Source organism: Corvus hawaiiensis, chromosome 17, assembly GCF_020740725.1.
Source record: "Corvus hawaiiensis isolate bCorHaw1 chromosome 17, bCorHaw1.pri.cur, whole genome shotgun sequence".
Lineage (NCBI taxonomy): Eukaryota > Metazoa > Chordata > Aves > Passeriformes > Corvidae > Corvus > Corvus hawaiiensis.
The window spans coordinates 2,400,170-2,467,970 of NC_063229.1; the positions used below are offsets into that span (position 1 = coordinate 2,400,170).

The window sequence follows — 67,801 nt, forward strand, 5'->3', positions numbered from 1 at the left end:
CTCCCGTCCCACCCACGTCCAGCAGGTGCAGAGAGAGGGATGGGATCTGCGGGGATGAGGAGCTGGGAGCAGTGGGAGCAGGCTGGGTGCCTGTGCTGGTTTCTACACCCCTCTGCTGGGCAGCCAGCACAATCGCTAAGCAATGTGGCAGGAACTGCAGGAAGCAGGCTGGCAGGAAAGGGAATAAAGCCTCAGCGTGTTTTTAAAATTAAAATGCCAGGGAAAAAAACCAACTTGTCTAAAATTCCCGGTGTGGAAGACCCCCACCAGCACTGTGGCCAGACGAACTGAAGTCCGTGTGAACATTCCTTGGCCCAGCTCTTCCTGACAGGACAGGACTGAGCCGAGATTTTCACCTGGAGAATCCCTGAAAGAAAAATTAGCTGGGAATCCTTGCCTTGCTGTTCCAGATATTGGATATCTAGAAGAGCTGCATAGGATTCATATAAAAAATTATCACTCATCTTTTATATTCTTGTAAGGCAGCAGAGGCTGGGGATTTGGGCTTGGACAAATCAGTTTTAGTCTAAGCTCAGGCAGAGGTTTCCCATGTGTTCAGTTACATTTCTGTCGTGGTTTAGTCCCAGCTGGCAGCTCAGCCCTGCACAGCCACTCACTCACCCCGGTGGGACAGGGGAGAGAATCAAAAGGGAGAAAAAACCCTCGTGGGTTGAGATAAGGACAGTTTAATAGGGAAAGTAAAAGCCACACACACAAGTAAAACAAACCAAGGAATTCATTTCCACTTCCCCAGGGCAGGCTCAGCCATCCCCAGGACACCCGGGCTCCCTCATGGTAACATCGCTGGTGGGGTGAGGAGCAGAACAGCTCCTGGCTGTGCCAGCCCTGCTCAACAACAGCTAACACATCCCTGTGTTATCAGGACTGTTTTCAGCACAAATCCAAAGCACAGCCCCATACCAGCTACTGGGAAGAAAATTCACTCCATCCCCGTCAAAACAAGCACATTCCACCCTTTATTCCATACCATTTATGTCATGCTCAGGTCCCACAGTATCCACACAACCTCATTAACCACCAGCCCCCTTCCCATCTTTTGATATAATACACAGATATCATTCCCCTAGTCTTTAGACCACTGTGGAAAATGTCTATAAAATGTCCACAAAGTGACCATTCAGTTCATTTAGTCCATTGTAGATACAAAAATGCTGCTAGTGAGGATTTTCTTGCTATTTTCTAAGTCCTTGAGAGACTTTTCTCTCTCATAGAAGAGGTAGCAGGGTATGTAAACAACCAAACACCTGCACCCTTGAAAAGTCTTGTTTATGGTATAGTAGAAAATATTTTGACAATGGATGTTTTAGGATTTTAGCCAATCACCCCAAGGGGGGGCTGATCCTTTGTCCAATTAGACTATGAAGAAAAAAGTCTATAAAAGAGTTTGTAAAATAATTAAATAAATCAATCTTGCTGCACAATTCCTGCCTGCTGGATCTTCTCTCCTCCTCCTCCCTACGGCTGTGGGACACGGTGATGTACCCTAGGGCCTACGCCAGTGGTTATAGTCCATGCCTTTGGGCTCCATGGCATGGTGGTCACTCAGGGCTGGAGAAGTGGTGTCTGTGGGCAGTTCCTGGGCACCAAAGGCAGCCCAGGTCAGGTCACTGCTGCCCTGCAACTGCTTCTTGTGTAGCTCCTCCTCTGGTTCAAGTGGTTCATGCTGTAGTAATTCCCATAACCCCCAACTCAAATCCTGGGTTACAACAATTTAAAGATATTTCCATGACAATCTCCACCCCTTTGGACCTGATTATTTGGTTTAACATTGCAGTGAACTCTTCCCTTCCTCCCTGTCCCTGCTCCAGCTTGGATTCAATCACAAACTGCAGTCCCTGAGGGGTGTCCTTGCTCCAAGTGGAGCCTTATCCATGAGCCACAGTCTCCACTGGGATATACCTGCTGTGGCACAGATTTATCCAGAGCCACAGAGCTCTGAGTTGCTCCAGCGTGGCCTCATCCAGGGGCCACAACACCTTCAGAGACACACCTGCTCCAGCATGGGATTATCCACAGCCACATTCCCTTTGGGAGTGGCCCTGCTCCAACATGGCCCTACCCCTGCCTTCATCCCTCTGTGTGTGCTAATCCACGGCCACACAGTTTCAGGTGCTCCAGCATAGCCTCATGCACAGCCATGGATGTTCAGGGTGTCCATGCACTGGCTGCAGCACAGACTTATCCCACAGCACCAGATGCCCTGAGATGTCCCTTCTCCAGCGTGGATTTATCCTTGGGCCACAATCCCTTTGGAGGTACAGCTTTTGCAGGATGGACATGACCACAGCCAGACACTTCCAGAAGCACCTGCCCTGGTGTGGAGTTATCAGATGCTTCGGGGTGTCCTGTTCCCACATGGACTCATCCCCAGGTCCCAGTCCCTTCAGGAGAGGACCTGCTCCTGCACAGGCTCATCCCAGGTCCCAGTCCCTTTGACTGGAGCTCACCTGGAGTCCCAGCCTGCCCAGACAGCACAGCCCAGACACAGCAGCGGTGCCACACGTCCCTGGCTGTTATCCAGGTGCTCCCAGGCACAGCACAGTGAGAAGATCGGCACCACAGCCAGCAGGGAACGCTGAAAGCTGCCACTAACGAGCACAAGACTGCAACCTGACAGTGAGCCGAGCCCCCAGCACGCACAGGAGCTGTCAATTAACACCTCACAGCACTCACACCTATAGATTCCACCCAGCACATTCCAATCAAACCTGTCACTCTCTTGAACTCTTGGAGCCCCACAGCAGGCACCAAAATAGACTCTTGTGGGCTGCTGCACACACAAGCAAAGCAAACCAAGGGATTAATTCCCCATTTCCCATGGGCAGGGAGGTGCTCAGCCATGCCCAGGACAGCCAGGCTCCGTCATGGTAACAGGGACTTGGGCAGACAATTGTCATCACCCTGAACATCCCCCAGTTCCTCCTTCTTCCCTGGCTTTACATTATGGTCTGGAATGTCCCTTGGGTCAGCTGTGCTCAGCTGTCCCCACTGTGTCCCCCCCAGCTCCTTGTGAACTCCTCTTGCTGGTGGAGCGAGGAGCAGAACAGCCCTGGCTGTGCCAGCCCTGCTCAGTAACTAAAACACCCCTGAGTTATCAGGACTGTTCCCAGCACAAATCCCAAGCACAGCCTACACCAGCTACTGGGAGGAGAGTTAACCCCACCCCAGCCCAAAGCAGCACAATGTTATTAACCCAGCAGTGTGCCAGCTGGATCTAGACACTCCATGTGGAGAGATCAGCTGATTTTCTATAAGTACACACAGGAGAAGCCGAGACAACAGCCCTTTCGTACAGTCCCAAACAGAATAAAATGAGAAATTTGGGTTCAGAGTGCAATTAGTGCTTTTTGTGGGCACAGAATTGGGGGCATTCCTCCTGTGGCTTTCTCAGGGGCAAGCAGGACCTCCTGCCTCCTCTGCCTGAAGCAGAGAGAGAATTTTGACTGGAGTCTGTGACCGTGTTGGAGACGCAGTAAGTCCACATAACATCAGCTGGTGCCACCGGGCAGAAGAACAAACACGTTCAGAGCCCAAGGATACCCATTTCTCTCAGCATACGTGAGCTCTAGCTGTACCAACACCCACTCTGAGCCATGCTGGGAGCCCCTGCTCACATGGAGGGACCATGAGGGAATGAATCCATTGGCAGAAGAAAGAGCAGGAGTCTGAGAGCCAGTACAGCCCATGTGCATCTGTGCTTGCCTGCTGTCCTGCACTGGGCACTTCAAAGACCAAGCCCAGAGGGGACCCACAAGGCATATGAGGACATTCCCTCATATTTTTCTAAAGAAAGAGTGGGAAGAAGACCCATCCCAGCACATTCTGATGCACAGAAACAGCCACAGTGAGTTCAGCAGTTCTCTACATATGTGTCAGGGGGTCCCATTTTGATCCAAACCCAAGAGTCAGTGGCTGGGATGGCTCCGAAGGAGGTGCTAAGGCACAGCAGATGGATGAGCTGCTTGATCAGCTCCTGGGAGCTGCTAACATCACCCATGCCCCACCTGACCGAGAGGCACTTTTAGTTTGTGCCATGACTGGATGCCAATAGCTTTTGGAGCTTTCATGTTTTAACAGGGCAGAGGACTTAAAATCCTTAGGAGCTGTAGCTGGAGGGCTAAAAATCCATAGGAAATGGCCCATTTGAAGCTCACTGATTTGCTCACTGAGACATCACTTCTTCATCCCTCTGCTTTCTTCCCCCCACCCTGTGGAGGAGAACATTAACTCCTGCAGTGCTCCCTGATCCTGAATTTTGGAGAGAAGAAGCCATGTGCAAGAAGAAGGGACCCTTGTAGGCAGGGCCACACTTTCAGGTGCCACAGGGACACCTCCTGCCTTCTGCTCTCCCTCCATTCCCCACAAACACAAGGAGGATGAAGGTGAGACACCCAGGGAGGCTGGGAATGACCCCAACAGTGAAGCACCCAGCTCCCAGGAACACCTGAACTGAGTGGGGCCATTTGGCACGCAAATCCCTCTGGTGTCAGTGCCTATGGGATTCCCACAGAGGAGCTATGGGAAAATGGGAGAAAACCTGCCCATTTTGCCTCTGGAGCAGCCCCCAGGTTCAGAACTGGGCTCCCAGTCAGAGAAGTGTGATGAGAACGGGGTGATGGGAGAGGGAACTGCAACAGAAACAGCCGGACACTTGACAGCAGCATCCTGAGACACCAGCCTTGCAACACCCAGATGGTGGATAATAAATTCATCATATGCATATTTTAGACTGTTTTCAGGAGCCACTCATATATGGCCATACCTGCTGCTGGCATGGCTGGAGAAAGAACATGAATTTCTCACCAAGGGCTCCTCCGACAACAGATTACAGGAAATAATCACAAGCCAAATATTAGCCCTGAACAAGACAGACAAATTAGACTGCTATTTGTATTGGACTAACAATAAAAGGCCTGTAGAAGGTTACCAGAGCTCTGCTTCGTATGTCATAGATTATGATTAATTACAAATTCAAACCTTTGTACCGAGAGATCAGAGCCTTTTGCCCCTAGGAGGGAAAAAGATGAATGTAATTTCTTCTTCTGACACTCCTCCCTCCTTCCACTGTGGCACAGAAACACCATGATACTTGTCTGTCTTCATTTCTCTTAAGTGCCCAGGGAAAAGGAACAAAGGTTTGAACTACAGAGTTGCAAGTTCCAGTTGTGCAGCTCCAGCTTATTTGGTGGATCAAAGCATAAAACTCACAGGTTTGGGGGTTCATCCTTGGTCCCAGGAGCACACATCCCTCTGGGTGTGAGAAAAGCTTTGGATTCAGGGCTGAGCCTGCTGTGTGCTTGTGTGTGTCAGGAACAGGACTGCCAAGCCAAGGGTGTAAAAATGACAGGGCACAACACACAGAGGTCAGGCACTGATCCGGAAGGAAGGAGAAGATAATTGGATCTTATCTGCATCTCTTTGAGCAACCTCTACCAGCCTGCCTGGACTGTGGGGGAGGTGAGGTTCACCTCTGGTCACTGTCACTGTTTTACAGCCAGTTCTTGTCTTCCAGGATTTCCAACAGACCATAAGAGAAGGAATAAGACAGCATAAGGCTGAGGCCATCCTAATTACAGCCAAGGCTGGTCACAGAGGTCCCTAAATGGCCTTGGAATAGGGGGAGGTTTTGCCATTCCCCTTCTGGGCCCCAGGCTGGTCCTAATCCAGACCAAGGTGGGAGAAGGCTAGAGGAAGAACAAGCAATGTGAAAAACACATCACTGATTATGGGGGGCAAACAGTGAAAAAAGGGCAGGGGATGTGAGAAGGAAAGATTTCCAAATGTCTTGAGCGGGCACTGGGAGGGAATATGGCACCAAGTGAGGAGGCACCTTGAAGACTCTTGATTCTGTCTCAAGGACAGAAATGGAAAAACAAAACAAAAGGGCGAGATCCTAACGTGAATCCTCCCTCCCCTTCCTTGTGGCCTCAGCAAATCTCACTCTTCTGCCACCTGCCAAGGGCCTTAAGGTGTTCCACCAGAGACAGCCCTTGCATTATCAGGACCCTCGAAGCCTGCAAGACACAACAGGCAGTGCTGGCTTATCAGCATCCCGTGGGACACGGGACTCCTCATCCCATGTGGTCACATCCTCTGTGTATTCCAAAGAGCACATGGGGGCCAGGAACTGATGCTTTGGAGAGAGGGGCTCTGGCTGTGGAGGCCCTGGCCGGCTGTGGAGCTGCTCCAGGGGCTGTGCTGGCCCAGCCCCAGGGAGGTGCCTGTGCTGAGATCGGCTCACACACGAGCAGGGACCAGGGAACTGTGACTCCTTTCCCCATCTAGACACTCCCTGACACAGCAAATGCATTCTTAGTGCTGTTTGTCCCTTTCCTGATCTGTCTCACTCCAGTCTTACTTTGTTGCCAACTGGTTTGGGGATTTTTCCAACCTGACTTTGCTTTTGGAAGTGGGTTTGTCACGTTGTCTCATTGCAGGAGAACAAATTCCCTCGCGTGCTTTTGTTTGGTACCACCTGTTGTCCCAGGGTGGGCAGGGCTGAAGCTCGACCCTCTGCGTGCACAAAAACCAGCCAGGAAGCACAGGGCCTGTGATCATTCCCACTCTGAGCTGAACAGGCTGGATTTCATCCACTTCCAGGGCACGGCACAGGGATGTTCTCCCCAGAAAAGGTGCTGATGTGAACACCAGCTGAGGGCTCAGAGCTCAGAGGTTGCGTGGATAGCACTTTGCCATCAAGAAGTTCTTTTCCCCTGTTGGAACAGGGAAGGAAATTCCTTATACTGAGAGGCAGAGATGTTGAAATGAGCATCATCACCCATGAGCAAGCAGCTTTTATGGGCTGTGAAAAAAGCACTGAAGGGCAGATACTTGGAGACAGGCAGTTCCTCAGGGCTCTGGTCCTGAAGAGCATCCACCTGCAGGGAAGCCCTTAAAAACAGGCTGAGTTTTCCACCTTATGCTTGAACTTTAGTCCAGGCTTTCACACTGCCTTCACTGGGCACAGGATGGTTTAGCTGCAGCTGTCTAATGCGGTTGTTTCCAGTGGGTCTTACAGGCAGCTCCATAGGTGCCAGCACAGACAATTCCAGGTGAATGCCCCTATCAAGGGTTTTTAAATTTGTGCCAGGGAGTGGTTTCCTGGGGAGAACAGGAGTGGAAAATAACAGAATCCAGCTCTAATGGGGAGAGGAGCTTTGGGACTAGGCACTACAACCTGCAGTTATCCCAAAGGAGACACAAATGACTGAAATAATGGATTTTTTGACATTTGAAGTCTTTGGTAGAATTAATCCTTTATTTCTGTGCATGCCCCACTCAGTGCAATGGTGTTGCTGCCCAGAGGAGAGGCTCAGAGACATTGGGACACTTTAGTAAGGAACAGTTTTCCCACTTACCAGTTTCTGAGAAAGCTCTGGTGCTTCAGAGCTTGTTCTCCAACAGAACAGCTAAACGTGGAAAATCCTGAGTGTGAGCTACATCCCAACACTTCCAGGAGAGCTTTTATTTCAGTAGGCTCAGGGCAAGGTACAACATCTCTCGTATGTTCCTCTCTGTGTTGGGCTATTCAGGACTTAAAAAAAGCCTTTTGAATTCTCTACACGGAGATGTGTAATGGCTAAATTTACCTGCAAGTCAAAATATCTGTATATCGTAGGAAAAAATAATACAACAACTTGTAAATTAGTGACTGAATTGTGTGAGTCTTTTTAAAGCACACAGAAAACACTCCATGAATTTGTGAAATCATCCAAGCCCTGTCCACTGTAACAGGTCACTCCCTGCCTGTTGCACTACATGAATCAAGCTTTTATGAAATGAGAAAAAAACGAGACTTGAGAGATTCTCCCAGTTCTGTAACTCAAACTCAGCAGTTGCCTCGTTACAGATTCACTCAGGGCAACATCCTGGAAAGGGATGGCAGTGGTGGTGCCCTGGGCTGTCACAGTCAGGGATTTTCCAGCATGGAAGCATCAGGTGAACACAAGCTTCTTTTAAAGCAGCTGGGAAAAATCCTGGAGTACGACTAAATGTGGTCTTTTTACTATTTTGATTATGTAGTATGCAACATAAAAATGTTATCTGCATTAGAATAGAAATGCTTATATAAAATATAAATATTTAATGTAATACAATCTAATAATTAGATATATAGAAGTTTGTCTCAAATATATAAATCAGAGCGTACACTATGAATATTTTGAATGTAAAGCCCAGCACACTGTAACAGTGCATTTATCAACATATTGAGAGGATTTTTATCAACAGATTGGGAGAATTTTCCTAATTCAGAACATTAACGGGAGGTCAGGACACACTCTTGGTGACTCCGGGCTGCTGTTTGGAGTTCTCCTGCGCAGCCGTGCCTGGAAAGGACTCCACAGACAGAGCCCTTGGGGCAGCCCAGGCTGTCAGGAGGCCGTGACAGGGCTCTGGGACTGACCCCGGGGGCTCTGCGGGACTCACCCCGAGGGCTCTGCGGGACTGACCCCGGGGGCTCTGCGGGACTCACCCCGAGGGCTCTGCGGGACTGACCCCGGGGGCTCTGGGACTGACCCCGGGGGCTCTGTGGGACTCACCCCGGGGGCTCTGGGACTGACCCCGGGGGCTCTGGGACTGACCCCGGGGGCTCTGTGGGACTGACCCCGGGGGCTCTGCGGGACTCACCCCGAGGGCTCTGCGGGACTCACCCCGGGGGCTCTGTGGGACTGACCCCGGGGGCTCTGCGGGACTGACCCTGAGGGCTCTGCGGGACTGACCCCGAGGGCTCTGCGGGACTGACCCTGAGGGATCTGCGGGACTGACCCCGGGGGCTCTGCGGGACTGACCCCGAGGGCTCTGCGGGACTGACCCTGAGGGCTCTGCGGGACTGACCCCGGGGGCTCTGTGGGACTGACCCCGAGGGCTCTGCGGGACTGACCCTGAGGGCTCTGCGGGACTGACCCCGGGGGCTCTGCGGGACTGACCCCGAGGGCTCTGCGGGACTGATCCCGAGGGCTCTGCGGGACTGACCCCGAGGGCTCTGCGGGACTGACCCCGGGGGCTCTGCGGGACTGACTCCGAGGGCTCTGCGGGACTGACCCCGGGGGCTCTGTGGGACTGACCCTGAGGGCTCTGCGGGACTGACCCCGGGAGCTCTGTGGGACTGACCCTGAGGGTTCTGCGGGACTCATCCCGGAGCTCTGCGGGACTGACCCCGAGGGCTCTGCGGGACTGACCCAGGGGCTCTGTGGGACTGACCCCGGGAGCTCTGCGGGATTGATCCCGAGGGCTCTGCGGGACTGACCCAGGGGCTCTGTGGGACTGACCCCGGGAGGTCTGTGGGACTGACCCCGGGAGCTCTGCGGGACTGATCCCGAGGGCTCTGCGGGACTGACCCAGGGGCTCTGTGGGACTGACCCCGGGAGGTCTGTGGGACTGACCCCGGGAGCTCTGCGGGACTGATCCCGAGGGCTCTGCAGGACTGACCCCGGGCACTCTGGGACTGGACCCATGAGAGGCCGCGCAGAGGCGGCGCATGCGCAGAACCGCGCGCAGCCCCCTCGCGCCCGCCGGGCCCCGCCCGCGCCCCCGCGTGCGCACGCGCGTAGCGCTCAACCACCGGCTCTCCGAGCGCGCGGCGGCGCGGTGACGTTGGCGTGGGCCCCGCCTCCCGGTATAAAAGCGGCGGCGGGCGGCGGGCGCCATTGTGGTGCGCCAGGCCCGGCCGTGCGGAGCGGGCCCGCAGCGCCTCCGCCCCTCGCGCCGCCAGCGCTCTCGCTCCTTCTCTCTCTCTTTCTTTTCCTTCCCCTTCCTCTTCCTCCTCCTCTCCTTTCCTCTCCCTCCCCTCCTCCCCCCCCCCCGCTGCGGACATGCCGCGCGTCTATATCGGCCGCCTGAGCTACCACGTCCGGGAGAAGGACATCCAGCGCTTCTTCAGCGGCTACGGCCGCCTGCTCGAGGTCGATCTCAAAAACGGGTGAGCGCTGTTCGTCCGTCCGCCCCTCCTCAGGGCCCCGGGCCGGGCCCGTCCATGTCGCGGCCGCTGCCGCGTGGCGCCGGCGCAAGATGGCGGCCGGGGGGGGAGCGGAGCGGGGGGGCCGCGGCAGCGTCCCGGGGCCGCGACATTGTGCCCCCACCGCCGCCTGACCGGGCCTTTCTCCTCTGCCCAGCTACGGCTTCGTGGAGTTCGAGGACTCCCGCGACGCCGACGATGCCGTGTACGAGTTGAACGGGAAGGACCTGTGCGGGGAGCGGGTTATCGTGGAGCACGCCCGCGGCCCCCGCCGCGACAGGGACGGCTACAGCTACAGCAGCCGCAGTGAGTCCGGGCCCGTCCCTCCCCGCGGGGCTCGGGGCGGCGGCGGGCAGGGCCGGGGGCGGGCAGGGCTCGGCTGGCACCGAGCCCCGGGGCTGGGGGGTGTCGCTAGCGGGGGGTACCCGGTGCACCGCTGGGGCTGCAGCGTTTTCCCCGGTACCAGCGACGCTCTCGGGTATCCCGGAGCGGTTCTGGCTGCCAAGTCTTGGCCTTCTAGAAAGGGTTTGTTCTGCTAATTAACGGCTCCAGTATTCCTGGGAGCGTTTAGATGTGACAGCGATGTTGCATCAGTAACGTTAGTGTTTAAATATCGTTGTGTAACTGGGGGAGAATCGCTCAGCTGTGAACTTTGATGTGATTGATTCAGTTGGATATATGGGAGGGGCGGGGGGAGGTTTTGGAGCAGGAATCTGTTGTGCTAAAGGGGGGGATGTTGTAAATATTTCCGTGCTCAGCTCGCTCGTGTAGCTTCTTGAGCTGAGCTGTGTAGAGCTTGAATGGCCTAGTACTGTAATTAAAAGTACTAAGGTTGATTTTTCGGTTGTGTCTGGAAGCGTGGTGTTGGGAGGGGTGGGTTTCTGTCTTTTTAAAAAAAATCAAATGTATGTTGTTTTAAAATTGTTGCATGTTCAATTCAAACTTTTTAACAAGTCCTTGATGTTTCAATTTAAAAGTGACCAGTGGGGCTGAGGCTGTGTCCACTGAGGCTAAGATGACTGCCTTTCCTGGCCATGGCTTTTCCATACATTGTGTGACCCTTGCCCTATGACCCTTTGGCTGACCTTACCGGAAGCCATGACGACAGCAGCCTTTTGCCATTAGACGCAGGGTGATGGTGAGGATTCCAAGGGTTAGACAAAACTGGTTAAACTGAACTAGGTGACTGTTACCTTGCGTGTTTTGTGGCCAAACCACCACCAAAAACCTCATACTGTGATGTAAGTACTTAGTGTAACTAGTAAACGTTTTTGTAAAATGTAGAAATGCATGTAATCAGTTAAGTTTTATATTTTACAATGTTCTGTAAAATAAAACTTAGCAAGGTGAATCTAATAAGGAGCAGTCACTCTCTAACAGATCTTAGGAGCACAGACTTGTAGGATGTTAGTCTGTTTGATTTGCCATTAATATAGATCATGGCAAAATTGCAAAGTTTATTGGAGGCTTAGCAAAATAAAAGTCCTACTCCAGTAAATATGACTGTTAAACTAACTTTTTCAGAACATTGAGCTTCCTTCATGCTAGGAGACGACCTAACTTTGTTTCTTTGTACAATCAAGGTGGGGGTGGTGGCGGATATAGCAGTCGGAGACAATCGGGACGAGATAAATACGGACCGCCCGTTCGTACGGAGTTCAGGCTGATTGTTGAGAACCTTTCCAGTCGCTGTAGTTGGCAGGATTTGAAAGTAGGTATTGACGTTCTGTGTGAAGTCTGTTGTGAATATCAGGAAGCAATAGCTTCCTTTAATAGCAGTGTTGATTTTGATGCAGTAGAATAATTAAAAAGTGTTTGTGCGCGTTGAGTGCTGCTTGCAGAGCCCCGTGTTCTGTGACTGCCCTGTGCTCCCCGCAGGATTTCATGAGGCAGGCTGGGGAGGTGACCTATGCCGATGCCCACAAAGAACGTACAAATGAAGGAGTGATCGAGTTCCGGTCGTACTCGGACATGAAGCGTGCCCTGGACAAGCTGGATGGCACAGAGATAAATGGCAGGAAGATCAGGCTGGTGGAGGACAAGCCACGCTCCAGCCACAGGCGATCCTACTCTGGCAGCAGGTCCAGGTAACTCGAGGGACACGCTGGTCACTGCAGCAAAAATGGTTACACTCAGCATGGGGATGGGTACCCTACCTGCAGCAGTTAGCTTCAGCTGATGGTTTAGGAATAGGAGGAGGCCTCAGAGTGTAGAAGGGAATATTTTGCATTACACAGCAAAGCCAGGTTTGAGCAGTTTTTCACATTTAAAACCTCAGATGTGATTCACTGACAGTATGTTGAACCTACCCTGGTGGGACCACCCTTGCTTGCTCTTGAGAAGTTCTATAGCAGCTGTTCTCTGTTAGATTATGCTACTGGATAGCACAATGTATTAGATGCATTCAGGAAGATTCTTGTCTGTGAGGATGGATTTCCCAGAGCAGCTGTGGCTGCCCCATCCCTGGAAGTGTCCAGGGCCAGGTTGGACAGGGCAACCTGGGCTAGTGGAAGGTGCCCAGCCCATGGCAGGGCATGGAACAAGGTGATCTTTGAGATCCCTTCCATCCTATACTTGATGACGAAGGGGCCACCAGGCAAAGAGAAAGGGAATGACATTTTAAATGTCTTGCAGGTCACGATCCAGGAGACGGTCTAGAAGCAGAAGTCGGAGAAGTCGGAGCAGCCGCAGCAGATCCCGTAGTGTCTCCAAAAGCCGTTCCCGGTAAGTGCCGCAGAGTTAACGCTGCCAGTGCAGGAGCTCCATCACTGACATGTTTACAGCTGCTGGAAGTGCAGTGCAGGCCATGCAGAATAAACTCTCTCTCTTTGCAAGATCTAAATCCAGGTCACGAAGCAAAGACCGCTCCCGTTCCAGATCCAAAAGCAGGAAGTCCAGATCAAAGAGCAAATCGAAACCCAAGTCTGACAGGGGTTCACGCTCACACAGCAGATCCAAGGAGAAGTCGGAGAAGTCCCGGTCCAGATCCAGGTCCAGGTCTCGATCTCCCAAAGAAAATGGTAAAGGGGATGCTAAGTCTAAGTCCAGGTCCAGGAGCAGGTCTCGCTCCAACTCTCCGCAGCAGCAGCCATCTGCCAAGGCTCGCTCTGAGTCACCACCCAAAAGAGCCGCGTCCAGGTCCCGCTCCAGGTCTCGCTCAAAGTCCCGCTCGCGATCAAGATCCAGTTCGAGAGATTAGGACTAGAACTCTCCTCTCACCTTGCACACTCACGGAACATTTTCCTACCTGTCAGGCCATTAGTGTTATGTTAGTACTTCAGAAGTTGGTTTTTTCTCTTGCAGGAGTGAATGGCCTAAGAACTAAGTCATATGGCATAAAGGTTTAATTTGTATCCCAAATTTGACAATACCAGGTGGAATGGTGGTACAAAGCAGGAAAAGTCCCCCTTTTGTAGAAATTCAGCTGAAAGTTTGATTTTATAGCATTTCTGCAGGAGTAACTTAACTACTCTTAAATGCAAAGTGGTTTTTATATTAAAAATAAACTGAATATAAACAGGCTTAAATATGGGCTTTTTGAAAGTATCCTTTTTTCTTATTTTTTTCATGGCATTAGAACTATGGGTGTCATTAGCTTCATAGGTTTCAGCTTGCTGCCAAAGGCAGGATTGCCTTGCTGAGCAGGTCACACAGTTTATGTTAATTTTGGAAGCAGACTGCAAACTGTATAAACCAGTAACAGTACTAGGAAGGTTTTAGACCAGCAATAAACTCAAGTTGGAGGACTTAACCTTGTACCTTAACTTGCCAAAAGAACATTCCCCCCATATTGAGACTGTATTAAAGGTAACAAAGGTACTCTGGAACCTGTATCCTACAGTATTGCTGAAAACCCCTTCGTTCCAGACTTGAAAGAATAAAAGCTTTCTGACGTTTTTTGCTTGAATCTCAAGTGTCACTGTTGTCAGACATGAAGGTGTCTCTTGGCCATGGTCCAAGTCACTAGTCTGTTTGGTTTGTCAGCCTCTGAATCCCCATTGGATATTAAACCCAGGTAAAGAACTCTGTCTTCCCTCCCCTTTGACTCACTTATGTTAATGTTTTGCTTCAGACTAGGAGAACTATAATCCTCTTGTGTGTAGGTCCGAACTTTATTGGAAATGTAATCTCTTGGAGCTAGAGTTCTAGTTTTAACAAAGGCTTTGCTAAACCACAGTTGCCAATTCACTTTAAATTGTGGAATAGGACTCATCCCAAAAATTCCCCTTTATAGTTAAATTGATTTTTGTAACATGCAGTAGCAAACATTAGAACTGCCTTGTACTCTTTATACAACGTGTAGTTTGACTTGTATAAAATTAAATTGGTGACTCAAACTCTTGTGTTCATTGCAATGAAATGGGATTCTTGCTCTGCCTTGTGCTGGGGAAATCAAAACTTACCTTGATTTTTTGGAGAAACTACTTTGGTTTAGGGAGAGACTCGGTAGCTCTTGAAAGGCTCTTGGTGGTGTGCTTGAGACCGGTACAAGCTCTTTGTGTCCCAGTTTTGTCCTTTCTGCAGGTGTGGCTGGGTGTGACAGCTGCACCTCTGGTCCCAAGTTACACACCTGCCCAGAGGAATTGGGTCAGCACAAGGGCACATGTGAAGTGTTAATTGATGCCAACCTGTCTTTCCTGGAATTTCTTTATGCTATAAACAGTTCTCTTGAAATTCAGTTTCTAACCATTTCCTGGTGATCTCTAGAAAGCTGCACTTTGCCTGCTGCAGGTGAGTATCCATGCTGGTGGCAGAGGGGATCCTAGTGCTCAGTTCTGAGCTCACATTCCTGGAACCTGAACTGGAGTGGTTCCATGCCTCGTGTTGCCATAGGATCAGGTTATCAGCCTGGGTGCTGCAGTGTTATCTGCACCCGACCCTGGTGGTAACTTGTGATAAGGAGTTTTTGGGTTAAATTGGAGCTGTTTGCTGAGGGTGGTGTATTTTAGCAAAATGAGAAGAAAAATGGTGTTGCAGTGTTGATTGCTGCAGGATCTCAGATGGGAGGAGGGTACTGGGGGCTTCCTACAGAATTCAGACTGGGCAAGAACAGTTCAGGTTTACAGCCTAAGGTACGCTTGAGTTACTTAAACTTGAGTTAAGCTGTCTTGATTATACTTCTGGTCATGGAGTAGGTCAGGCTTCAGAGAGAACTGCTCCTCTTCATAAAACAACTTCATGAAGAACTCCTCTGGTAAAATGCACATCACAGTCCTCAAGGATTGAGCTTGGAGCTCAGCAGGTTAAGAGGTACATGTGCATATTTCCCATATGTGTCTGTGTGATAACAAGATGTTGGTCGTTCTTTGTAGATAAAATCCCATCTTTCTAAAACTGACCCCAGTGCCAGCCCGAGGATGTCTCAGCCACTCCGAGGCCGTGGGCACCCAGCCTTGGTCAGCACTGCAGAGTGATGGCTCTCAACCAGCTACACTCAGCTTTCTGAAACGAGATGGCTGTGACTGGTTGTGTTTTGAGTGCTCTTTATTCATGAATTACAGGGAGGGGCCACATTGCATTGAACCAATTTACCTGAAACTCCTTCAAATACCAAGATTTCTTTCTATGTTACTGGAGCCACGTTGCCGTGTCCGGTCTCCTTTGGCTGCTGCCCTTCACTGTGCAAATGAAGCAGGGATTCCTTGGCATGACTCATCCTTCTGGATGGGTTTCCTTTGGAAAGCCAGGAGGATTCTGGTAGTGCCAGAGCCTGAGCCAGGCAGTGAAGTGCACAGTTTGTGATAATGCTGTAAGGAACCAGCAAAACCCAAACACCCTCAGTGTCCCAGCTCTGTCAGCAGCACTTTTTGTGGGAGTGGAACACTCTGAGGCTGGTGTGTGTTGGTGATCACAAGTTGTGATTATTCCTGAGATCTCTTCTGGGTGTGATAAAAAGGGTTGGGATAAATCTCCATACGAGAGTAAAAGGCTCCAGGACCTGCATGCTGGCTGCCTGTGCTTTGCTTTGCCTGCAGTAGCAGCAATAGTTTGATGGCAAAACCACCCGGCATTGTCATAACTCAGATTTTAACCTGACCCTGGAAGGAACTTTTTGGGGATGTGCTTCAGAATTGGGGCTATCTGACCGTTTTTGTGGGGGTTTTTTTGGTTGGTTTTTTTTTTTGCCTTTGGTATAATCAATATAAATTTGTCTTTAAAAAAATAAAAGAGAAACCTGCCTTCTCATCAAGTGTGGGCTGCAGGATTGACAAAATCTAAGTGTCCTGCAGCAAATTGTGAAGGAGAAATCAACGCTACCATTAAAAGTGAAACTTAGAATCTGGGACTGTACTTGAAAAAGGCATCCCTCCATGTATTTCAGGTTTTGACATACATGCAAGTTTCATCCTTAAAGCATAGAATCACAGACTGGTTTGGGTTGGCAGGACCTTAAAGCTCTTCCAGTGCCACCCCCTGCTATGGGCAGGGACACCTTCCACCAGAGCAGGTTGCTCCAAGCCCTGTCCAACCTGGCCTTGGACACTTCCAGGGATCCAGGGGCAGCCACAACCTCTATTTGACTCACTTCTTATTTGATTCTACATCAGGAAGAGTTGCGTTGCTGTAGGGAAGGGCACAACTTCTGTGTCTGATTCACACTAAAAGAAGTCTCTCACCTTGCAAATATCACTGCTTGGAGCAGAGCTAAGGGGCCCGAGTAAGTGACACTCCTTTTCCCTGCTATAACATTTCTACCTCTAAATTCCATGGTTTCAGACTGTTTACAATTGGAAGATGACTCTGTCCTAATCCTGACTGTAACCACCTTTAGATGAGCAATGGGGAGGGGCATTTGAAACAATTATTGGATTTCTTCTTCACGCGTAGACTAACTTGAACTATTTCCAATTCCTACTGAAGTCTAGTTTAGGTTGGCACTAACATCCACAGAGCAATTTTATACATCAAAGAGCAAAAGCTCTGAAAGCAGGAACTTGGCTGAGGAGCCTGGAAATCCCTACAAATAGCTGAGGTGCTGGGAATGCCCTTGGGAGGTGATGCAAACCCTGGGATCGTTTGAAAGATGTGAGCATTTGGATGTGGTTGGTGGTAAAGTTCCTGCAACACCCTCAGCAGCTCTTTGCTGTGTCCTGGCTTTGTCAGGGCTGTTTAAAGCAAACAGGAACAGGTTACTTTAAAAGGTGAGAAGCACAACTAAAACAAATAATGCTCTGTAGTGGCTGCAGTTAGGGAATTTTACCTATGTGTCTTGGGATCATAAGGGTCACTTTAACACAGTCATCAGCCCTTTCCTCCCCCCCCTTTTTCTTGTGGTTAGGTGAAAAGGATGAAATAGCAGAATATGGGCTCAACTCTCACAGCTTTCACACATTATTAGTTTGCTAAATGTGTGTGTAGGTGTCAGAGGGGAAGTTTCAGCTGTTTTATAATCCAGTAAAAATTTGCAATAAACAAACTGCTCTAAAGTGGCTCATAAACTTCCACCCTTTTAGCAACATCTGTCCTAACCAGGCTGGGTTGGAAGCACACAGGTGTGTTGCTGTGGGAGAAGGAATGGCACAGCAGCTGGTCTGATCCACACCACTGAAAAAGTGCTGACCACAGGGAGATGTCTGCAGCTAATGCATGACTCAGGGTGTAGTTCACACCAGCTTGTACTAGGACTCAAGTTTTGGGCATGATTCTGGGTGATTCTCTGACTCAAGGGCAACATCCTCTTGTTCACAGAAAGTGGCTTTTGCAGGCTTGTCTAATTTAGAGTATCTTAAATACTCTTTTTATTCATTTCAGAAGCAGAAGCTTAAGTCTTGCTCCAGTGTTTTTCCTTTGGGTAAGAACTGAGTACAGTGATTTCAGTCCAAAATACCAAAAACAGTGGAGGGAAAGCTGCAGGGTTAGATGTGGCAGCCTGTGCTGGCATGTGGATGGAGTGTGGGGGGTGTAGATTTATTACTGGTGTGTGCAGCTCCTGGAACAGGATTCTCCTGTAAATGGAAGTAAGAAGTTAGTGCTGTTAAGCCAGCAGGTGGTAACTGGATCACAGCTCGTGGGCCTGGTGTGACCAGTGCACAACTGCACTCGGATGAGCTGCTGGGAGCACAGCAATGTTCCCCCCAGAATGGGGTAAAGTGCAAAATGCTTTCCCCTGCACAGCTCTTGTGCTCCTTGTGCTCAGCATCAGCACGAGAGGAAAATAACACAGCCCAGTCTCTTGTGATCTTGGGGACAGAGATGCTGCACAATTCACCTGGGGGTGCCACAGCAGCTCCTGTTCTGCTCAGCTCTGGTACAAGCATGGACTAAGTGCTGACAGTAATGGGAGACACAAAGTATTTCTGAAAGAGCCTCTCCAATTACCTTGTCTGGGTCTGTTTGCTGACAATTAAAACCAGTTGCTCTGTGACACTGAAAGTGTAATCTGCCACTTGCTGTCATTCAGGTGTCACCTGTGTATGTGTGGCAGCTCAGACCAGAATTGTTTTGCAGTTCTCCACACACAACATCCCCCTGGAAAGCGTGAAACTGATACACAGCACTGCAGTGACCTTCCCAGTGGGAACAAAAGCTACGGATGGCAGCAGCTTCCTGTTGCTTCATGTTTTATGAGGTCTCTGTCAGGCTTTTGGGACGTGGCTGTGGGTGAGGACAGGAGTGACAGGCACTACCACGTGCGGATGCTGCCGTCCTGTGAATAGCAGGATGTTGTGGGGATGAATCCCAGCCAAACGAGTCCCAGAACAGCACAGCCCTGCACACATTGGGTCTCGTGGGACTAATGACACAGCAGAGTTGAATAATCCATGTCAGAGTACGTTAAATCATAAAAGCATTACAAAGAGCTAAGTTTAAGTAAATAAAAGTTCATAGAATCACAGAATAGCTCAAGCTGGAAGGGATCCATAGGGATCATCAAGTCCAAAACCCTGGCAGGACCACCTAAAATTAAACCATAGGGACTGAGTCTTGTCCAGACACTCCCTGAACTTGGTGCTGTGACTGCTTCCCTCTTCCAGGCACTGAGCAGCCTCTGGGTGAGGAACCTTTTCCTAATGTCCCACCTGAACTTCCCCTGAGGCAGCTTTGTTCCATCTCCTCGGGTCCCGTCGCTGGTCCCAGAAGGGGGAGATCAGCACCTGCCCCCCAGGAGGAAGGTGCAGACAGTGATGGGGTCACCCCTCAGCCTTCTCTCCTCCCAGCTGAACAGGCCAAGTGGCCTCAGCCGCTCCTCCCAAGTCCTGCCCTCGGGATCTTTCACCATCCTGGTGCCCTGCTCTGGACACACTCCAGCCCTCAGATGTCCTTTGTGTGCTGAGGGGCCCAAACTGTCCCCAGGACTCGAGGTGAGGCTGCCCCAGTGCAGAGCAGAGCAGGACAGTCACCCCCCAATGTCCCCCTTGGGGCTGCCAGGGCACTGCTGGCTCCTGTTCCACTTGCCCTCAGCCCAAATCCCCCAAGCCCCTTCCCCAGGACAGCTCTCCAACCCCCGAGGTGTAAGTTCAGATCCTTTCCAACAGAGGTCACAGAAATGGAAGTTGAGGCACAGAGAGGGAAATGATCTGATGTTACATCATCCAGAGGGCTTGCTGGGAAGCCAGGGCTGTTTCCTCTTTTTTCCTAATGCAGCTGTTTCCCAGCAATTCACCATTCTGATTTCATGATTGTGTTTTTACAGCAAGCACAGCCAGGAACAGGGAACTGATGGGAGAAGGGGAATGCTGGGTTGCTTTTCCAGCGACTGAGTTTCATTCTGCTCCCGATTCAAATCTGTTTGACCTTTCCTCTGCAGCATAAAAGGATTGATATGGGAAAAATCTTTTCGTACACTGTGCCACTGGAGGTTTATTTGAAAATGGGGAAGAAGGCAGTAGCAGCAAAGGAAATGTATTGTTACTTCCCTCCTGATTTGCAACATCTATTGCTTCATCAGAGTCTGTGACTTAATATTTTTAAGGTATTAAAAATCTTGGAGTACGAAACTCAAGGTGGCAAGGAACTTGCAGATATTCTAAAACTGTGAGGTTGTTCCTACAATCTCCAAAGTGAGCAGGATCACTCCGTGCCCTGGGTTTGGAGCAGCCAGAGCTGGCTGTCGGGGTGAGCAGGCAGTCACCTCTCCCCAGACATCCAAAACACATCAGGGACTCTTCTCAGAAGCTTTTTGTACATTTGGCCCTTGTACTTCCAGCCTTGGCTCCTTTCACTCCCACCCTCTGCAGGTAAGTGGGCCAGACCTTGTGTGTCTGAAGACACTTCTTGTGTGGCCACAGAATACTTCAAGGTAGGCAGCCCTGGGTTTGACCAGAGCCCTTTGGAAGAGCTACTGCAGTGTGTCCATCCTGCATTTCCACTACAGGACCAGTTAGAGTGATCCTTTCGCTTCCCAGGGATCTTGGGGATGCTGCATTAACATTGTCTGGTTCCTCTTTGGGCCTGTGGTTGGAGTGCTGGGGAGGGAAGTCTGCCCTGGTACTGATGCCAGACAAGGCCTGGGAGCTGATGCGGTCTCCAGGGTCACTTGGCTGCTGTGGAGGACACGTGGCCACTGAGGTTCTCTGATTCCTCTCAGAGCGGTGTTTGGTTAATTACACGATCTTAGAATGGGTTGCACTGGGAGGGACCTTAAAGGCTCATCTCATTCCACTCCCTGCCACGGGCAGGGACACCTTCCACTGTCCCAGGCTGCTCCAAGCCCCATCCAAGCTGGCCTTGGACATTTCCAGGGATCCAGGGGCAGCCACAGCTGCTCTGGGCACCCTGTGCCAGGGCCTCAGCACCCTCCCAGGGAACAATTCCCAATTCCTAATATCCCATCTATCCCTGCCCTCTGGCAGTGGGAAACCATTCCCTGTGTCCTGTCCCTCCAGACCATTGTCCAAAGACCCTCTCCAGCTCTCCTGAAGCCCTTTTAGGGCTGGAAGTGGCTCTAAGGTCTCTCTGGAGCCTTCTCCTCTCCAGGTGAGCACCCCCAGCTCTCCCTGCCTGGCTCCAGAGCAGAGGGGCTCCAGCCCATCCACAACACCCGTGCCTTAGCGAAGCAGCACCCCGTGGCTCTGTGCTCCCCCGTCCCGTCTAACCCTGGCCCCGCGGCCCGGGGATGCCCGGCCGGTCCGGGGGGGCTCCCGGCGTTGCCATGACGACGTTCCCCTTTCCCGCATCCCCCCGAAAAGCTGCGGCGGGGCTGAGCGAGGCCCTGCGGATGCGGCCCCGCGCGTTTCCACGGCGACGGCGCGGCTGAGCCGCCCCCTCCCCGCGCTCCCCGCGCACACTCGGACCGGCCCCGCGCCCCTCCCGCTCCGCGCCCCCCGCACCCCGGGCCGGGCCGGGCCGGGCAGCGCCGCCGGGGCTCGGAGCAGCGCCCGGCCGGGTGCAGGTAAGGAGCGCGGCCCGGGCCCGCCGCGTCCCCGCCCGGCATCGCCGCATCCCGGTGCCCGCACGGGCGAGGCCCCGGCCGGGCGAGCGGGGCCGGGCCCGGCGGTGGGCGGGGGGGAAAGCGCCGACATCCCCCGTGCCTGCGGCGGGGCCGCAGCCGCGATGGAGCCGCGATGGAGCCGCGATGGAGCCGCGCGGAGGGGCCGGGGCTGCCCCGCGGGGGCGGCGGGGCCGGGACACCGGGACACCGGGACACCGGGACACCGGGACACCGGGACACCGAGAGCGGCTCGCTGGCTCTGCCCAGGGCCGCCGCACCCGCGCGGTGCCCCGCGCATCACCGCGCCGATCGGCCGGGCCGGGCTCGGCTGCCGCCGGCGCTGCGAGCTGCGAGGCGCTGCCCAGCCCTGTCCTGTGCTTCCCTGGCTGCCCCGAGGGAGCTCTCCGGGACGCGCCGAGCTTGGGAGAGCCTTGCACGGTGGACGCTTGGCCGTGTTTCTTCAGGTGTTTCTCAAACACCGGGTGAGCAGGTGCTGTCCCGGAGCCTGCACTGACACCACTGCAGCCCTGGACAGGGCCCTGCAGCGTGGAGGGCTTTGGTCCAGCCCAGCAGTGCACAAACAGCCCAGGCTGTGGACAGGGTGTTCCACATGGTCCAGGACAGGTCCTGGATTTATTTCTTTACTAGTTAGAAAAGAAAATAAAACACTGCGCAGCTAGAAATATTTTGGGGTCAGGTATCCGTCCTTTTTAGTTGTTTCCATCTGTTTGTAAGTGTGGGGAAATAACCGAACTGTGCAGGTCTGGGTGGTGCAGCAGGGCTGGTGCTCTCAGGGGCAGTGGGAGGCAGGTGCTGGTCCCCGTTGTGCCCCTCAGAAGTGCCCAGGCTTCAGGCTGCCTGCTGGCCTCAGCGTCCAGCTTGGATGGTGTCACCTTGACCCTTTGGGGTTGGCACATGGGATCACTGGGAACTGTTCATTCTCCCCACTTGTGGGTCTGAGCAGATCCACGAGCCTAAAAGCTGGTCCTGGTGACAGTGACAGTCCTGGGGACAGCAGGTGACACCCAGCCTGAGTGTCTCTGCTTTGTCAGCTGTGTCTGAACCTAAAGCTGAAGCCGGCTTGCTGCTTTATTGCCCTTCTCCCTGTGATCTCCATTTTCACAGAATCTATTTGCTCTTTTGAAATGTGCAACATGAACAGCCTCTTACTGCACAGAAGGACATTTCATCTGGTTTTGAGATGTTGATAAATACCATGGCCCACTCCAAACCTCACCACGCTGCACAAGAACTCAGGAGCAGGACTTTGTGGCCCCTGGTTTGTTCCAGAGGAGGCTTTTGCTCCTGTCTTTGGAGCAGCAGTCAGATTTGGAAGGGAAGAAGTGTGTGATTGTCTTTCTCCACCAGGCCACCTGCCTGTGCCAAGGGTGTTCATGAGTGCTCCTGTGTGTGTACAAAGCAAATATTTTCTACAGTGCCATTAGTCTCCTAAACACCTGCCCTGGGCAATGCCAGAAGACAGGGGAAGATCCAAGGGAGCAGCTCTCAGCCCAGCAGGTCTCTGTAGTGTTTTGGTGTGCCACTTGCAGTTTTAGCATGATCCCAGCTGGTGCTCTTTCTTAAAGGCTCAATTTTGCCACTGGAGGTAATTAAAAATCCATACCTCAGCTGATGGCAAGGATGGAGAAGTTCTCTCTTATGGCTGAGGAAATTCCTCAAAAAAATTATTTACAGAATCTCAGGCTGGGGGAGGCTGGAGGCACCTCTGGAGGTCACCTTGCCCAGCCCCCTGCTCCGTCAGGGCCACCCAGAGCCGGCTGCCCAGGATGTGTCCAGGTGGCTTTTGAGTCTCTCCAGGGATGGAGACTCCACCACCTCCCCGGGCACCTGCACCAGTGCTCGGCCACCCTCCCAGTGCAGAAGTGTGTCCTGAGCTCGGAGGGCCCCTCCTATGTGTCAGTCTGTGCCCGTGGCTCCTGGGGCTGTCCCTGGCCCCATCCCCTCTGCGGCCTCCCCCCGGGTATTTGTCCACAGGGAGGAGATGCCCTGAGCCTGCTCTGCTCCAGGCTGGGCAGTCGCAGCTCTCTCAGCCTCTCCTCATGGCAGAGATGCTGCAGTCCCTCCATCACCTTGATGGCCCTGTGCTGGACTCTCTCCAGTCTGTCCCTGTCTCCTGTACTGGGCAGCCCAGCTCTGGGCCCAGCACTCCAGGGCTGCCCTCACTGGTGTGGAGCAGAGCGGAAGGATCCCCTCCCTCCGCCGGCTGTGACACAGCTCCCAGTGCAGCCCAGGACGCTGTTCTGCATTGCTGCAGGAGCACATTTCTGGCTCATGGGCATCCTGGTGTCCAGCAGGACCTTTCCTCCCAGCTGGGTGGCTCCCAGCATGTACCAGTGCAGGTTTTAGGAATATTTAAAATTCCGAGAAGCCACAAAACGAATACGCATTAATATTGTTTGAATTAGATTACTTTAAGCCAATTTTGTGATGAACAGAAGCACCTCTTTCGAGCAGATCATGCTTCACAAAGCGCTGTCGGGGCTGTGCAGCAGCTCCATGCCGGGAGCTGCTTCTCTCCCTGCTCCTCTGTGGCCTGTTGCATGCAGCCTGGCCCTCCTCTTCCCAAGGAGCGGATCATTCCCCGGCTCTGCCGTGGCTTGGCGAGAGGGTGAGTGTGAGGGTGTGTGTGGGGCTGTGGCAGAGCTGGAGACTCGTGTGTACAGCAGCCCCAGAGATGCTCTGCAAGCCCCGGGGTCGCTGGTCCGGAACGCGGCTGTGCCAACACCCAGCGATCCCTGTTTGATGAGCTAAATCTCTGTGAGCAGCAGAGCCAGTGATCCTGGTTGCCTTAAAGTGTGTGGTTTGTGGCCAGTGTGCTTGGCCCGTGTGACTGTGTGTGCACAGCCGGTGTCCCCAGCTCTCTCAGGTGCTCAGACCGTGCTCTGCTGATGCCCTTCCCTGCCGGGACCCGGGCTCTGTGTTGGTGCTTTGTTTCCTGAACCTGAAGGTTTGTCTCTGACAGAGACACTGATCCTGCTGTCAGAACTGGCTGGAATGGGCTGGTGGGGTCTGGCTGCAGACAGACTCCATGTGCACAGCCCTACCCTGACACAGAGCACAGGATTCCAGGAGCAAAGCAGGAGGGAGCAGAGCGCTCCCAGATGGGAGCTGTCTGGAGAAATTCCACTTTGCAACACATTGTGGTGTTCTCTGGAGGGACCACACGTAAGTGTGTGTGGCCAGGGTTTCTTGGGGTGGTTTTTCTGCTTCCTGGCTTTTCTGGTCAGGGATCCTTTGCTGTCTCTCAGCAGAAGGCAGAAGTGAGGAGTGGGTGTGAGGAGTCCTTGTGGAATGGATGGGCAGCTGGCTGAGGAGTGGGGCTCACCTGCATCTTCTCTAAGATGTGGAGTTACACCCAATACCAGGAAAAATGGAGAGGTCAGGGCCTCACTGTTAAGGCCAAAACAGCTGCAGCTCCACTGTTGCTCTTGTAAAAGCTGGCTGGGGGGGGGGTTTGAAGCCTGATTCTGGTTTGTCTGGGCGGGCAGAGCTTTATCAGATGTCACTGGGACATGTGTAGGCTAAAAGCTTTTTAAGACACCAGCTAAATTAAAAAAAAAAAAAAAAAAATATATATAATTAAAGCTTTTTGTTCAATGTCTGGGGCAATCAGCAGAACAAATCATAGAATATCCTGAGCATAAGGATCCTGGTCCAACTCCTGGCCCTGCACAGACACCCCAACAACCCCACCCTGTGCCTGAGAGCATTGTCCAAATGCTCCTGGAGCTCTGGCAGTCCCGGGGAGCCATTCAATGCCAGATCACCCTCTGGGGTTAAAACCTTTTCCTAACATCCAAGGAAAAGTGTTGGTTTGGGTTGCTAATTGTTGTGCTAATTCGCAGGTTTGCATCCTGGTAGGCTGGATAAAGATCAGGCTGGGTAAAGCCCAGGCTGGGTAAAGCCCTGTGCAGCCTGATGTGATCCCAACCTGCTGGGAGCAGAAGGTTGAATTACAGACCTCCTGAGGTTCCTGAATTATCCTGTGATAATATGGGTCAGTCCAGGGCTTGCAGGAGACCCCCTGGAGGGACCTCTGGGGCAGTGGTACCTGCCTGGGCTCTGGCTCCAGGGGCTGAGGCCACCAGAGTTGTCTCAGGTGTGGGCATCCCCTCCATGACATCTTTTCTGCTCCCAGGGAGCAGGGTTATCCCGAGTGCCTTTCTCCTGCTGTGACAGTGGTGCCAGGCAGGTCAGAGCTATGGCTGAGCCCCTTTTCCTCATGTAGCACTCCTGACCTGAGATACCTCACAGCAGGTTGGGCTTCCAGCAGGTTTTATACCGGGATTTTAAAAACTGTGAGCTGCAAACAACATCTCCAATCCTGATTCTCAGTCCTCCAGGTGGGGATGGAGCTCTGCAGCCCAGGCATTGTGTCATGCCCACACCTGTGGGGGTTATCCCAGGAACCCTGAGTTAAAAGTTGAACAGTGTGTGCTGTGGTTGATATGAGCAGGGTTGGTGGTAGGTTGTTGTCTGACACTGTGGAAGCCCCTGACAAGAGGTGGGAGAGCCCTGGGAGCCGCTGAGTTTCAGCTGTGGCAAGACTGTGCTTACAAGTTCACACCAACAGTGTTCTACTGCTCATGTGTGGCCTTGGAATAGTTTTTGGGCTTGGAATAGAATTTGTGTGCTCAAAAGGCAGGAGTTGGGGCGAGGAGTGAGAGAAAGGTTTCCACCAGCAAGACAGGAGTTGCTCTGGCCAGAGGTGCTGGGGAAAGCACTCACACTGCTGCTGAGGGACAGATGAGGGGAACAGGAGGGACAGTTTGTGGTAGAATGGTGGCATTGTTAAGGTTGTAGAGGACCTGTGAGATCAGTGAGTCCAACAGTAGGACAGGGCTGTGGGCTGGATGGGCTCCTCTGCCTCGTGGAGGGCTCCCGACCCTCTGAGCTGGGACGTGCCCTTGGCTGCAGTGAGGCCTTTCCCAGGAGGTTGCTGGCGGAGGGATTGTCTGGAGGTTAAGGCCTAAATCTCAGTTGTTTCGCTTTGGCAGTTTAAAGACCAGCACCACAGTCTATAATCCAAATTCATTCTGTTCATCCTGACCTCACAAGGCACAGGAGAACCAGTGTCGACAGCACCAGCCTAGCCCTGCAAGGATTTGGAGAGTGAACCACAATCACAGAATATCTCAAGCTGGAAGGGACCCATAAGGACCATCAAGTCCAACTCCCTGCCCCTGGCACCTAAAATTAAACCTTAATGTTGGCTACTGCTGGGCATTTCCTGTGCAAATATTTGCTTTTGTGTTCACATCAGAGACTGTGAGAAACTTGGGTGGAGCATCACAAACCTGAGCACTGGATCTAGTTATTTCTCTTCCTTTCTGGGCATTTCCAGTCCCAAGTTCTGTTTCAATTTTAAAAACAGCCAACAGCTCCCACAAAATGAGGAGTTGTCCTTGAAATATTTGACCCAATGATGAATTAAGGATTGATTGGATTTAAGTGTCTAAAAAAGCAGACAGATTCCTTCTAGGTATTAGGAAGCACCGAAACAGGTTGGTTGCTAAATTCATTTTGGCTTTCACTTGGAGTCTGGTGTCGAATTAGTTTCTCAGTTCCTTCAGCTGTCCTGACACTTAACAGTGCTTTTATGCACCTGGAGAGCCTGAAGGGTGGGTGCTGTTTGCCAGTTGAGCATCAGGTGTTTCTGGTCACAAACCTGACAGAACTGGGAGAAGTAGCTCTTCCCCTCAACGTGATCACACCACCCCACTCTGTGCCCTCTGATGGTAGCACCTTTATCTGAATGTCTCAGGTTTTAAAATTCCAGACTTTGGCCTTGGTAGCCCAATTCTTAGTTAACCCTGCTTCACCGAAATGAGTATCCTGTTTTCCACGTGGATGTTTTCCCTTTCAAATTCAAATTGCATCAGAAGGGGCCAAGACATGACCATGGTCCTCTTTGTAGCCCTGCCTCCATCCCAGCAGCAAGTGCTTTGGAGAGGGTGCCGCTACAATGTGGAGCCCCTGGGCCCCTGGGTAGGGGTCTGGTCACAGCTAGTGAGGCCCAGGTGTGCCCTCAAGGCCCTGACACTTTGCTTTCTCCTTGAGATTCATGGCTAGAGAGGCTGAGCATCACCAGGCCCGTGAGAAACTCAGGTGGGGTACAGGGGACATCAAATTCCCCCCAGTAACTCCTGTCACTTGTGCAATTCTCTCTTGCAGCCACTTAGAAGAGAAGGGTGACACTCCAGCAGGAGAACTGGAAGGGGACCTGCAGGGAGCTCTGCCTGCTCCAGGGTGGGATTTGGCAGCCCTCAGTCCCAGTCTGTCGGAGCATTGTAGGCCCCCGTGGGAGCCAGGAGCAGCTTGTGGTGGACCTGGCGTGCTTGTACCATCTTATGGTGGTGCCAGGTGAGAAAAAACCCTCAGCATTTGCAGGCTCTGAGCTGGGATCTCACAACAAGGGCTTTCATGGGTCATGTTGATGCCAGCTGTGATGTTCGTGTGGGTTCAGTGGACCTTTAACGCGTCTTGCGGGGGTTTCTGCTGGGAGAGACCATCCTGTGCAGCCACTTCCTCGCTCCTTTGTTGTGTTTATGCTGGTACCCAACTTGATTTCTTCCCTGCTGCCTCGCAGGGCCTTGCTGTGTGCCCGGGCAAGGTGATGGACAGCAGGGGGGAGATGGAGGTGGTGAGGAGCACCAAGGGCAGTGCTGCTGGGGAGGTCAGTGTCCACGTGGTCACCACCGAGAGCACTGTGCAGAGCACCCACCTGCCCACCACTGCCTTCATCATACCAGGTATGTGGAGCAGTCCCCTCTAACTGCTGCCCCCCAGCCTTGATAGCCCACACTCCTTATGTAGCTGGGCTGCCTCCCTTGGGAGGCAAAGCCAAGCTGCTGTTGCCATCTTAGAGGTTCTCTGTGGCTATCCCACATCACTTGGACTGTTTGTGGGTGATCAAAACTTCTTGATGCAGCTTTAAACTGAGGCCCTGATGCGAGGGGCCCTGAGCCAGGGCAGCGCAGTGTGCTGGGTGCCTGCTCTGCAGGGCTGTGGGCTCCTGGGCTGCTGTGTTATCATGGAAATCACAGAATAGCTCAAGCTGGAAGGGATCCATAGGGATCATCAAGTCCAAACCTCTGCTCCTGGTAGGACCACCTAAAATTAAACCATAGGGACTGAGTCTTGTCCAGACACTCCCTGAACCTGGTGCTGTGACCGCTTCCCTGGGGAGCACCATGAAGGTGCAGACAGTGATGGGGTCACCCCTCAGCCTTCTCTCCTCCCAGCTGAACAGGCCAAGTGGCCTCAGCCGCTCCTCCCAAGTCCTGCCCTCGGGATCTTTCACCATCCTGGTGCCCTGCTCTGGACACACTCCAGCCCTCAGATGTCCTTTGTGTGCTGAGGGGCCCAAACTGTCCCCAGGACTCGAGGTGAGGCTGCCCCAGTGCAGAGCAGAGCAGGACAGTCACCCCCCAATGTCCCCCTTGGGGCTGCCAGGGCACTGCTGGCTCCTGTTCCACTTGCCCTCAGCCCAAATCCCCCAAGCCCCTTCCCCAGGACAGCTCTCCAGTCTTGTCCCCCAGGTCATACAATTAATCAGGATTATCCTGTCCCAGGTGCAGAATCCAGGTCTTACTCCTGTTTCACACACACGGTGATTGGATTGCCTGGCTCTCTGGTCTATCCAGATCTCTGTGTAAGGCCTCTCTACCTTCAAGGGAGTCCACAGCTCCTCCTAATTTAGTGTCATTGATAAACTTACTTAATGGACAATCAATTCCTGCATCCAGATCATTTATGAAATATTCAGGAGCGTTGGCCCTAAACCCTGGGGAACCCCAGTGGCGATGGCCCCCAGCCTGATGTGCGCCCAGTTCCTGTAAGCCTTTGAGCCCAACTGTAGGAGACCCATCACCCAGTTGTTCACCCAATGGACAATGGACTGGATGAGCTCTGGGCTGGACACTTTGTCCAGAAGGGTACTGTGAGAGGCAGTATCAAAGCTTTGCTAAAATCCTAGAAACCCTCATCTGTTGGCTTTGCTTGGTCAGCTCAGTGGGGTGACCTTTCCATAAAGGGAAATTCAGTTGGTTAAGCAGGACTTCCCCTTGTGAACCTGTGTTGGCTGTGTCCAACAACTGCATTGTCTCTCCAGTGTTTTCCAGTAACTCCCAGAATAACCTTCTCCATAATTTTACCAAGCCCTGTAGTGAGCCTGACAGGCCTGTAAGTATCACGGTCATCCTTCTTACCCTTCTTGAAAACTGGGACAATTTTGAGTGCAGCTGACTGGTGTCTTTCAGGAGGTGTTTGAGCAAAGCATGGTTGTGTGTTAGGTGAGATCAGGGCTGTTCTCTAGAAGCAGATCTCCCAAATTTTCCTGCTCCTGTTCTCACTGCCCTAGGTTGCACAGTGTGTTGCTTTGAAATGTAACTAAACTGGAAGTTGCAGTCCAGGAGCCTGCCAGCAAACTCCTGTCGCCTCAGGGCATCCTGGGCATGGAAACAGTCTGAGACCAGGCTGGAGTAGAAACCCTTGAATGTGGATAGTGTTGGAGCCACCCCCAGCACGAGCCATTACTAGCTGCAGATTTTTTGGGTCACTCTGCTTGCCTGTACTTTGGCCCACAGCAGAGCCCTCACCTGGGAGACCATGTCCTCTGGGATTCTGGGCTGCCCTCGAGCCTTGTTTGCATCAGTGAAGTGTTCTGTGTATGCCTCTGGTTGTTTGTCTCCTTTCTTCCCTTCTCAAGCAAACGCCGCTGCCATCAACCTTCCCACGAGCACCTTAGAAATCCAGCGATTCCCCCGGGAGCCCCAGAGAAGCACAGGGGCCGAGAGGCCAGAGAGGGGAGCAGGCAATGAGCCCATCACAGCTGCTGTCATTCCCCAGATCAGCGGGGTGCAGACCTGCAGCACAGTCCGTGTGCTGGAGTGGAAAGATGGGGTGGCAACTTTGCCTGGGAGTAACCTGCGGGTAAGTGTAGCCCTGGGCCACTGGGTTTGCCCCCTCTGCCACTCCCCACTGCTGTAAATCCCCCAGCCTGTGCCAGGCAGGGAGCACCAGGATGTGCTGTGGCCCCTGGCAGTACCTGCACTCCAGCTGGAGGATCCCTCAGCTGCTCCAGCTCTTCTCCTGCCCCATCCCTATGGCTCTGCCATCCCATGAGCTTAGCACAGAGCTCACACGAGGTGCCTGGGTTAGGGAGGCACAGGGGTGCTACGTGCTGTGCAGGACAGGACATTTCCCTCCCAAACTGTGCTGTGGACTTGGCTCTGCCCAAGCTCCTGTCCTCACCCTGGAAGCAGTGGCCTTGTGCTCGGCAGGCAGCAGGTGCCTCAGGGGTACCCTCAGTGCATGACAGCTTGCAGAAAATGCACCCATTTCTCAGCTGCTGCTCAGCCTCAGGGCACTGCATCCTCCAGGCACCCACCTGCCAGCTCCAGCTGGTGCTGGTGTCACCTGAGTGCCCGTGGTGTGCCCAGCACAGGCTGTGGGCAGGGCACCTTCACAGGGCCTGGGGTGCTGGGCTCACCTCTGTCCTCAGAAGAGCTGTCCTCTTGTCAGGCACACTGATGACCAAACCATGTCCCTCATTTTCAGGCCAAGCACCCAGTTACATTTCTGTCCTCCTTAACCCTTTTTTCTTGCTTTTTGTTCAATGACACAGTTCCGGATTAATGAGTACGGGACGCTGAAGGTGGTGAGTGCTGATAAGATGCCTCCTGTGGAAGCTGTAAAGGAGGGTCACGCAGAGAAAGATGGGGACTCAGAGGTGGCACCTCCCAGCAGAGACAATCCTACCGTGGCTCAGGGTAAGGGCACCGTGGTGGCACTTGTAGGGTGGGTACCACCATCTAGCAGATGCTGTCTGATGTCTTCATGGGCGAGGCAAATGCCTCCTGCATCTGCTGTCCTTCCTTGTGCCTCACTGCTGCTCCTCTCTGTGCCCCAGACGTGCCGGAGCAGCCCACGCTGCCGGCAGCAGAAGGCCTGTGCCACTGCGATACCTGCGGCCGCAGACACGTGTGGGACGGGGCCCGGGAAGGCCGGGGCTTCTGCAGCGAGCACTGCCACCAGCAGTTCAAAGAGAGGTAAAGGAGGGGGGGCCTGTGCCCTGCAGAGCCCTGTCCATCCCTCTGCCCTCCCTCCCCTGCTCCACGTGCTCCGGCAAGGGACGTGAGCGCGTCTGCCTCTGGCAGGTGCTGGGGGTCCCGCTTGTTCCTGGAGGCAGGGTGGGGGAAGGAAGAGTTCCCAAGGGAACAGCGGGAAGCGAGGGAGCCAGATTTTTTCCTGCCCAGTTTGTGGCCTCGTAAACATGGATCTGCTGGAGCAGGAGGTTGCTGCAGTGGGGGCTTCCAGGCTGAGCAGCAGTGGAAGGCCACGGGTCACGGAGGCATTTCCAGCCCTACTCCTGACCAGTGTGTGACTCCTGGGATTTGTTTTCCAGCATCTCTGGTGCAGCTTAGAGCCCTGCTACAAAATTAGATCCATTTTGATCCATCCCTGGATTCAGGTTTCTGACACCCAAGTGAGTCAGGGTGACTGTGGCCTGTCCTTGGCTCTAACTCTTGGCAGCTTGTGTGCATATATCCATCAGGAGGGGTGGGGACATGTGTGAGTAAGAAATGGAGGGACAGTGATTGTCCAGCAGCCCCTCCGTTACTGACACCCCAGGCAGTGTCACCATGCTGCACTGCCTGCAGTGCTTGGCCCTCCCTCCCTCCCTCTGTGCAGGTCCGTCATCGTGGAAAACTCTGCCAGCAGCACCAATGCCACTGAAATCCTCAAGCCTGTGAAGAAACGAAAGAGGAAGGACTATCAGAGCCCCTCAGAGGAAGAATATGAATCTGAGCAAATGGTAGGACAAAGGCAGGGAGGGGGTGTGTGCAGCCAGTGTCCGGGGGGCTGGGGGCCAGCCCTGTGTGCACAGATCTCATCGTGCTGCTCAGGGCTGTGCCAGCTGTGGGTCAAAAGGGAAACGGCTTGGCCAAAGTGCCAAAAAGACTTGAATGTGTGGAGATGAAGGCTCCTAGCACTGGGCTGGTTGTTTGGCATGTGGAGCACTGTGGCCTGGGCAGTGCCAGACTGTCCAGGCTGGGCTGTAGCTACTGAGCTCTCTCAGCTGCTCTCTTGAGTGTGGGCCACCGAAGTAAGGGTTGAAGTAGGGGAGTGTCTGTCTGTGTGCTGGGTGTCCTGGGGAAGGGAGAGACTTTGACAAGGCAAGGAAGCTCTGCTTGCCAGCCCTGACTGTAGCAAGTCCAGTCCAGGTGTCATTGCTGCAATCAGCACCGAGTCCCTGCAAGCTCCCATCATCAGATTCTCTGGCAGCCCATTTCTGGGCCAGGCATTGGTCAAACCATGGACCTTGTGGAGGTGCAGTATGGCCCTGGGCACCAGTGTGAGGGTACAACACCCAGCCAAAAACCTATGTGTGAACCTGGGTTCTGTTTTGTCTGCTCCCATGTCTAGGAGGAAAAGCAGGAAGAGAGGAAAAGCTCTGTGGAAGACTCTGCCATGAGCAATCTGGAGGCTGAGGCGTGGAACGGGAGCCAGCACGGTACGGAGGCGAGGCGGGCGGTGGGGTGAGCACTCCTGCTGGGGCTGGGGGGTCCCACTGCAGGGTTGGACCCTTTTGGTGCTCCTGCAGGGTCAAACACCCACTGCAATGCCCTGGCACGTGGTCCTGAAGGCTTGTGAGCTCCTCTGCTTGCTTGATCCTGCTCTCTCTGTCTCTTTCCGTTTCTCTCCTTTCCTCTCTTTCTCTCCATGGGAAGGGGTCACCCCTATGGACATGGCACTGGCCCGTGCTGGGCAGAGCTTCCTGTCCCTCCCCTCAGGAGCTCAGTTTGTTACTGGCTTGTGGACATTATGTTTGCTGCCAGGGACACAGTCCTGAGCAAGAACAGGACTGCACCACATGTGGCTTTGCCCTCCCTTGGATGGGCTCGTGGGGAACTTCCCTCATGGCATCAGGAGCTCACAAGTTTGGGAGCTGCTCCTGTAGGTGCAGTGCCACTGAAGCCGTGTGATTTGGGGTTGTCTCATCCTGTGGGGATCTACTCCTGGACTGTATCAGGGATCTCAAAAGCAGAGCTGTCGACATGGAGGGAAAGGAGACAAGCTGAGGGATGCAGTGTTTGCTTGGTTGGTGTTTTCCCTGCAGTGTGAAGGAAAACTTTGGGAAACACTGAAAATAAACATTTATGGGAAACCTTTTGTCTTTGAGTACTGAAGGTCATACTCAAAATAATTTTAAAATTAAACTGTTCCAGCTTCCTACTCCTCTCCATAGCCAAGTGGAGGGACAGTGGCAGGGGCCAGGTGTCATTAACCCCTGATGTTACACTGAGTTAACCACGGTTCAAAAGGAATCTCAAATCTCATACCTGCCTCTCACCCTGAGCCCTGAGCATGTAACCTTCCCTGCTGCATACAAGTAAGCAGTGATGAACTTTGTTATTTCAGCATTTTATTTTCTCTCATTTTAGAAGTACTTCAGCAAACAAAATACACACCTGGATGCCTCAGTGCAGCAGTCAGGGTATGCTCTGACTCTTGGTGTATTTGTCATTCCACAGAAGTGCAGAGCTTGTACTCACAGATTCCCCAGCCATGCCTGGCACTATTTCTATGTCCTAATGAATAATAAAGAGGTTTTTCATTCTGAAGTGTCAGCAAAGCAAGGTTAGTCACCTTTCTCCCTGAAGTTCAGCTTTAATTTCTTCCCTAAGTTTCTGGTTTTTTCCATCTCCTCTTCCCCTGAGGCAAAGGGAGGAAGGAGTTGGTCTGGTTTTCCCCTGCAATTGTGGCCTGCCCTACCTGAGGCTGTCTGCCATGGCTGACCTGTAGCTGTGAATTCCTCAGCACTGGAATAGGCACAGCACTCCTGGAGTCCCTTCAGCTGCTGCAAATTAGGGAGACAAAGAAGCTGAAGAGCAAGAGACTTGGGTTGTGTCTCACATGCCTTGGGCAAGGCCTTTGTGGCCTTCTCAAAGGCATGAATGGTCACCTCCCTGCCTATGAAGGGACGATGCTGTCTTGTCACATGGGCAAATACTTCTCTAGGGCATCAGAGCAGCGATGCTGTGCCACGGTGGGCTCAGGTGGCTGTCTTGGAGCAGAGGATGGCAGAGCTGGGATGTCAGCCTGCTGCTGGTTTGAGTGCCTAGTAGCCCCTTGCAGCTGGGAATGATTCCCAGACCTCTGCATGGATCCTGCTGGCTGCCCCACATCCATCCTGTGTGGACATAGCAGATATTCTGGCTGGAGGAGGGTCTGGTTGCAGAGGTGTCCTGATGCTTTGCCCAGGATGGCTTGTCTCTCACACTCCTTGGAATCCCAGACTGGTTGGAAGGGACCTTAAAGCCCATCTGGTTCCACCCCTGCCATGAGCAGGGACACCTTCCACTATCCCAGGTGCCTTACTAGGACATGGCTCAGGACATTTGGGCCATGGGGGCTCCTGGCTCTGCCCCTCGTCGTGCAGCCGGCCAGGTTTGCTGGAGAAGGGGCTGTGGTAGGATGGTGCTGAGCTTTGCAGGGATGCAGGACCAGTGTGAGAGCGGGACGGCCCCGAGGCAGCGGGGCGGGGCTGCAGCGGCCCCTCAGCAGCGTTTGTGTGCGTTTGTGCTGCGCTCAGGTGCCAGTGAGGAGAAGAAAGAAGGCTGGTCTTGGGCGTCCTACTTGGAGGAGCAGAAAGCTGTCGCTGCCCCTTTAGATCTCTTCCAGGATGTGAGTTGGGATTTTCCTGTCTTTTTCCCTCTTTCATCTTCTCTTTTCTTTCCCTTTTTTTCCCACCCCTCCTCCTTCTCCTCTCTTCCTTGCTTCCCTGTTTTGCGGGACTCTGAGCAATAGCCAAGCTCCCGTTGTCACCTGGAGGTGACCAGGCAGCCTCCAGTTTTGATTTGCCCTGAGTCTCATTCCCCAGCAGGGTGTTGGCCCCCATCCCAAGCACCCCACCTTTGCCTAGGACACTGCTGTGACTCTGGCAGGGTGGTGGAGCCTTTCCAGCCCTTCTTGGAAGCCAGGTGGGCTCTCCTGAGGCTGTGCTGCAAACAAGTCAGGCCCATGCCCCACTCCCCCAGCTGCAGCTTCTACCCCAGGGACATTTTGCCCTGCCAATATCAAGAGATATAAATCCGTAAGGAGGTGGAACACTGTTTTCTTCTATGGGAAAAAAATTGAAATTTGGATGACAACATAACCTGTGGCCCACAGTCTCTTGGTCCCAGCAGCTCCCATTGCCTGGTGGTTGCTCCCCTGGCAGGTTCTAGACCCAACTCCCTGTGTTGGTTTTACATTGTAGTTTAATTTTTGTTTCCAGTACCAAGTAGCTTCCCAGCACAAGAACGGCTTTAAAGTGGGGATGAAGCTGGAGGGGATCGACCCGCAGCACCCATCTATGTACTTCATCCTGACAGTGGCTGAGGTAAGGAGCCTCCAGTGCCCATGTTTCTCGGTTCCTCCTGGCTCCTGGTCAGCCAGAGGCTCTGGGGCAGGGGAGGTGCTGCCAGCTGGCCCCTGGAGGAGACAGAGCCTGTCACTGCAGGAGATGAGCTGCTGCTCCAGCACCTCAGGCAAACAAGCAGGGAGCTCCCTGCCAGCTCAGAGGGACAGGGCACAGCACTGTGCAGCTGTGTTGGTCTCTCCATCACCCTGACACAGCACGGGGGAGGGGTTGTGGTGATGGCAACAGCTTTTGTCCCTAAGACAGGTCTGAGCCCTTGAGATGGAGGGTGTGGAGGCATCCCACTGCTCTTCCTTGTGTCCATGCAGACCCACTTTCCACTCAGCCGCGTGGCAGCCGAACCAGCCTTGCCTCGCAGAGCTCCCCAGGCAGCCAGTGTGGCATTTAGCCAAATCCCTGCACCAGCAACTTCCTAGGGTACAGCAAGTGGAGTCTTTGCACTTGCTGGATCCAGCAAGATGCCCCACCATGGCATTTAATGCACCAGCCTGAACATCCGTTCTTTGGGCTGGCTTGTGGTGGCTTTGCACTGACCTTGTTCCGTGCTGGACACCCTTTGGGACTGGTTTGTGCCTCCCAGTTTGGGCACTGGCCTGTGATTGACTCCTGGCTTCCCAAAGTGACCCATGCTGAGCTGGTGTGTGGGAGGGGAGGGGGTTTGATGCTCAGCCAGGGACAGCAGCAGGTCTCCATGGCCCTTTCCTTCTCCTCCCTCCCTGCTGGCAGGTGTGTGGTTACCGGATGCGCCTCCACTTCGATGGCTACTCCGAGTGCCATGACTTCTGGCTGAACGCCGACTCCCCTGACATCCACCCTGCTGGCTGGTTTGAGGAGACAGGGCACAAACTCCAGCCCCCCAAAGGTAAGGAGTTAACTCAGGTGGTGGGTCCTGCCGAAGGAGAGGGATGAAGAGTGGGCCAGATGTACAGCTTGAGGTGGGGACAGGGTGGCTCCATGGGGCCAGGGAGGGATGCTGCTGTACTGGGGTTGTTCCACAGGACAACATTCCACGTACCCATCTCTGCTTGCTCACATTTTGGGGCTGTTGCTCTGGATTTCCACTCCACTGCTCGTGTTTCCTAACACGCTTTCAAAACCATCCATCAGACCTCAGCCACAGGCTTTGGGCATCCCAGGGCTGCCACAGATCCCATCTGCCCACAGCAGGACATGCTGGCAGGGTGACAGTGTGTCAGGGATGGCCAGGCTCACCCTCACATCCTCCTGGCTCTGAACTCACTGCTCTCATTTCTCTTCCTGAGGGGTTGTAGGTTATAAGGAAGAAGAATTCAGCTGGACAAACTACCTGAAGTTAACAAAGGCTCAGGCAGCTCCTAAGCACCTCTTCATGGTCCGAAACACTGTGAGTAGCAGCATCTCCTTCCTGCCAGAGCCTACAGGTTCAGGTGTGACTTGTCCCCTCCAGCTGAGCAAAATGCTTCCACCAGCACTGGGCTTCGCTTTGTCCACTCCACACCCCTCAAGCCCACAGTGCTCAAGAGCCAGGAACATGTGGCACACTTTGCTGCTCAGGATCTGTAGTTTGAGTTTGGACACTCATTTGATATGCCCAGAATTGGTGCTGGTCTGATTCTGTTTCACCCAGGCGGATCTCTTGGACAATTAAATTTGTTACAGAAGTACTGGTGAGGAGAAATAACCACTACTCTCAACAATTATTTGGCTAAAAACACATCACTTAATGTTTCATAAGTATAATTCCTTTGTCTCTGTTTTGTGTCTTCATTGTTTCTGTGTCTGCCTATTTTTTTCACGTGGAAGCTTGGGTAAGGAAAGTGGGAATGTAGGAAAGTGAAAAATGCTGATCATTCCTTTGTCAGCTGCAGAGGAATCTCTAACTACTGGCAAATCAGCCTCTCCAAGTTATTTATTGTGTCTAACCCCTGCTGTTCTTTGCTGCAACAAGCCCACCAGTGTGTGTGATGCAGTGTTTTGCACAGATTCTGGATCCAAGAAATAAAGGCAAGGAAGGGAGAAGGGCCCCACCCCAGCTCCTCCTGCCATGCCTGAGGCATTGGTCGCTGCTGACACCAGAAGATTGTGACCACAAACAAGTGTTTTGGGACAAAAGCAGAACTAGTGTCAGTTGGAGGGTTTTTTTCTCTTGGAATTTACTGCTTTTAGAAGATCCTGAGGGTCTGAAGATCACTTTTCCTCTTTTTTTGTGTGACCAAGCTGAGTTTCTTACCCCCTTCCTCTTTCCTTGCATGCACAGCAGCACACTGCCCTTCTGAGAGCCTGGCTGGTCCCAGGCCTGCCTGGAGGTTGGAGAGGGTCTGGTTTGGGGAGGGTTTGGGCAGGTGTTTCCTTGCAGCAGGCAAGGGAAGTGGTGAGGAAGGAGCTGGGGCTGCAGCTCTGAAAAAGCCCTGCCCCTCTCTCCTGCCAGCACGAGGCTTCCCCAGGCTTCAAGGTGGGCATGAAGCTCGAAGCCGTGGACCGCATGAACCCCTCCCTGATCTGTGTTGCCACAGTGACTGACGTGGTGGACAATCGCTTTCTGGTGCACTTTGACAACTGGGATGATACTTATGACTACTGGTAAGTGCACAGAGGCTCCTGGGGGGCCAGTGGTGGGGAGACACCCACAGAGGGCCCTGTGTAAGAGCTTGGGTATGTTTTCTAGGTGTGACCCCAGCAGTCCATACATCCACCCAGTTGGATGGTGTCATGAGCACGGCAAACCCCTCACACCTCCTCAAGGTGAGTCAGTGGTCAGTCAGGTGCAGCCTGGGAGTGCATCCCCTTGGGAACAGGCTTCCCAGGGTGGAGTGGGGGTTCTGGGGACACAAACCTCCTGCCAGGGCTCCTGTACACATGTTCAGGTGCAGCATGGTGCTTGTACTGGGCCAAGTCTCCACTCGGAGATGCTGTCTGTGCACACCTGGCTGTTTCTGCTTCCTTGTACTGTGGCTTTCATGGTCCGTGAGAAAATAACAGCACTTCTTGGTGTCTCTCAGGTTCCCATGTGCCTGGCACAGACTTGGTTGGCCCTTAAAGGCAGTGTGGCATTCTGGGGTACTTTCTGACTTCCTGCAGGCATGTCTCACCTTCTGCATCTTCCCCCTTCCAGATTATCCTGATCCTGACAACTTCACCTGGGAAAAGTACTTGAAAGAAACTGGAGCATCTGCTGTCCCTGCTTGGGCCTTTAAAGTGGTGAGTGTCACATCATCTGCTCTACCCCACCTGGGCAGGAATTTGGGTTTTCTTCATTGTCAGGTCTTTGCTTTTGTGACAAGTCCAGTGATGTTCCGTATTCTCCTGCCACAGGCCTGGGCTTTGGATCTACACTCAGGGTTCGGAAGTCAGGGCTATCCTGGGCAAATAGTTCAAAACTGGCAAAAAGGAGGAGTATGACCATCCCCTCAGCTAGACAGGAGCTGAGTGATGGGAAATAATTTAGGTTTGCTTGATTAGTTTTTGTCTCCAGCTGCACCAGCAGCAGCCGTGTCCAGCCAAGGGTGGCTGCAATATGGATCCCCAAAATGTGTCTCTTAGAGACCTTCCCTGGGGCACATCTTGTTAAAGACAGCTCAAATGCAGGGAGCCGGTTCCCGCTCTCTCCTGTTGGCACTGTGAGCTGGGATGGCTCTTCCCTGGCCAGGCCAGGGCTGGGAGCTGGGCTCAAGGAGGACACAGTGCTGAGAAAGCCGCCGAGGGGATGGGAGCCTGAAGCAGGGCCCTGCTCCCTCTGACTGGGCTCTTGCAGCGCCCACCCCACGGCTTCCTGGTCAACATGAAGCTGGAGGCAGTGGACAGGAGGACTCCTTCCTTCATCCGAGTGGCCAGTGTGGAGGATGTGGAAGATCACAGGATAAAGGTGGGTGCTGGAGCATGAGTGTCCAGGCACTGTGCTGGCTTGCTCCTGCCCTTCCCAGCTCGCTGGGAGTGCTCTGTGGAAGCACAGTGTGCAGAAGTGGGCAGGTGCCACTGCCCAGCTCCAGGAGTGGAGAGCCTTGTGCTGCACTTCAGCTCTACCCTGCTGCTTGCTCTCAACTCAGAGGGCTCCAGAGCTCCTCGGAGAGGTGTCCTGGGATTTGAAAGGTGACCTCTCTGCTTGCTTCCCCAGATCCATTTTGATGGCTGGAGCCACGTGTATGATTTCTGGATTGATGCAGATCATCCAGACATCCATCCCATGGGCTGGTGCTCAAAAACTGGACACCCGCTGCAGCCTCCTCTGAGTAAGTGCTGCACCTGTGTCAGCTCCTCCTCGCAGGGCACGATCATGCCAGACCCCACTGTCACTGCCACCTGCCCATGCACAGAAATGGGAGGGCAGGTTCTGGCTGAGGATGGGCAGGGAGGAAAAGCCATTCCATGGATTTGTCAGTTGGAAAAGTGCTTCCTGTTTGGTGCAGGCAGGGAGCCCAGAGCCCTGGCTCTGCCCAGGCTTGCAGCCGTGACAGCCTTTCTCCTGTTCCTCTCCTCCGGCTGTAGGGCCAAAGGAACCAGCCTCCTCTGGCCATGGGGGCTGCCCAAGCCTGGGCTGCAAGAGCATCCCTCACTCCAAGAGCTCCAAGTACAGCTTTCACCACAGGTGAGCTCCCCAGCACAGCCCAGAGGGACACAGCTTCTTCCCTGCTGGGCCAGGCCAGCTCTTCCTCTGCTCCTCCTCACCTGCCACCCCCACCAGCATCCAGCCCTTCCCTGCACTCACCCCACGCCTGGCTCTGTCCCCTGTTCCTCCAGGCTGGGCCCCGGGGTGGCACCAGGACCCCAGATGGAGTAACCCCAGTGAGCCCCTCCTGTGCCTGAAGGTGCCCTGTGTGTCCACCTACCCATGGGCACCTGTGGGCTACAGAGAGGACGGTGTGGATGCTGTTCACTGACACCAGCTGTGAGGACACTGTTCCCCCCACCCCTCATGGGTGCCTTTCCCTGTCAGGCTTTGAGCTGGGAAGTCCCAAGAAGGAGCAGTGCACGGTTCCAGCTCAGGCAGTCACTTGAGGGACCTTTTCCAGGGGAAACCAGGCTGGGTCTAGTGCCAACCCCAGCCCTAGGCTGGTGTCAGGAGGAGCCAGTATGGTGGAGTAGCCATGAGGATGGGGAGGGCAGGTCTGCCTCCCAGGGGTTTCTCTGCTGGCCACGCTCCTGGCACTCACGTCCTGCTCGCTCTGAGGCTGGTCTGGATGCCTGTGGAGGCAAGGGGGGCAAGATGGAGACTCTGTGAGCCCCAATGAGCTGCTCGATCAGCAAGCTGGTGCCTTGCCCAGGGTTGCAGGGATGGCAGATGGCCAAGGTCTGTACCTGGAGGGACTGGCTGTGCCCTGCCCCTGCCCCCAGCGGCCCCGCCCCGGGAATTTGGTCAGCGCATCTTTCCTCTGCCTTCCATGGCCAGGGCTCTGGCTGCCCGTGCTCGGGGGCAGAAGGGTGGCCCTGCTGGCTTGTCCCCCAGTGCTGCTCCAAGCTGGGCCCAACGCTTGTGTCCCCTCTGTTCTCTAGGAAGTGCCCCACACCGGGCTGCGATGGGTCAGGCCACGTGACGGGGAGGTTCACAGCCCATTACTGCCTCTCAGGGTGCCCGCTGGCAGAGAAGAACCAGGGCAGGCTGAAGGCTGACTTGTCCGACACCGAGGCCTCGACTCGCAAGAGGAGCCCGATGGGTTTCCCTCAGCGAAAGAAATCTCGGCACCACGGGAGGTAGGGGCACGGCCGGCGAGCCCCGCGCGGGGAGGGGCCCTGTGCCGCCACTGCCTGCCCTGGCAGGGGTGAGCGGGCCACAGAGGCTCCTTGGCCTCGGTCCTGCTGCCTCTGCCGGGCACCTCTCTCGCTTTTTCTTCCCACGGTTTCTGGCTTTGGCTGTCAACCCTTTGGGTCAGGGTCCAAGAGGTCCCTGCTCCCACTGCCGAGGCGTTGCTCTGGGCGCTGGGGAGGAGGGCCCTTGGGCCAGTCGCAGCCCAGCTGGACATCAGTCTTCCTGTCTCTTTAGAGGGAGACCTCCAAAGTACCGGAAGATCCAGCAGGAAGACTTCCAGAGTAAGTGCCATCCTCTGCCACGGTGTCATTGCAGGGCAAGGCCGGAGGAGCTGGGGTGGGTGGGCGTGCTGGGGGCAGGTCTCCCTTGGCTCACACAGGTGTGCCCCAGTGGTTTGTGGTCAGCTGCCAGAGCTGACCATCGATAAGGGACCTCCCTGCCCTGGGCCAGGGCTCACAAAGCTCCCTCGGTTTGGCTCCAGGGTTATGGCTGGGAATCTTCGAGTGCTTTAGGGCATGGAATTAGGATCCTCTCTATGGCAGTGTATTTTCTGTGGTGCTTTGTCCTCTTCAGACAGGGATAGTGGGAAGCTGTGCCCCAAAATTTCAGTGTGGCTGTGAAGTGCCACATTATTGCTGCCACACAGAAACTGATGCTGGACAGTTGGCTTGGCATTTAGTTCTGATGCCTGCCAGAAGCAGATGCCTGATGTGTATTCATTCCATCCAGCACCCTTTTCACCACGGGCTGTCCTGCCACCTACCCCAGCGCTGGGGGTGATTAGAAAACAAATGATTGAAGGTCATGAGAACAAGGCAAAGCCTAGCTTGTCTCAGCTTCTTTCCCCAGCATCCCCAATCCCACCAAACTGAACACTTGGATACACTGACACCCTGTTGATTCAAGGGACAGCCACCAGCTCTTGATAGCTGGATGGGATGTTCTCGTCCTTGACCTCGTATCACGTGTTGTGCTTTATCCCCAGCTATTTCTTCAGACAATATGCACCAGTCGCTCTTCATGTCCGCCCTGTCCGCCCACCCCGACCGCTCCCTGTCCCTGTGCTGGGAGCAGCACTGCAAGCTGCTGCCGGGGGTGGCTGGCATCACAGCAGCCACGGTGGCCAAGTGGACCATTGATGAGGTGAGGTGCTTTGGAAGGCTCCATGCTGGTCCCTGATGTGCTGGCGTGGCTGGGAGTGCCCTGCCTGGCTGTGCAGCACCATGGCACATGCACCAAGCACTTCAGTGGCCACGTCGCTGGGCTAGCGAGGAGAGGTCTGCTGGACACATTGTCACCTTTGTTCACTTTCTTGGGCAGTCATGGTGACCCCTCTTAATGCCTGAGTGGGTGGAAGAGCTCTGGCACCAGCCCCAGCAGCCCCTGCCTGCTCTTGGGCACTGGCACAGCTGCCCAGGGCACAGGTGGAGTCACCATGCCTGCAAGTGTTCAAAAGCTGTGTGGATGTGGCACCTGGGGGCATGGCTTAGTGGTGGCCTTGGCAGTGCTGGTCAGTGGATGGCCTTGATGATCTCAGAGGGCTCTGCCAGCCTTAATGATCCCCTGATGTCCCCATTACCCCCCTGGGTGCCCCTCTCCTGCCCCGGCCCTCGGTGGCAATCCTCTCGCTGTGCTGGAGACACTTGGTGGGGATGGAGCTGCTGAAGCCTTTGCTGGGGGAGGCCAGTGCCTGTGCCCGGGGCCAGGGGTGGGCTCTGGCATGGGAGGGCAAAGCAACTGCAGCCTGTGCCCCAAGAGCCCTGTGGCACCTTGCAGGGCTCAAAATGTGAGGGTGTGGGCTCAGGGGGGTCTCCAGTCAGAAACATTGCTCTGTCTTGGCATTTCTCTGTGTTTCTTCCAAGGTGTTTAGCTTTGTTCAGACTCTGACGGGTTGCGAGGACCAAGCCAAGCTCTTCAAGGATGAGGTGAGAAGGGCTGGTGGATGAGAGCAGGTGGCCAAGGACAGCTGTTTGCCAGTGGGGCCAGGAGGAATTGGCCAGTGGCCTTCCTGCAGTGGCTTGCTGCTGGATGCTGGGGGCACATCCAGCACCTGGCAGTGGTCCCGCCCTGCAGCCCCACTGCATGGGAGTGTGCAGCCACCTGGCTGTGCCCATGCAGGGCAGGAGGGGAGCTGCTGACCCCCAGGGAGCTGTGCTGCCCTATTCTCCCAGCATGGGGGATGGAGGGTCCCTCTGAGGGGATGCAGATGGGGGCAGGAGGAGGATGGTGCTGCAGCCTTAAGAGCACCATCGCCTCCTGAGGGAAGCTGCTTCCTCCTCACCCTTTTGTCCTTCCCCCTCTGCCCCTCTCAGCAGCACAGCAGTCGGGTGGCACTGCTGCCTGCCAGGGTCGGCGGTTTTGGACCCTCTGTGGGCAGACGTGTGGGGGTGGCTCTGACACCCGGGGCTGATCCTGGGCACACTGGGTACACCACTGTCACAGCCTGTCCAGGAAGAGCCCCTGTGCTTTAAGGGTGCTCGGGCAGGCAAAGCTGAACCAGGGCAGTATCCACGGGTGCTGGTCCCTGGAGCAGGGAATGCCCAGAGCAGGTTGTGGTGGCTCTGTGCTGTGCCCATGAGGCTCCAGCACAGAATCTCAACCTGGCTGCAGTGTGAACTCCTGGGATGGCCCCTGGAAGGGCCTTTCCCCCTCTGCCCTGTTCCTGGGCTTGTGAGCTGCCAGCTGGGGTTTCCCCAGGGCAGTGTGGGAGTGCTGTGGGTGGCCCCTGCCCTGCTCTCTGGAGTCGCCTGTGGCTCCTGCCCAGGTCGTGCTGGTGCTGGCTGTTCCCAGGAGTCCCAGCCCGGGTTTGCAGTGAGTGCCTTTGTCCCTGCTCTCCTCCCCAGATGATCGATGGCGAGGCGTTCCTCTTGCTGACGCAGGCTGACATCGTCAAGATTATGAGTGTCAAGCTGGGCCCGGCACTCAAGATCTACAATGCCATCCTCATGTTCAAGAACGCTGACGACACCTTAAAGTGACTTTTCTTGGCCCAGCTGGGACCCTCCCTCAGCACTGGTGCTGCGAAACTGTCTGGTCAGGACAGAGACTCCCCCAAACGACTGCAGCTTGTCACGTCCTGCTCGTGTCCTCCTGGATGCCACCTCTCCACTCTCCCACCAGTCCATCTCCCATCCTCTTCCTTCCACGCTGTCCTTCTGCAGCGCTGGCTGCAGGCTGACCCCAGGCCTCGGGGGTGGTTGCAGGGAAGGAGGTGGACGTGGCACTGGCCCGTCTTAGTGCCGCAGCTGCCCCCACATCCTGCTGTGCCTGCACCGGGCCGGAGGTGCTGAGGGCTGGCGGAGCCCTGTGGAGGGTGTAACAGCGAGGGCTGACAGCACTGCTCCAGCCAGCCAGGCAGGGGAAGGGACTGACTGCCTGCATCCATGCTCACACCCTCTTAAAGGCTGCTCTTGCCTTTGCTCAGCAGCTGAGAGAGATTTGGGGTTTTTCCCTCAGTGTGATCCTCTGGGGGTACTTGTGCGAACACCATTTCCAAGGGACGTTCTTGAGGAGCTTCTGCTCATTTTGCCTTTTTCTCTGAATTCTTTTGGCTTTCCCTTTTTAAGGCCAGTTGATGACTGCTTTGCCCCTGTGCCACACTGCAAACCAGTGGCCACCTCTTGCCCCTTCAGGGAGCAGCTATCCTGGCTGCTGCTCTGCCCACGACCAGCGCCTGTGCTTTATTCCTCTTTCCTGAATGCAGCAGCCCCAGGGCCTTGCTGGGCCAGGGCTGGCTGGGTGCAGAACAGGCTCCATTTCTTGCACTTCAGACTGTTTTGTCCAGCACTTCTCTGGGAGAAAGGATGCTTGGATAGCTTGTTCCCCTTGCACCTATTAAAGAATCCTCTACAAAGGAAGTCAGGCCCTCTTTGGTCCTTGTATTAGGAGCAAGGCCCTCTCTAGAGTGGAGACAGCTGCCAAGGACAAGAAGCATCCATTGCTCCAATAGGCAGATCCACAGTCACTTCTGAAGGCATTCCTGAGTTGGCTGAGCTGATTCTGCCAAGCTGCCTTCTCCCCACTTTCTGCCGTCACAAGGCACCCAGGTTTTGCTGTCTGAAGAGATCTTCCGCTGTCCCTGGATCCCTTACCTGCAGAGCTAAAAGAAAGCCAGCACTTACCTGGTTTGTTTCTGTCCTTTTCAGAACATAGCACCTTTCTAACAGGGCCACAGGCACTTTGGGAATGCTTATGTAACACTGTCCCTTGTAATTGAGGAGGGGACAAAGGGCTGCAGAGCCAGAAAAGCCAACATGCCTGGGGGTCCTGGCAGAATCCCAGCAGCTTCTGATAGGCCCCTGTACCTCCTGGCAGTGCCCACACTGCTCTCTGTGGTCCATCACCCTGGCATGCCTGATGTGGGAGCTGTTGGAGCAGGGAGTGGCCGTGCAGTGCTGGAGGATGGCCACCTGCCCAGGGGCCCAGTCCCAGGTGCTCTTCCTTTCCCATTCCCAGCAATGACACACCAGTAACAAAACGATTTCCCCCCTTTCCCAGTGCCCAAAGACAGGGATGCAGAGATGTGTGCAAGTGCACCAGCAATGTGTCCTGGAGCAGCGCTGCCTTGGGAGCCGCTGTCACATCTGGGTCAACCTGTTCGAGGCTTCCCATGGAAATGTAGCATTTTGACTCTTTGTTATTGAATATTTGGGGTCACGTTTGACCTGCTCTTGAAACGTCTGCTGCTTGCTCTTCATGCAGGACTTGCAACTTGTCCATGTCTTTGTTTTGTCATTGCTTGGGTTTGATTTAGGCAGCTTTCCCTCTCCTTTCCTTTTTTATGTCCTTGAATCTCTTCAAGCACTGCAGTGTGGCCAGCTGTGGAGAGAGGGAGTGAGAAGGAACAGCTGTGTCCCTGGGTCCCAGAGTCACTCCCCAAGCCACCCTTGATCTGCAGGAAATGGTGTGCACGTCGGTCTCTTCAGCTGATGGAGAGTGTCTTTCTGGGCCACTGTGCTGGCGTAGAAGAGGAGGAGCCCTGGGACCTTCAACCCAGGCTGTGAATGGTGCTGAGACCTTTCCAGGTGTGATCTGGAATGAAAAGGCTCCCTCACACTGGACACAGCCCTTGAGCTTGCAAGGACCCATCTTAGGAAAGCATCCTGTTCTCATCTGCTGAATTCCCACATGTGAAGTCGTTACTCCTGTTGGGGAAGGGACTGAGCGCTGTCCCAGGGTGCTGGGAGAGGAGCTGCTACCCAGGCATCAGATCTGAAACTACTGTGAAGGAGGGAGAGCCTTGTGTCTCACAGGGCTGCCTGGGAGAGCACAGGTGGTGAGGAGCTCAGAAGATCCCACTGAAGGGGAAGAGGAGCCACGAGCCAAGCCCTGGCTGCCCCCCAGGGCTGGGTACAGCCAGCACCACCAGCTCTTGCTCTGCTGTCAGGTGCAACCCAGCCGTGCTCTGCCTGGGCACCAGGCACACAGGCACAGGTGCATCCCCACACTGCCAGCCACGGCACCGCCTGCCCTGGGCTCTCCTCACCTTCTTAGAGAGCAGACACGACCTGGACAGGACTGCCAGGGTGCTGCCCCTTGCCTGGGCAGTCTGGCTGCAGAGCTGGAGCCCAGGTGCCCACTGGGTCTGAGCTCTGTGCCGGGAGCAGCTGTCAGGAACACCGGTCCTACTGGAAGGGTGATGGGAGATGGGAGCTCTGTGTCACACACCTGCTGAACTGAGCATCACTTCCTCAGCCTCTTGGGCTGATGGACCTGTTGGGGTACAAAGCTGCTGGATTTGTCTGGGTGAGGGAGTTACAGGGTTTGTAGGTGGTCAAGGGCTATTTATTGTTAAAACTTATAACCTTCTGTGTCCTTTAAAACCAAACCCAAAGCATCATCTACGTGTGGATGGGTGATGACACCATTCCCCTGATGTTGGTGTGTTTTAGGGTGGGGGTCTCTGGGGCTGTGGAGGTGGCAGACGCCCATCCCAGGGTCACGGGTGATGTGTCCTCCGTGAGCAGTTGTCCCTGGTCCCAGCAGGAAGGCCAAGAGAAGGAGGGGTTGCTGCACCCCTGGCCTTGGCAGGTCCTCCATCCCCACAGAACACTGAGTGGGAGTCCCCCCTCAGGGACCATCAAGGACAGTTTTGACCAAGGCAGAGGCACCAAAGTTTTCTGTGCTTCCCCTGTTGCCTGACCAGATTCCTCCAAGGGAAGTTCACTGCCATGTCACTAAGAAGCCAGAGAGGACTGTGGGGCTGGGGCTGGCCCACAGATTCCCCTCTGGGGCCTTTCTGAGAGATGTGACATCAGCCACAATTTCTAAGTCAATGAAGAATTCTTCAAGTCAAATGTTCTTTTGAGTGGAGGTCCCCAAGTGTCTGTTTCTGCCACTCCTGCCCTGCAGCTGGTGTTGGCAGGGCTTAGCTGGAGCCGTGGGAGAAGTCCCACTACGTGCTCCAGCCTCAGATATGGGGTGTCTTCTGGGCGGGCTGGTCTGCGGCTGACTCTGGGTGCATGGGAGCAGTTGGAGCCTCCTGGGAAAGTGTTTCCTCCTCCTCGTGGAAATGGGCAGCACTGGGACAGTGCGATCCAAGGTCTCTGTTTCCATCAGAGCAGCCAGCCTGGAGCTCAGCGGGGAGGGCAGCCATGCCTGCCCCACCAGAGCACAGCCACCTTCCCTCGCCTCCCTGCACTGCTTTCCATGGCGATCACAAGAACTTTGAGAAGGGAAAAGCACCCTCTAAATGGCCTGGGAGGGCTGGGGGCTTGGGGCAGCTGCTGCCCGCAGGGGCACATCTGGGCCCGTGGGTGCAATGAGAGTGCTGGAGAAGGGAGCTGGGGGAGGGGTGTGACTTGGCCGCTCGGGTTCCTCACTCCTCATCCTCCAGGAGAGCTCGGTGCAGACAGGGAAGGACAGGAGGGCTGCAGCTCGGCTCCCTTCCTCCAGCCCAGCCCTTCCCTCTGGGGCCTGAGGCTCGCTAATCCTTGGAGGGGGGAATGGGGACCATATTATGGAGGGAGTGTGATTATGATAACAAAAGCTTTTTTGCACTTTCATTCATTTTGCACTCTTTCTTAATTTCTTTTTTTCTGTGTTTTTGATATCAGCGCCTCCTCTCTGTGTTTTCATAATGAAAATCCTTCTGTTGTAACCAGTGCAGCTATTCTGGAACTGTGTGTCCTGAACGTACAGAGGTTTAAAGGCTCTATATATATAAATTTATAGTGGTACAAAAGTAAATTTATATATATAGATGATGGTGTGATGTGTTTTGTCAGTGTTTTAAAATAATAAACGAATGTGAGCAACAGAAGCCTGTGAAGCAGGAGTGGTCACTGCACTGTGTGAGTGGTCACTGCAGGGCTGGAGCGGTCACTGTGCTGCAGGGCAGTGGGAGCAATCACTGTGCAGGTAGCAGGAGCAGCCACTGCATGGTGGGAGAGGTCAGTGCAGTGGTCACTGCGTGGGAGCAGTCACTGTGTGGCCAGCATGGTCACTGTGCAGCAGGTGAGGTCAGTCTAGTGGCCAGCATGCAGCAGGAGCAGCCACCATGCAGGAGCAGGCACAACATGGCTGGAGCAGTTGCTGCATAGCAGGAGTGGCCAGCAGAGTGGTCAGTTGAGTGGTCAGTCCGGCTGTCACTGCATGGCCACAGCGATCAGTGGAGTGGTCAGTGCAGTGGTCACTGTGCAGCAGGAGCAGTCAGTGCAGCAGTCAGTGCGTGGCCACAGCGATCAGTGCAGCGGTCAGTGCAGCGGTCAGTGTGTGGCCGGGGAATCAGTGCAGCGGTCAGTGCGTGGGCGAGGGATCAGTGCAGCAGTCAGTGCAGCGGTCAGTGCAGCGGTCAGTGCGTGGCCGGGGGATCAGTGCAGCGGTCAGTGAGTGGCCGGGGGATGAGTGCAGCGGTCAGTGCAGCGGTCAGTGCGTGGCCGGGGGACCAGTGCAGCGGTCAGTGAGTGGCCGGGGGATGAGTGCAGCGGTCAGTGCAGCGGTCACTCCGCCGCCCGAGGGCGAAGGCCCCGCCCCTCTGCGTGTTCCGCCGCCCGCCTGCCCCGCGGGACCCGCGAGGCAGCCGGGACCGGGACCGGGACCGGGACAAGGACAGAAATAGGGGCTGGGACCGGGACAGCGACTGGGACAGGAGCCGGGACAGGGACAGGACAGGGACGGTTTATTTACCCCAGCGCGAGGTGCTGGACGGGCAGAGCCGCGGCGGTCCCGCAGCGGGGAGCGAGCCGCACCCCCGGCCTCGGCAGCAGCGGCTCCGCGCAGCCTCAGCCGTGAGGAGCCCCAGCAGGAGCAGGAGCCCGGCCCCCAGCGCCAGGCGCACGACGTTGCACAGCGTGTAATCTGCAGGGGACAGAAGGGACGGTCACTGGGGAGGAACCCCCGGGAGATCCAAGGCCAACGGAGTCCTCCCATGGGGGCAGCAGGGGATCCGAGGGGACATACAGGGCAAGGGGACACCCCAGGGAGGTCCTGGGCTAAAGAGACACAACGGGAAGTTCATAGGGAGTAAAGGGAGCCCCGAGGGGGCCGCCAGCTGCACCTCCCACATCCCTGTCCCCTGGGACACCCCCTACTCTCAGCCTCTCACCTGTGACCCCACCCAGTGGCACCGAAGATGGGAAGGAGCAAAGAACATGGAGCTGGCCCTCAGATGCCACTGCCAGCCAGATGGTGACACTGAGCTGTGACAAGATGTGTGGCTGTCCCTGGGGCTGGGAGGTGCAGGGAGAGGTGTCCTCTGACTCTTATCCCCACCTGTCAGCCCAGCAATCCTGTATCTGTAGGGTCTGTAGGTCATCTCTAGGCTCTCTGAGGAGCTGGCCAGGCTCAAACACAGCTGAAGGAAGCTAGAACCCTCTGCTTGGACCCCTCTTACAGCTGCTTTCCTGCCCTAAATCCTCTTTTCTAGTTCCCCCAGGATGTGACAGATTGCAGGGAGGAAGAGTAGAGCAGGATGTGGCTGGGGGATGTCTCACCTCTCACCACCAAGTCCAGGGTCCTGCTGACAGCAGACCATTCTCTCGAAGCATTGATGGCGTAGCACTGGCAGCTGTAGCGGCCGCCGTCACCTTTCTGCACGTGGGAGAGGTTGTAGTCACCTTGTTCCCTTGGGAGCAGCTGGGCTCGGATCTGGCCCTCCAGGTACAGGTAACAGCCGGTGCTGGGGTGTGTGGGGGTGCAGCGCAGCATCACGTCAGCTCCCACAGTCACCTTGTGCCCAGGCAGGACAGAGAGGTCGGGTCTGGGGAGACGGAGCTCTGTGGGGACAGGACAGGGAATGAGAAGGCGTAGAGGGCTTTGACATGGTGCCAGGAGCACCAGGATCTCTGTGAAGCCACCAACTGGCTCAGGCGGAGGTGAAGATGGTCCCCACCTCCCTAAGCCACTGAAGAAGAGAAAAACCCTGCCCATCATGGAAATGGCCATGGGCATCCTGGTGTGCCCTGGGGCATGTGACCCCACAAGAGGGGAAACAGCACATCCCTTACCTTCCACAGAGACTTCCAGTTCATCACTGCGAGCCAGCACAGTGCCTCCCTCCAGGTAATGGCAGACGTAGGTACCTCTATCCTCATAGGTGGCATTAGAGATGGAGAACTCGGCCCTGCTGCCACTCTGCTCCAGGGTACGGAGCCGGCGGCTGCCCTTGTACAGCACGAAGCTCCCATAGCTGTGCTGGCAAGTGCAGCAGATGGTGGTGGATCCTCCTGGTGGGATCACCCCAGGTGGCTTCTGGTAGATGGAGATTGTGGGGGCACCTGCACAGGGAGAGAGATGCTGCCAGACAGACAGGAAACCCCCAGCAGCTGCCCTGCCGTGAGCCCGGGGCTGCCACCAGGCTCTGTCTCCACACAAGGGTGAGTTTTGTTCCAGGGGACTGTGGAAGAGCCCTGTGGGAGATGAGTGGACCCAGAAATGTGTCCAAACTCCCCATCTACCTCCTCAAGATACTCACTTGGTGTAGCCTCGCTCTGTGCCACCAGCCAAGCGCCTGCAAGAGAAGCAGCTGTGTCACATCTCTGTGGAGTGTCTGGACACCTCCTGTCATCCTCTGGGAATCTCCTGTCACCCTCTGGGAATCCCCACAGCCTCTGGCACTCACCGAAGGCAATCACATGGGTCACAGGCAGCATCACGTCCCTCTTGGCTCCCTCTCTCCCTCTCGGCTCAAGCAGGGCTTCTTCAGAGGAAGGCTTTGGCCAGAGGCACTGAGCAGTTGGGTGGGTTCTTGTGGCTCCTGATATGACCTCGTTGCCACAAGCCACCTTCTGTCCCACGGCTTGGGTTTCTGTAGCACGACTGCAGGGCTGGGATGGTTGAACTGGAACCACAATGTCCCAGTCACATGCCCAGGGCTGGGCTCCCGTGACCACTTAGGATCCTGCAGACCTTGGGGGAAAGGCTATCAGGACTTTTTGTTTCTCTTTCTTAGTTCCGGTCACTTGATGGGGAAATGGCTTCCTCTCTGCCTTATGAAACAGGGGGTTGTTTCACAACCACAAACCCACAAGTTTGGTGGCTCAACAGAATGGAATAGGAGGGAAGGAACTTGACTTCCCTTTTGGCCGTCTCAGGGGCAGTTCTGTCTTTCTGGCCCACAGTGTCTGTCATTGCAGGAGGGACAGCAATACCTCCTACCTGTAGGTCTGGATGCACCCCACAGGGCTGGTCCCACTCCTCATCCATCCAGGCCCCCCCAGTCCCACACTGGAGCAACTGATGGTCCTTACTCCAAACAGCTGCTCTCTTCCACCCCACACCTGGAGCCAGGTGCACCTCAGCTGCACCTTCTCTGGGTTGGCCAGTGATGTAAACAGAGCTCCCTTTGCCAGTAATGAAGGGCTAATTAAACAGGGGAAGTCGCTTGCACTTCTGGATGTGGGAGAAGGGAACGGATGGATTGTGGCACTGTGGCTGTGTGAGACACGTGGCAGCTTGTCCAGGCAAAGCTGGACTTCTCTGGGACCCCTGTGGTCCCTTCTAGACCCTTCTCTACCCTTTTCTTTCTTCCCTCTTCAGCCTTTTTGGTCTCCCTTGGAGATACCATGGGTGAGGAGAAGTTTTGGCAGCAGGGTGCCCTATGGCCTCCTCCTGTTCTGGGCACCTCCTCTGGCCCTCTCTACTGTCTAACCACCCTTTGCCTCCCCCAGCCTCAACCGATTCTTGGCATCTCCCTGGAGAGCCTCCTTTCAGGCCCATTTGTTTCCACAGCCCCCACTGGCCACACCAAACTCCTCTGGGCTCACCAGTGCCCAGTGGGCAACAAGCCCTGGCCACGCTGTGGTTCTGGCCTGGCCCCCTGGCCTGGCTCACACTGTCCAGGATGATGTTGGTGGCATCGCCGTGGGCCCATCCATGGGCACATTGGAATCCTCACCCTCCTCTCCAGAGCCTTTTCTCACATCCCTCAGCCTGAGACTGACCTCTGGGTGCACATCCAGGGCATGGGACCATGGAAAGAGCTTTCCTGCTCCATCACCGCTGTTAGGAGTTGCCTGATCCAGCAGCCTGAGAGAGAGGAGGCTGCCACAGCTCCAAGCCCCCAGATCCAAGCAGTTGTGGAGCCGACAGAGGGTCACGCATAGACACGGCCAGTTCCACAGGTCTGGACAGGCACACAGGGCCTCCCACAGACAGCACCAACAGGCCTCTTATCATACCTCTGCAAGCACATTTGAGCTTAAATATCAAAAGCTTTAATGAACAATATACTGTCAGAGTCCTACTACCACAAATGGTTCTACAGGGGGTATGGAGAGATGTGGCTGGAGACAATTCCTCATATCCACTTAAGCAGCCCCAAAGAACTCCCCTGTGATCTGGGCTTCACCCGCAGCTACAGCTACACCTCCCTCTACTGCCCGAAGGTGGCTCCCCTTGCATTGCCTGCAAGACAAGGCTGCTGCACATCTTACCTCACCAGCAAGTGAAATGTCATCCTCTGACAGGAATCAGTATCCCTGGCATTCCTGATCTCGGCCAGTTTAGCCCTTTCTACCATTGGATGTTCTCACCTTAGAATCACAGAATATGCTGACCTGGAAGGGACCCATCAGGATCATCGAGTCCAACTCCTGGTTACAGTGCAAATATGTGAAACAGTAGTGTCTTGGGGTGACTTTATGTTGTGTATCCCATATCACTGCCCTATGCCCAGAAATTAACTTTGTGCCTTTCTATGCCTCTAAACTGAGCCTGAGAGGGGGAAGGAAAAACAGAGAAAAACTTTTTCAAAGCAGTTTGCAGCTTGTTCAAGGTCACACACAGATAGCGTTTTTTTTTTCCAGGGGAGGGAGGAGGCACCCGGCTTGCGGCTTCCCGGTCAGCTTTTGGCCAGTTGTTCAGCTGCTTTTTCCCCGGAGAGAGAGTTGATTTTTTTTTCCTTCCCTGGAATTTCGGACTTTCTCCCTTTTCCACTGGACTGCTACAATATTAGAACACATCAGGAGGACCTTCCACCGAGCGCAGAGGGCCTGGCCCTGGGCCAAGCCCCAGCTCCGAGGAGACCAACAGGAGGACTCTAACACTTTCCCAGGTTTTTTCTCCACAGTGAGAGATTTTATTATTTAGCATTATTTTCCTTTTCCCGTGTGTTTGTTAAATAAATAGTTTTATCTCCTTCACTCTCCTTCGAGGAAAATTTATTTTTTCCTGAACCTGGTGGGGGAGGGGTGGTTGTGCCTTCTCTCCGAGGATATATTTCTAAGTTTCGCCAAACCGGTACAAGTAGGTTCTTCTTCTTTTGGCCCTGAAGGAAACCACTGTTATATAATATTTCCCTTTCAGTTCTCTACATTCCTCAGTTTAATTCTGCAGCCTCGGGTCACTGGCTAGAGCAGTACTACATCCATAATAGAATAAACAGGGAAGGATAAAGAAATACAAGCTGTTTCCAAACCATGCAAATACCACAAGCAACCATCCCTGCTGCCAAAATCCAGCAGCTGCAGTGCTCCCAGTCAGCACAGCAGACTCCAGTAATGATCTTCTACCTGCTCACTGGTGGCACCATCATGGACCATGAGCCCATGCCTCCTGACAGCCTTGCAGGCCTTGGCTGTCGCTTCCTGCCTGGATTCTCCCTGGCTGTTGCTGGAGGTGTTAATCACAAACACATGCAGAAGCTAAGCATGAAACAAACTCTTCCTCCACCTGCCTGTTCACACACCACCACCTGAGCACGTCCTCCAGTATCAAGGCCAGATAGCAGCAAGGACCAGCCTGAAGCAGACTTCCCAGGAAAGGTGGCTGTAGAAATGTCAGGGCAGATTCCACATTGTTCTAGACCTGCCTCTGCTGAAGAGAAGCAGCAAACTCGGGCTCCCGAGGCAAGCAGCATCAACCCACAGTTCACTGAAGTACACCCAAGATTCAACAGGCTGCAACGTTGACTGTAATTTGTGCCCCAGACATTTTTAGATTTTAACCATTAAGCTAAGCCACAAATGGTTTTTTCCCTGTCACACAAATTTTGGAATTTTGGTAAAAAGCCAAAAACTTGGAAAATAATGCTGTTCAAGAAGACAAATGGGAAGAAATTCCTAAGATTGAATTTTAAAAATAGTTTACGTAAATAATATTTTTATCTTTTTTTATTAATCTTTCACACTTTAGACTATGAATTAACTAAAATACTGTGATAAAAGCATTGTCTTGAATTATAAAATAGTAGAATATTCTTCTTGAAAAGATCAACAGGAAAACATTTTTTCCACCTGAATTGTTTCAGATTAGTTCAGAATAATAAGAACTGATCCTTTCTTACAGGCAGGTTTTATTGGTTTCTTTCAGTGAACCTGCATTTTCCAAAAGAGAAAGCAAATAATTAAAATTATAAGGTCAGACTTGGTTTGGGTTCTACTTCCTTTTCTTATGATCTGCCTATTTTTGCCTTTCATTTTCAGTTTCAGTTTTTCAAATTTTGCCTTAATTCTGAGAGCCAAGATTCTGGAGAATAAGTGTTTAATTAGATCCCTCCCTCCCTGTCCCTCATCTGTCCTGGCTGTGCTACATCCAGAGAGAACTACAAGGAAGACTTTGCTCCAGACGTGCAAAACTGCTCCAAACAGCCCAGGAGATGCCTCAGCTTGCTCTGTCCACCTCAGCCCAGCACCTGAGAAAAAACAGAGAAGAGAAGGGTCAGTTTTATTACACCTATCAAGGGAAGGGCTCATTTTACGTACCTTCTGTCATGGTTTAATCCCAGACAACAACTCAGCCCCACACACAGTCCCTGGTGGGACAGTGGAGAGAATCAAATGGTAAAAGCGAAAAAACCCTTGTGGTTTGAGATAAAGCTGTTTACTAGGGGAAGCAAAAGCTGCACATGCAAGCAATGCAAACCAAGGGAATCATTCCCCACTTCCCACTGGCAGGTTCAGCCATTCCCAGGACAGCCTGGCTCCATCACGGTAATGGTGACTTGAGAAGACAAATGCCATCACCCAAACATCCCCTTCTCTCTTCCCCAGCTTTCCCTGTGAGCACATCCTCTGGTGCAGCAGCAGCTATGTGTCCCACTGTCCCCTGGCTGGCCAGTGGTCAGGGCATCACTGCAGGACCCATCCCCATCCCTGCAGAGGGGGAACATGGAGCAGAGGCCCATGGCTGGCTGCAGTCCCACCACAGCTCTGAGGGTCACAGGGATGAGCGTCTTGGAGGAGTGTGAATCTGCCTGGAGAGGGGTCGAAGCCACGGAGCACTGACTTGCACACCATTGCACTCAGGAGCAAGGTGACAGAAGGAAGACATGAGGAGGCTTCCCTGCAGAGGTGTCTCACTGCATCCCCTGACATTTGTCCTACATTTGCCCCAAGTCACTGTGCCCTACAGGTTCCTTCTTCCCACATTCCAAGTGGTCTTATGTCTTTGTGGTCTTCTTGCCTGCAGTCTGCAGTCCAGTAACCTCAATGTGGCATCCTTGTGATGTCCTGTGGTCCCCACATGGTCTATAACGCTCCATGGGACAGAAATTTGTCTTATGTGATCTATACAGTGCAAGGGATCTCCATAAGGTCCCATGATCCATTTGATACAGCCCCTTCATCAAGGAGAGTTCAGATATTTCTGCAGGCCAGCCTTAGGCAGGAGAGCGGGCCCTGATGGCCCTGGGCCCCTAGCACTATCCCCACATATTCACATACCACATCCCTGTAGCTGTATCCCCATGTATTCCCATACCCCATCCACACACCCACATTCCCATGTCCCTGCCCCATAGCCAAGTCCCGCCCCCGTCCCCCCCTCCCCGCCGCTATTTTTTTTTTTTAACTAAAAAAGCGCATTTCCGCGGTTTGTGTGTGTGCAACGGGGAATCGAAACTGTCGGGCTGGGAGGCGGGACCAGGGCCGCGGACCGGAGCACGGGGCGGCGGCTCCGGGCGGCAGCGGCTCCGGGCGGCAGCGGCTCCGGGCGGCAGCGGCTCCGGGCGGCAGCGGCTCCGGGCGGCAGCGGCTCCGGGCGGCAGCGGCTCCGGGCGGCAGCGGCTCCGGGCGGCAGCGGCTCCGGGCGGCAGCGGCTCCGGGCGGCAGCGGCTCCGGGCGGCAGCGGCTCCGGGCGGCAGCGGCTCCGGGCGGCAGCGGCTCCGGGCGGCAGCGGCTCCGGGCGGCAGCGGCTCCGGGCGGCAGCGGCTCCGGGCGGCAGCGGCTCCGGGCGGCAGCGGCTCCGGGCGGCAGCGGCTCCGGGCGGCAGCGGCTCCGGGCGGCAGCGGCTCCGGGCGGCAGCGGCTCCGGGCGGCGGGCGGGGGTCTCTCCGCAGCGCCCATCATGGCCCTCAAGCAGCCAAAGGAGTGAGTGGGTCTAGAGGGTGTCACTGGGGGTTTGTGGGGGGACACAGGGCATGGCTGGAGCATTCCGGGGTCATGGGGAGCTGTTGGTGGGGCGGGGGCTCAAGGGGTGGTGGGGAGAGCTGAAGGGTGACTGAGGGAGGTGGGGACAGCGGCAGTCAGGGCTCACAGGAATGGAGTTTCAGGGGTTGCTGGATGTCTTGGTTTTGACTGGGAGAGAGAGAATTTTCTCCTCAGAAGCTGATGAGTCACGCCACAACCGGGCCAGGAGACACTTGAGAGACAGAGTCAGAGAAGTGGGTATTTGCTTTATTCGGCGCGCCGGGTGTGTGGGGATCGCTCCTCCGAACACACACACCCGGTGCTCTCTACAACACAGTATTATGGGCTAAATTATGAATATTCATCACATTCCTTGGGACAGGTGTGGTTATACAACTTCTTTATCGGAAGTCATTAGCATATGGGACACGCATGGGGGGTCTTCTCTGAGGAAGGCCAGTAGTCATCCTCTCATGAACTTTTCACCTTTCTCCCTGGGCATGCGTAGTCCTCTGAGGAATGATTCAGCGGTCTCTGAGATAATCCTTGTCCCCTCTATCTTGACAAGATTAGGGTGAATTCGGCTTCTCAGGCTTTGTAATTAACATCTTCTGTCTGAACTAACATTTGCTGTCTCCCAATAGTTAACTTGTGCTTACACGAGTTAGTTATTGACTGCCCCTTCTTCAATCCCCCCTTTTCTTTGGTTATTTGTAATTCTTTACAAATCTTGCATGTCTTTAATGTAAGAATCCTTCTCTATTTTATTTCTAAGTTTATGCTTTTGTCATTGAGCATAAGCATCGTGATTCTAAGTACATAATATTATACAACAGTAATTACTAATACAAACAGTAAGTAAGAATGCAATAACACAAATATCTATTACAAACAATTGTTTAAGCCAGGATAAGTTGGGTAACCATGATGTAAGTTTGTCTCATACCTTTTTAAGCCTTCAAGAAGTCTCATCTAAGGTGATTTGATGCAATGTTCACTTTGGATAAATAATTTTAACAGTTTTCTGGGTATGACTATGAGACCTTTTTATCTTAGCCCACTCATCTGTGCTCATTTTTTTTTCTTCTTGTATCTAATTTAAATCATAATTAGAGTTAGGGCTTGGATCTGAACCCCACTGGCCACTGCCTTTGCTGTTTTGTCTGCCATAGCATTTCCCAGTTCAGGGATAGTGTTACCCTGGGAGTGTCCTTTACAATGCATTATAGCCTCTTTTGAAGGTTTTACCACTGCTTCCAGTAACTGGATGATTTCAGTAGCATGATTGATTTCTTTCTTCTGTGAGGTTAATAAACCTCTTTCTTAATAAACCTCTTTCTTTCCAGATAGCCCCGTGAGCGTGTACCACCCCAAAAGCATACCTTGAATCAGTCCAAATGTTGATAGGTTTTCCTTTGGCTAACGCCAAGGCTCAAGTTAGGGCTGTTATTTCAGCCTTTTGAGCTGATGTCCCCACAGGTAACGGTTTTGCCTCAATGACAGCGTCTGTGGTTGTAGAATTGGGATACTGCAGGAAGATCTACACTCTCTCAACAACCTCTGATTAATAAATTTAGTAATTATTGGTTCTATTCTTACTCATGTTCCATGCCTTAGTGTATATTGTTTAATTGACACTGGTTGTGCCCCTTCCAGTAGTTCAGTAATCACTGGGGAGCCCGTTTTGATCTCTCTGGAATTTCAACATCTTCTACTAATGGGATCACTTAATTTGTTATTTTACTATCTATGGGTATTTCTCTTTCCTTTATCTAATCTTAGTGGTTTAACTTACACTTTAAAGTCCTAGTCAGGTATCTTCAGGAGGCTTCTTTGGTTGTAGCTTCTTTCTACAGTTTTTGTTACAATAATATTCTTACTCTGCTGTATAATTCTATACATTATGAAGGATTAGTTTTTATGATACAAAACTAACACACAAAACATTTTCATACAAAATGTTCTCATGCAAACATATCTTTACATTAGGGCTATGCTCTGTTTTCTAGGAGACAGATTATAGCACTCTTGTCATTTAATCTTGACACAAACTACAAACTGTGGCTTTATTTTTGGTGGGATTAAAAATGAAATGAATTCTCTTTCAAATGTAGGGTTGTTTGGTTTTTTTTTTTTTTTTTTTGGTGAATAAATTGCTTTCATCCCAGTCCTTATTGGTGCCCAGTGCGAGGGAAAAAAGGTTGAGATAACAAGAGATCTGAGTAGAGCATATTAAAACAAAGCTCTTGTAAACATTTATTGTATTAGTTTAATAGTTGTGGGTCACAGTGTTTTGTTTGCTCACAGAATTCCTGCACAGGTCCATTTTATAAAACCCTTCCATGTGTTCCCATGGGAATGTTCATCCTCCTGGCTCTGGGCTAAGGTTATCACTCTGTTGTGGTTGGTAACACTGGGCTGTGGTACGAGAACGGCTGGAGCTGAATCGAGTGTGCCGGCTGCGTTCCCTTCCCTTCCCTTCCTTCCCTTCCTTCCCTCTTCCCTCTTCCCTCTTCCCTCTTCCCTCTTCCCTCTTCTCTTCCTCTCCCCTCCCCTCCCTCCCCTCCCCCCCCTCCCCTCCCTCCCCCTCCCTCCCCTCCCCTCCCCTCCCCTCCCCCCCCCTCCCCTCCCCCCCTCCCCTCCCCCCCTCCCCTCCCCCCTCCCCTCCCCTCCCCTCCCCTCCCCTCCCCTCCCCTCCCCTCCCCCCCTCCCCTCCCCCCCTCCCCTCCCCCCCCCTCCCCTCCCCCCCCTCCCCCCTCCCCTCCCCTCCCTCCCCCCCTCCCCTCCCCCCCTCCCCTCCCCTCCCCTCCCCTCCCCTCCCCTCCCCCCCCCTCCCCTCCCCCCCTCCCCTCCCCTCCCCTCCCCTCCCCTCCCCTCCCCTCCCTCCCCCCCCTCCCCCCCTCCCCTCCCCCCCTCCCCTCCCCTCCCCCCTCCCCTCCCCCCCTCCCCTCCCCTCCCCTCCCCTCCCCTCCCCTCCCCTCCCCCCCCTCCCCTCCCCTCCCCCCCCTCCCCCCCTCCCCTCCCCTCCCCCCCTCCCCTCCCCCCTCCCCTCCCCCCCCCTCCCCTCCCCCCCCTCCCCCCTCCCCTCCCCTCCCCTCCCCCCCCTCCCCTCCCCCCCTCCCCTCCCCTCCCCTCCCCTCCGTGGTTACCCAAACCCCCAGGACAGTTTAACCCCAGCCCACAGCTCAGTCCCACAAAGCCACTCGCTGTTCCCAGTGGGGGAAAATCAAAAGAAAAGGTAAAACCCCTGAACGTACACAAGAACAGTTTAATAATTGAAACAAAACTAATAGTAATGAAAAGGAGAGAGAAAGAAATAAAACCCAAGAGAAACCAGCAGTGCCCAAGAGTTGCTCGTCGCCCAGTGACCAATGCCCAGCCCCTTCCCCAGCAGCGATTGGCGGCTCCCGGCCAACCCCCTCCCAGTGTCTGTACTGGGCAGGAGGTTCTGTGGTCCGGAATATCCCTCTGGCCAGTTGGGTCAGCTCTCCTGGCCATGCTCCCCCCTTGCTGGCAGAGCATGGGACACCAAAAGGTCCTTGACTTGGAGTGAGCATGGCTCCAACTCAAACATCAGAGTGCTACCAACACTGTTCTCACTCTAAATCCTGAACACAGCCTCAGCTTCTGAGAAGAAAATTAACTTTATCCCAGTCAAAACCAGGGCGCTGGAGCATCCCAGGAAGAGATGGGGGCCTGGAAAAGTGTGGTTGTAGTCTTTGGAGGGGTTGTTTCAGTGGGTCCTGGAAGGAGATGGGCTCCTTGACCCCTTCCAAGGAAAGGGACATCCTGCAGGATCCAAGGAGGACATGGGGGTCCTGGTTACGCAGCCTCCCCCACAGCCCCTCTCTGTCTCTCTGTTTTACAGGGACACCTTCTGCCAGCAGGTACCCACCTTCCTTGACTACCTGCACAGCATCCTGCAGAAGTACCCGGATGGGGGGCAGATCCTCAAGGTGAGGCCTCCAGGGAACCCACCTGTCCGGGATCTCCTGCCCAGCAGGGCAGAGTGACCACAGGGAGCAGGGCTGGTCCCTGTTCAGCACCAGCCCCAGGACCTTGGTGCCCAGCTGGGAGAGAAGGTCGGTGCTCTTCTTGGGGCCTTGGGGGGGCCCAGGTGACCGGGCACTGATCCCGATTCCAGGAGCTCGTGCAGAACGCGGACGATGCTGGCGCTAACGAGGTCGTGTTTGTGTGCGACGAGCGGGAATTCAACATCACTGGAGGGGGACTGGAGGGCACCCAGGGTGAGAGGCACTGTGGGCACTGGGAGAGACTGGATGAAGCCCTGGGGTGGCACTGGCTGGTGCTGGGAGGGACTGGGGGAAATGGAACTGGTGAGGGGTTCTGGGATGTGCTGGGGACACTGAGGGTACTGGGAAGACTCTGATATTGAGAGGGGTTTTGTGGGACTGGAGCTTGTGAGAACACTGAGTGTGAATGACAGTTCCCCCTCCATGTCCCAATTCTCCCCTAACCCATGATGGTGCTGACCACCAGGCCCAGCTCTCCTGGCCTACAATGACGCCGTGATGTCACCCCGGGACTGGACAGGGATTCAGAAGCCAGGGGTGTCACACAAGCGAGAGGATCCCCACACTGTGGGGCGCTTCGGCTTGGGCTTCACCTCTGTCTACCACCTTACCGGTGAGTGGCACTGGGAGCCTCAGCTGGGACTGAACTGGGGACGTGGGTTTTACTGGAGGCACTGAGCTACGGGTGCTGGGGAGAACTGCGGGGCACTGGGGGTGTGCAGGATGGAGCGCTGAGTCTGAAGTGAGGAAACCCAAAGCACCAGGAGGCTGGGGGGAGGCTGGCTGGCAATGGAGGGCAGGGCTAGGGGGCAAACTGAGGGAGGACTGGTGAATTGGGATTATGCTTTGGATCATGGGAGGCACCGTGGGGATGAACTTGAGGCTATTGGATGGGCATTTGGGGCACTGATAGGTTGGGATAATCTGGGAAGGCAGTGGTGTCCATGTCATCTCTGTGGGCTCATGGTTCCCGTGTCTCCAGACCTGCCAGGTGTGCTGAGCCCCCCATACTTGGGGGTGCTGGACCCCGAATGCCAGGTGCTGCCGGGTGCTGGCAAGCGCTGGAACATCTCTGAAGCCCAGGACCTTCCTGGCCTTTTTGAGCCCTTCTGGGCCGGGCTGGAAGCTGTGGGACAGCACCGTGCCTCTGCCCAGGGCACCCTCTTCCGCTTCCCCCTTCGCCAGCAACCCTCGGAAATCGCTGCAGGGGTCTCCGATCCTGAGCGCATCCACAGCCTCATGCAGACCTTCCTCACAGAGGCCCCTCTTGCCCTCCTCTTCCTCCGCCATGTCCGCCGCGTGACCCTGCACCGTGTGGCCCCTGATGGGGTCCAGACACTCATGGGAACACTTGCGGCATCCCCTCAGCCTCTCCCTGTCCCGGTGCCATCAGGGGATGAAGGGCTGAGTCTGGCGTGGTGCCTGATGGCCCTGCACGGGGATGGGGTGGGTGCTGGGAGCGAATGGCTGGTGGCCACGGGCAGGGCCACTGAAGGGCCAGCCGTAGCTCTGGGCACAGGGCTGGGTTGCTGCCCTGAACTGAGCCTGGCACACCCCCTCCACGGGACCTGCCAAGGGCGGCTCTGCTGCTTCCTGCCCCTGCCAGCCACCGACGAGACGGCCACAGGGCTGCCCTTCCATGCCAGCGCTCCCTTCGCCCTCTCCGATGATCGCCGCCACCTGCGCTGGCCCCAGGAAGGCGAGAAGGGTGAGGAAGACGCCCGCTGGAATGCTCTGCTGCTGCTCGACCTTCTGCCCCGCGTCTACAGCTCTTTGGCCGCCGTGGCCGTGGCTCTGCCAGGTGCAGATGCCCACAGCCTGTGGCCAGACCCCGAGCGCACGCCGAGCTCCGGCCGGATGCGCAGCCTGGTGACCCGTGTGTGCCAGGAGCTGGCGGCTGCCCCCGTCCTGGTGCCGGCCGCAGAGGGGGCAGCGGGGTGGCTGCGGGCACCCGAGGCTGTGCTGCTGCCGGAGGCCGCGGGCAACATGGCCACACGGAGGGCAATCCAGGCCGTGCTGGTGGCAGCTGGGGAACCGGTGGCCGAGGTCCCATCCCACGTGTGGAGGGCGCTGACTTTGGGGATGCCGAAGGGTCTGCGGGAGGCCACGGCAGGACACGTGCGGGAGGTGCTGCAGCACCACGGGGCGCCAGAGCTCCTGGCTGCCGGCCGCCTCTCCCTGCTGCGCTACGTGGCTGGGGATGGGTGCCATGCTGAGCTGCGGGGCCTCCCCCTCCTGCCTCGCGCCGACGGAACCTTCGTGGCCTTTGGAACCGCGTCAGCCCTTGTCTACGTGGACACAGCCGAGTGCCCCAGGTGAGCCCCTGGCCCCCGGCAGCTCCACTCCCTGCAGAGTGGGCAGGACAGCCGGGTGCCCACAGTTGCAGCTCTCGCCGTTGAATTGGAAAGGCGGCCCCGGCCAAACCTGGGTATTTGGGCTCCTCGCTGCCCTCCTTCTCTCACCTGGTGACACCAAGTGGGAGCTGAGGCAGGTGCCCAGAAAGCTGCCCCCCATTACCTCTCGAGTCCCCCAGCACCTCTGTTTGTTCCCACAGGGAGCTCCTGCCTGGCTTGGCCGGGTCCTTCCTGCCCTCAGACTTGGAGCCAGGTTTGGACAGCCTCCTGCGAGGCATTGCCAAGGAGGGTAAGACATGGGGGTTCCTGGACCACCTTTAGGTCCCCTGGTTGTCCCCCCCCCTAAACCCCAACACCCCTAGGCAGCCTCGTACACCTTGGGGCTCCTCTGCAGCTGCTGTACCTCCTTGTCTCTCTGGGGACTCCATGTCCTTGCTCTTCTTCCCACATTCCCTTGTCCCCTCTGTGCTCCCTCAGATCCTCGGTCTCCCTGTGTTCCTCGTTTGAAGACCTCTGTGCTCCCCACTACTGGTCCCCCTTACACCTTTTTACCTCCCACATCTCTTTCCTATATCCCCACCCATGTGGGGTTTCTGGGCTCTCTGTGCTCCTATTCAGGGTATCCACTGTCCCTTCAGAGTCCAGGTCCTCCCATATCCCGCAGAGCTCAGGTTCTTTCTCCCCCATACTGAGTCCCCCTGCCAGGTCCCAGGTCCCATGTGTTCTAGTCCAGCCTCTGCCTCTTGCACACAGGTCTCTTCCCCAACCTGGTTCTGCTGGACCCAGCTGTGACTGCACAGACCCTGCGCTTGGCTCTGCCCCCCACCTGGACATCCCAGTCTTCAACCCCAGTGACCTGGTGCCCAGCCCAAGGGCCCCCCCAGCCCCCAGCTTCCTGGTTCCCAGCTGTGTGGCGATTCCTGGCCCATCATGTGGAAGATCTGGGCCCTCTGGAGGGGCTCCCTCTCATATCCCTGTCCCCACTGGATGCTCCCAGTGTCCGTCTGGCTCCACTGAGACCTGAATCCAGTCTTATCTTCCAGGCATGGGAGGACCAGCTCCTGCCACCTGCTGTGGCCTCTGTGCTGGAGGTCCTGGGTTGCCCCGTGGTGCCACCAGGCACATGGCACCGCTCCCTGTCCCGCTATGTCCTGCCTCCATGTCCCCTGAACGCCCTGCGGGCCCTGGGCAGGCAGGGGGCTGCAGCAGTGGCCTCCCGCATGGCCTCACTGCCCGATGTGGATGTGGTCACCCTCCGGCTCTACCTGGCAGATGTCCCATCCCTGACAAAGCAGGACATGGCCACGCTGGCTGCTCTGCCCCTCTTTCTGCCACTGCCCTGCTTGGCCACCCCACAGCCCGTGGAGCTGGTGCCGGCCGGTGCCACCCCGGCGCTGGAGCCAGAGCTGGAGCCGCCCCGAGATGTGCTGCTGCCGGAGGCCGTGTTGCGGTGCCGGGATGAAGTTGACCGGCGGCTCCTCGGGAGGCTCCAGAGGCCCCTCATCAGTGCAGCCCATGTGATGCTGGAGGCCGTCAAAGCTGTGGCCCAAGGCACGTATGCGGGGCGGGCAGCTGAGACAGAGGCTCTGCTGCTCTGGGTGCTGCAGCATGGAGATGTTGTCTTTGCACAGAGCCCCCCTCTCCGGCAGGCCTGCAGTGAGCTGGCCTTCCTGGAGACCCCCAATGGCCCTGCATGCCCACGAGACCTCTACGACCCGTGCGACAGCACCTTGCAGGCACTGCTGGGACCCGAGCGCTTTCCTCCCGCCACCTTTCACAGTCCATCTGTCCTCTGTGCCTTGAGGGCCGTGGGCTTGCGGCATGGTGAGGGTTGCCTGCTGCCCTCAGATATCCTGGCAGCTGCAGCAAAAGTCAGCCAGGGCAACATGGCAGCTCTGGACAGGGCTGAGGCACTGATCAAGGTCTGCAACCGCCCCAAGGCACTGGATAGCTTCAGCGCTGCAGAGCTCAGGCAGCTCCAGGCCCTGCCATGGGTGCCTCGCTCCAAGTGCACAGGAGAGCCTGGGCAGCCCTTCCTGCCCCCCAAGGAGCTGCGATCCACCCAGTACCAGGCCCTGGTGGGGCTTGCCATGCCCCTGACTGGCGCCTTTGTGCCAGAGGCAGAGAAGAAGCTGGGGCTGAGCCAGACCCCACCGCCAGAGAGAGTGTGGGAGCAGCTGAGAAAGCTGGCAGGGCACGGGGACATGGATGAGGTGGGTCCCGCTCTCCAGCCTGTCTACTGGCACATGCAGGAAAACCTGAAGGCCTTTGGGACTGCTCCGAATGATGCTGTAGTGTGGACTGGGTCTGGGCTTGTCCTGCCACATGATGCTGTACTGGACTACCCTAAGGAGCTGGAGCTGGGGATGCTGGTGCCCCGCGTGCCCCCTGACTTCCTGCCCTACAGGTGCCTCTTCAGGGCTTGGGGGGTGGCGGAGGGGGTGAGTGAGGAGAGGGCGGTGTCGGCCCTGCGCTGCCTGGGGCAGGACATAGATGGGCGCAGCTCCAGAGCAGGCACTGCTGCAGAGTTGCAGGTGGTTGTAGCTGTCCTGGAGTGGCTGAAGAGTCGGGGCCACCAGGGCAAGGGCACCGTGCCTGTTCCTGTGAGGATCCCACAGGGCTCAGGCTTTTCCCTCCGACCAGCTGCCTCTGCCGTGTACCTGGACATGGAGCTGGAGGAAGAGGAGGATGTTCAGGAGGTGGTGCACAAGGCACTGCCTTCCAGCACAGCCATATTCCTGGGCACAGAGCTGCTCAGTACACGGGTGCTGGGCCCGGAGCCGTTCACAGCCTGTGGCCCCTCGGAGCCCATCACCCTACGCCTCCGCAACATCCTCCGGGAGTACGGCGAGGAGAGCGACCTCTTCACAGAGATGGTCCAGAATGCAGAGGATGCCGGCGCTACCGTGTGCCGCTTCCTCCTGGACCTGCGGTGCCGCAGAAAGGCCACCTCTGGGCTGCTAGACCCAGACATGGCTGCCTGCCATGGCCCAGCTCTCTGGGCCTACAACAATGCCCTATTCACAGAGGATGACCTCCGGAACATCACCCGGATTGGAGCTGCTACAAAGGAGGGCCGGGAAGGCCGGATCGGGCGCTTTGGGCTGGGCTTCAGCTCTGTCTACCGTGTCACGGATGTGCCGGCAGTGCTGAGTGGGGAGACACTGCTCATCTTTGATCCCAACGGCACCCATCTGGGCAAGCACTTCCCCAGTGCCGGCTGCCCTGGCATCCGCCTGGACTTCTCCAGCCGACCACGCATCCTCCGTGTCTTTGCTGAGCAGTTCCAGCCCTACCATGGTATCTTTGGGTGTTGCCTGCCTGAGCCAGGACCCTTTCCAGGGAGCCTTTTCCGCCTGCCTTTTCGCACTGAAGAAGAAGCTGTGACATCGCAGGTTTGCACTGAGGCCTTTGGTACAGAGCGCATCCAGTCCCTTGGCACCACTTTCCTTGGCTCTAACCGGCTCCTGCTGCTCTTCCTGAAGAAGGTGAGGGAGCTGTCCCTGGAGATGCTGCCAGACACGGCCACCTCTGCAAAGGATACCACACATCTGGCCACGCTGCAGCGAAAGGAGATCCAAGACTTGGGGGCCCCTGGGGATCCCCCAAGCTGGGCAGCCATCGAGCAGCTCTCAGCCTGCGAGGAGGAATCCAGGACTGTGTGGCACTACCTGGTTTTGGTATGTCAGGGTGATGGGGAGTTGCTGGAACTGTTTCACCAGAACACACAAGCAGGGCTCCGTCCTCCACCTCCCATGGCTGGTGTGGCCCTTCCCCTTGCCCCTACTGAAGATGGCAAGTGGGTGCCACGTCTGGATGCTGAGAAGGGGCAAGTTTTCTGCCACCTTCCCATGCCGGTCTTCTCAGGGCTGGCAATTCATGTGCATGGGACCTTCAGCATCCTCTCAAACCGCAAGGGGCTGTGGGACACGGCGGAGAGGGGCAAGTGGAACCAGGTGCTGCTCCACAACGCCGTGCCGAGGGCCTGGCTCCGGGCACTGGACCATCTCCGTGCCATGCATGAGGCAGGCGAGTTGAAGAACTATGAGTATCATCTCTTCTGGCCAGACATTAGCACTGCCCGTTACCCCTTTACAGAGGCCGTGACTGGTTT

The 67,801-nt window shown here is 55.0% G+C and overlaps 4 protein-coding genes across 5 annotated transcripts in view; 3 read left to right on the top strand and 1 right to left on the bottom strand.

The window, feature by feature from the left end:
- Positions 1-9,660: 9,660 nt before the first annotated feature.
- Positions 9,661-14,313, top strand: SRSF6 (serine and arginine rich splicing factor 6). Its single transcript, XM_048321921.1, has 6 exons — positions 9,661-9,940; positions 10,134-10,282; positions 11,560-11,687; positions 11,855-12,063; positions 12,611-12,700; positions 12,812-14,313. Exons 1-6 carry the CDS (start codon positions 9,834-9,836, stop codon positions 13,173-13,175), a joined length of 1,047 nt encoding a protein of 348 aa, XP_048177878.1. The 5' UTR covers positions 9,661-9,833; the 3' UTR covers positions 13,176-14,313.
- A 6,937-nt stretch (positions 14,314-21,250) lies between these two features.
- Positions 21,251-48,776, top strand: L3MBTL1 (L3MBTL histone methyl-lysine binding protein 1). Of its 2 annotated transcripts, none has more exons than XM_048321848.1 (23): positions 21,251-21,308; positions 27,543-27,731; positions 27,958-28,120; positions 30,079-30,302; positions 30,997-31,141; positions 31,282-31,420; positions 32,064-32,187; positions 32,799-32,886; positions 34,969-35,060; positions 35,653-35,757; positions 36,523-36,658; positions 37,059-37,159; positions 38,204-38,355; positions 38,441-38,517; positions 38,888-38,973; positions 39,527-39,637; positions 39,887-40,001; positions 40,258-40,357; positions 41,263-41,460; positions 41,750-41,796; positions 42,501-42,658; positions 43,378-43,440; positions 44,359-48,776. In XM_048321848.1, exons 3-23 carry the CDS (start codon positions 27,985-27,987, stop codon positions 44,491-44,493), a joined length of 2,532 nt encoding a protein of 843 aa, XP_048177805.1. In that variant the 5' UTR covers positions 21,251-21,308; positions 27,543-27,731; positions 27,958-27,984; the 3' UTR covers positions 44,494-48,776. The 2 variants fall into 2 exon arrangements, with proteins under 2 accessions (XP_048177805.1, XP_048177806.1); XM_048321849.1 differs by having other exon boundaries at positions 37,068-37,159.
- Positions 48,777-49,613: 837 nt separating this feature from the next.
- LOC125334959 (immunoglobulin superfamily member 1-like) lies at positions 49,614-52,159 on the bottom strand. The gene is made up of 6 exons (XM_048322199.1): positions 52,105-52,159; positions 51,576-51,845; positions 51,429-51,464; positions 50,962-51,231; positions 50,449-50,730; positions 49,614-49,813 (listed from the first exon to the last, which is right to left on the bottom strand). The coding sequence occupies exons 1-6, from the start codon at positions 52,157-52,159 to the stop codon at positions 49,635-49,637; spliced, it is 1,092 nt and encodes a 363-aa protein (XP_048178156.1). The 3' UTR covers positions 49,614-49,634.
- Positions 52,160-57,161: 5,002 nt separating this feature from the next.
- The window catches only part of LOC125334668 (sacsin-like), a 17,609-nt gene continuing 6,969 nt past the window's right edge, over positions 57,162-67,801 (top strand). Inside the window, exons 1-7 of the mRNA XM_048321764.1 lie at positions 57,162-57,260; positions 61,168-61,255; positions 61,444-61,546; positions 61,800-61,946; positions 62,316-63,648; positions 63,888-63,976; positions 64,441-67,801. The exon at positions 64,441-67,801 is cut by the window's right edge and continues 6,969 nt beyond it. Coding sequence (XP_048177721.1) covers positions 57,238-57,260; positions 61,168-61,255; positions 61,444-61,546; positions 61,800-61,946; positions 62,316-63,648; positions 63,888-63,976; positions 64,441-67,801 — 5,144 coding nt within the window. The 5' untranslated portion in view covers positions 57,162-57,237. The remainder of the gene's footprint in view (positions 57,261-61,167; positions 61,256-61,443; positions 61,547-61,799; positions 61,947-62,315; positions 63,649-63,887; positions 63,977-64,440) is intronic.

What these genes read in the sequence shown, in the direction of transcription:
- SRSF6 (XM_048321921.1), top strand. Translation starts at nt 9,834, where the DNA reads ATGCCGCGCGTCTATATCGGCCGCCTGAGCTACCACGTCCGGGAGAAG. An exon ending in GAGGTCGATCTCAAAAACGG is followed by an intron (nt 9,941 to 10,133) that starts GTGAGCGCTGTT and finishes TCCTCTGCCCAG; the next exon opens with CTACGGCTTCGTGGAGTTCG. An exon ending in CTACAGCTACAGCAGCCGCA is followed by an intron (nt 10,283 to 11,559) that starts GTGAGTCCGGGC and finishes TGTACAATCAAG; the next exon opens with GTGGGGGTGGTGGCGGATAT.
- L3MBTL1 (XM_048321848.1), top strand. Translation starts at nt 27,985, where the DNA reads ATGGACAGCAGGGGGGAGATGGAGGTGGTGAGGAGCACCAAGGGCAGT. An exon ending in CAATCCTACCGTGGCTCAGG is followed by an intron (nt 31,142 to 31,281) that starts GTAAGGGCACCG and finishes TCTGTGCCCCAG; the next exon opens with ACGTGCCGGAGCAGCCCACG. An exon ending in CTTTAGATCTCTTCCAGGAT is followed by an intron (nt 35,061 to 35,652) that starts GTGAGTTGGGAT and finishes TTTTGTTTCCAG; the next exon opens with TACCAAGTAGCTTCCCAGCA.
- LOC125334959 (XM_048322199.1), bottom strand. Translation starts at nt 52,159, where the DNA reads ATGGATGAGGAGTGGGACCAGCCCTGTGGGGTGCATCCAGACCTACAG. An exon ending in TCCAGACCTACAGGTAGGAG is followed by an intron (nt 51,846 to 52,104) that starts GTATTGCTGTCC and finishes CAGGATCCTAAG; the next exon opens with TGGTCACGGGAGCCCAGCCC. An exon ending in ACTGGAAGTCTCTGTGGAAG is followed by an intron (nt 50,731 to 50,961) that starts GTAAGGGATGTG and finishes CTGTCCCCACAG; the next exon opens with AGCTCCGTCTCCCCAGACCC.